This window comes from Chenopodium album, chromosome 24 (genome assembly GCF_948465745.1).
Source record: "Chenopodium album chromosome 24, dcCheAlbu1.1, whole genome shotgun sequence".
Classification (NCBI taxonomy): domain Eukaryota; kingdom Viridiplantae; phylum Streptophyta; class Magnoliopsida; order Caryophyllales; family Amaranthaceae; genus Chenopodium; species Chenopodium album.
This window is the reverse complement of record NC_137857.1, coordinates 10,095,724-10,150,056: the sequence shown is the minus strand read 5'-3', so window position 1 is coordinate 10,150,056 and position 54,333 is coordinate 10,095,724. Positions and strand designations below refer to the sequence as shown.

Below are 54,333 nucleotides of genomic sequence, written 5' to 3'. Positions count from 1 at the left end.
ATATACTCATAAACATAGTTGTTTACATATTTTATTTTGTCATTAAATCTGTCAACAACTAAATTTATGATTTTAAGACCAAGCCGAAAGAGTCTCTAGATATGACTAGCTATGTGCGCGCATCGCGCGCGTTAGCTACCCTAGTTACATTAAAAGAGCCTTGAAACATAAAATAAAATAAATCTTAATATCTATTCAAAAAAAAAAATCTCAATAACTCTTGTTCTGACGTGGCCTATACCAACCAATCAGATACTCCCCAACACGTAAATAAACACAATAAATTTGCCAAACTTAATTCGCACTTGTAAACTTCTTCTAGTCTTCTCCCACGCAAACACTCACACTCACCCAAAAAAACAATAGAGGAGAGAATCGAGCAAAAAATTTCATGGCAAAACCAAGCTTAATAGCACTAAATTTAGCAGTGCTATTAATTTTAGTATCATTTGCACAAATTTCAGATTGTTTGAAAAAACCAGAATCATCTGCTAGAAAAGAAGACATTCCATTCATTAAATGTCAAGTTTGTCAAAAACTTGCTTCAGAACTTTATTCTCAAGTTCAGAAGAAGAAAGATGCTCAGATCTCACCTAAAAAGGTTGTAACTTTGTGTTTTTAATTTTCTGGGTATTATTTATTTTAACTAATTTTGTGATAGTTTTATTGGGTTTTGAGAAAAATATAGTATTATTGATGTTTGTGTTGTTGGGGTTTTATTTGATTGCAGATTACTGAGTTTGAGGTTATTGAGATTGTTGAGAATGTATGTAATTTGAAGAAGGAAGAATCTGATTGGATTTTGAAAATCGACATTGTTGAAAAGGGTGATCAATTGGAGGTAAATTTCTATTTTTTAAAATTATTTATTTTTTGCTTGAATTTGTTTATTCTGATTATCATTAAGTTTAATTTCATTAATTCTTACTGTTATTGATGAAATAGTGTACAAAGTGAATCAAAAAAATTGAATCCTGTGAATTTTGATGAAAGATTGTATTATTTTACTTGATGATTGACAGATTGAGTATTTTCTGTCTTGGGAAGTTCTTGGATTATTATTGACTCAAATATGTAATCTTAAGATTTTATTGAATGATATTTGTCTTGGGGAGTTCTTGGATTCGGTTTGCAATCTTGTCAATTGTTAATGTGTGATTGTTTATTCAAGTAATGTGAAGAGTTAAGTGGCTTATGAATGAAGTTTGTCCTGCTTTTACTTAGAGATGTAGTTGTCGAACTCATGGAGTTGTAAATCTTTGCAACGGCGTATCTTCTGAATTCCGAATTTCTCATTTTAGAGGTGTTTTTATCTTTCTGATAGCGCAAACTCATGACTCAAAATGTCCCTAGAGCATATATTCGAATATATAGTTTGCTCTTCATTTTACCTTACGTGCCTGTGTCGAATTATCAACATTCAACATGGATATGGATACTGAATACTCCATAATGGACCAAAGACATTATTTTTGTTTGAATAGGTCAGTCTAACACTTGGATAGGTCATAGATATGGATACTGACTACTCCATATTGGACCAAAGCAATAATTTTTGTTTGAATAGGTGATTTTAACACTTGGATACGTAACAAAGTCTGACACTGTCACACCAGTTCCGAAATCTGAGTAATAGGCTATAGAAGTACAAGGAAGTACTTCAATTGCATTGATAAAACCTAATTTTTCAACTGCAATGTTTATGTTGCAAGGATAGCTCTAATGAAAAATATATGTATTAGAAAAAAGTTCTATATTATCTTGAGCTCTGTGGAAAAGAATTTTGGGTTGCTGTTTAACCAGTTCCATATATTATATCTGAAAATATACTTCTGCATGCAGTTCCGATTTTTGTAATATATCCTCTGATATTGTACTGATTGAGTTATCAAATCAAACTATTGTTTCTTCAAAATTCATTGTCACTTGTCAACATCTTTTCTATTGTTACTATTTTTTCTAAACTGTTCTTGTTGGTTTCAGCTGGTTGATCAAGATGTTGATGGACAATGCAACTCAAAATGTAAGACAATTGAACGGGCATGTCAAGAGGTTAGTTTGAGTCTCAAATCATTTTTACTTCTTAGGTTTTTGAGTTTTTTCTTGTAAGCTCTGAATGCTCTACTTCCATCTCCATTGAGAGATTATTATACTAAAAATAGGCAATTAGATGAGGAAAATTACTCATGTCAAACTTTGGTGTTGGTACCAATTCAGGTTGGAGGTTTATGATTTTGCAATGTCAGGAAATCTTGTTTTTACACATTACTGAAATTTTTTATTTTTTGTTTAATGCAGATTATCGGGTTTTCTGACACTGATATCGCCGAATATATATATGCTCGGAAACCTCAGCTTGATTCTTTAGAAAATTATCTGTGCAAGGACCTCACTAAAGCATGCAGTAAAAGGCCACCTCCTGTGCCAAAGGTAATATATACACAGGTTAACTATGGCCATGTTCTTTATGCTTGATTGATTCTTTCATTTTGATTTTGCGAAAAATTATAAAGATTTTATTATGAAGCGTGCATAGTTGAATACTGATTGTAATTCAATTATACTTCGTACTTTCGTAGCTCAATATCAGTCCATAATTTAAAGCCTTCATCGCCAATGATAAATTCTTAAATCATAAAATAGCATCATCAAGTATCAGAAAGAGCAACTAACATCATGACTGCATATCTACTTGACATTTATACAATTAATTCAATCACCATAGCAAAGATCTTCCAAGTCAAAAGCTTCTCTGTGTGACTGACGTTGAATCTTTACTAACTTGTGTACAGGATAGGGTTCCAGGGGAACCATTTCTCCCAAAACCAGAAAAAGAAGCTGAAATGGAAAAAATGATGAGATCCATGCAGGTAAGCCATCCTTTACAATTTACTCCTTTTATTTTTCTGCTGACTCTCGCAAGACCAATAATTTTCTACATTGTGCAGGGTCTACCTGGAGCACCCGGGATGAAAATGTACTCCAGGGAAGAATTGATGAACATGCAAAACTTAGGTAATGAGAATGTTGACGAGGATGATGATGACGATGATGATGATGAAGAAGCACAATTCCGATCCAATTTGGTATGATTATGGTTTTTATATCAGGTTTTGTAATGTGTAACCTTTTTTAATTATTCCTGTTGTATTGATGTTTAAGTCTGCTGAACACAGGGAAAAGCTTTCAAGGAGAAGGCGAAGAAAAAGGATGACTGGAAGGAAAAAGTCATGAAACATGTAACTGATACTGGGAAGACACTTAAAACACACGCAAACCGAGTCTCTCACCGGCTAAGAAAATGGTGGAGAACAAAAACAAGTGTGGCATCTAAGAAGAAATCAACAGGCAATAAGGCAGAACTATAGGACAATTAGGAGTCAGTTCACAGAAACAAGCTACAAGAGTTTCTCTTTTATATGGATTTTGTATAATGCTTTTCTTTTTTTTTTTCCTTTCCTTTCCTTTGTATTATCAGAGGCAATTACAAACAAGAGTATATTAATTGAGACAATTAGATTTTTTTGGAGATTCCACCTTTGCTCGGTTTGTGTTATAATTACTGAACAAAATGTGATGAGGAATGACTTCCAACCTATTTAAATCAGAAATTCATATTACTCACACTCTAGTTACAATTAAATCTCTTTTCTTGAGTAATTATTGGAAATGGTCATGACAATATGACATGCTTGATAGTCTTAATACTAATGAAATTAACCATTGGCTCTGATACCATGATAAAACTTATAAAAGTTTGTTAACCAACTTGTATTGCTATACAAAAACGTTTACAATATATATATACTAGGGAGAGCGCTAAACATGATAGAACTCCTTTACACCTAAAACACTTAAAAGATAATAATTTTACTAAAAATATAACCACAACATCTATGAGAGCCCACCAACTTCATTTATATTAAATGCAAACATACAATTAACCAACATGGCATTTCGAATGAATTTTCTTTTTCTTCATTTTTTGTAATCAATCAAAAGTTACTATCTTACCTATGTCCCTATTATGTATCTGTATTTCCTACATATTTAACTTTCCCCATTATTTGTAATCAACTAAACGAGTTCTAAGTATCATACACATGTCCGCATATTGTGCATCTAGCATCGATACTCGAAGGGAAATGTAGGGTGAATTACTGAATTTAGTATCGCCCTACAAAATTATATACTTCGTGCATATCAAGTATGAAATATATCGAGAAATTGCCCTAGGGGGGGTGGTTTTCCTAGAAATTCCAATAGTGATTTTGATTTGATAGGATATGGTATTTTACAAAACTAATTTAACAATTTTCAAGAAGCAAAATGGAAAGAAGTCCATACATATGTAGATAAAAATTGCAAATCTGGTTGCTATATCACTCCGATGTAGAATCATCCTTAAAAGGACTCTAACGCAGAATGCCACAATTTCCAGTGATGTCAATCTACTGATAAATTCAACATGTCATAAACACAGATTTAAGTACACTTCCAGAAACACATCTCTATAATTGCTCAGTAAGTTAACAAGTATACATCATTCAATGGTAGAATATTGATCGTCAAACAGTGATAAATCAACGTCTTGTGCCACTACCTTGCACTGAATATAGGTTCTACATCGGGTCTTGGTTGTGATCTTCTTGTGTATTTGAGCAGCAAACCCTCTGAAGAAAGACCTGGCACCTTCAAATCCCTACAAGGTTCAAAAAACAATTTAAGAAATAGCAGAAACACAGAAACATTAAACCAGCAACTGCAGCAAAATGAATCACCTTATATAAGGTTCGAGATCCTTCCATTCCCATTTTGGTCTCTCTTTAAAGAGAATTGAGAAACGCTCTGCAGGAGTTGAGGGCAAAGAAGAAACACTAAAAGGATGAATCCAAATTTCCACCCCAATCCTCTCTGTTAAAATTTCACCTTCCAACATCTCAAAACTTGCCTGCATTCCATTAGGAATTTTATTCTTCCATTCCTCCAAAAACTTGTCCTTTTTCACTTTTCCATTCTTCATAATTCTTTTGGCAAAATGCACACAAACCTGTTTCTCATTCAATTTCCACAAAGATACACCGTCCTCATTATCCACTGTATTTCCGTACACTTTCAAACAGTGGTTGGAAAGTTTGGGAGGAAACCCATCTGACTCCATTATACTGACCACCTCATTTTCTGGCAGTGCATCTAAGGACCAATCGTTTAACACTGCATTATGCAAAAGCATGTTCAAGACTGAATCCATGCAATTCTCATCTATAATTCTCCAATACCCGTTGATCTCCAAAGCAATAAGAGCTTCTAAGCCTGATCTCAGTTCGATATCACTTGCTTGAATCTGTCCAATGAGATCATTCCATCTATATACAGAGTTCTGTTCCTCGCTCTCCAAAAAAGTTTCCATTTCTGACATCTCCTCAATCATAAAAGGTTTTTGTGACAGAAGCAATTTCAATTTGTCCAATCTGGGAGCAACCTCAACAAGCTCCAAGTTACCAGAAGCTACCTTCAGCACAGATGCCGAAGCAGGTTGGTCCAAGTTTTGTTCATCACAATCCATAGCATTTTTGGGAAAGGACAATGAGTTTGAAGGAGGGATGAGAAACACTGAATTGGAATTACCCACAAATTTAATCGCATAAGTCTTTGATTGGGTACAAAACACAGCATCTTCATCCGGTTCTCCCCTCAGAGAGACTCTGTAAATATTAAATAAGCAACAGAGTGATTAACAGAGAAAAACATCAGCAGAAAGAGATGCAATTTAATTAATGGGACGATTTCAAGGAAATTCTTACCTTTCGCTGAGAACATCAGGAAGAATTTTTTCATCTAGCTCAAGGAGTAGTATGTCTTCATGAGGACCGAAATCTGAATGATAAGCCACAGATATTGAAGACTTGGGCTGAAGATCTAAAATTGCTTCTGCATCCCCACTTCTATCCATTCCCAGAAGCACTTGATGTCTTCAGTCGTTCTCACCCTTCTTAAATATTAATCTCTTCAACTATACAGGAGTTGCATGCAGCTTAAGACAGCTGAAAGTTTGAATATGCAGTAACACTTTCTCCCCTACTTTCTCATTTGAGTAGTTGCGTAGTCAGATATCACACCAGCTAAAACCAATCGACTTGTAATTATCTGCACTTTAATAGAGTTTTTTCTCAGAAATGTCAGACATCTTACAAAAATCACAGCAGTGAAGTTCAACAATCATTTATAACACCTAAAGAACAGTCAATAAAAGTAAACGAAAATTTTCAACTAATATTGAACTATCAGAACCACTACCAGTCTTTCCTTACACATGATTTCAGTATCTGTACAACAAAAGCTCTTACTACATTCTCTAAAGGGAGGCAGGAGGGACCGCAGGGGGCACAGAAGTGGTAAGGCAGTACACAATGAGCATAAAAGAACATGCAACGTCTAACGTCACTTTTTCAATGTTCAAGGTTCACATATTAGTATTGAAGACATTTCTATAGTTCTCCACATTCCATTTTGCACTACTTGACTGTTGATATCATATACAATGTGCTGCTCAATGAATCAAGGGTATCAAATGGAGATAACATCTAACTTTGTGGAGCACCATGGCCAGCTATTCTAAGCTTAACTAAACATTGACCTTCCCCCTTTAATCTTCCTCGTATGTCCACCTTCATATATTAGACACATGGTACCTTTCATTCACACAAGCTCCTAATTCTCCTTAAGCTCAGCTACATCTATTATAACCAGATTACTAATCTAACAAATTAATACGAGCAACGTTTTTTTGCTTTGTAGGCTTTCAATTTCTTTTCTCTACAAAATAGATGTGTCAGAAGTAAAACTAGGTGACACAATTTTGGCTATTTGGTTTTGAAGATCCTTTTCGAAGTGATATATGAAGAGTTCAAGAATACACCACAACACATACGCCTACTAACTCGTTTCCATTTTTCTTAAATTGTGCTTTCAGTCACAAATGCATAAACAACTTTTTTATCCGTTACAGAAGCACTAATAAGCTGAATGAACAAATGAAAGAGCTACAGAGACGACATATGCAAGTATGCAACCATTACATGCCAGGATTCAGGAAGACTCATTGATGTTTCACGGTAGTAATGATACAGCTGCTTCAATAAGTCAAGTTTACTGCTCAACTACCGGTAAAATACAGAGTGAAAATTATCGCGAATTCAATATGTATAGCCTTTCATCAAGTCAAATTCAACAGCAAAATGGAAATAAAACAGCAATTAATCACAACCACGAAACAATCTCATTTCCAAATAAGCATGAAATTATGCGGTAAGATCAAATAGCTAATAAAAAAATGCCACAATCTGAACCACAAAACTAGTCGAGTGATAACATAGGTCAGTTTTTAACACATAGAATGACAGTGCCTCACAAATAAACAAATAATATGAGAAAATAGAGCTATTTCATCAAATTATGAAACAAAATGAGAAAACATAGATCGACCAAGTACAAATACAAGGTATTCAATTAAACCCAAAATTAGTTTTTTACACTATAATCAACTTCCCCAGCAAATGTAAACTAATAAAAGCACCCAATTACTCAAAAATCGAAACAACATAAAACCCTAAATAAAATTTACTAAACTGTTAAGCTGATAAAAGCGCCCAGAAATGAGAAGGAAAAAAAAAATTAAAGAAATTAAAATTTTTAAACAGAATCAACAAAACTTAATTAGCTTACTACATACCTCTAATTATAACTTTAATGATGAATTTGATAGGGAAAAAGTAATTGAAGAAAATTGAAAACCCTAAATAAAACCCTAAATAAAAAAATGTTTTTAAAAAAATTGGAGGGAAGAGAAAGAGGGTATGACCTGTAAGTGTATAACAATGGTAGCAATTAAGCTGACCGCGAAAGCGGCGTGACGGTGGTTTGAGTGGATGTTGGCGGGAGTTTACCCAACTATATGAAACTAAAAGAGCGGGTGAGGAGAAGCTCTTTTTAAACTAAGGAGTTGAGTTACAAAACTTACAATAGGTTATAATGTTATATGCATCATGCATGAGTTCATGACTTTTTAAAGCAAAATCCTATAGTGTTTTGATTTGCTTCATGTATATGAGTATATCCTAAGACTAATTTATATCTAATCTTATCGTTAGAAAGAGAAATGAAAGGGAAAAAAAAAATTACTAATGTATACTCCCTCTGTCCCAAAATAATTGATATAGTCATGTGAGATTATCTGTTAAACACCCACTAATAACATCAAGCAACAATGCAATACATCAAAAATTCAACGGGTTTGTCATCATATACTCCCTAGTTTTCTGTTTATTCACTATGTACCCTTGGAATTTTTCAAATGCACCACATACTCCGAATTTTCTGAAAAATGCACTAAACACCCTTATTGACTAACAAATGTTAGCTACGTTATTCTTTAAGGTTGAGTATGCCCCAAAACCACCCTAGATTCCTTCCCTCACTCTTGAAATCAGTTACCCTCCCTTTCCCTACCCATGAAACCACCCTAAATCTGCTTACTTCACCCCCAAAACTAATTATACGGACATGATTCTAGAAATTCATGGCTCAATAGTTACTAGTTAGGGAAGGGAGGGATGGTTTTGATGGTGAGAGAAGGTACCTAAGGTACTTTCATGTCATAATTAACCAAACTTCACACAGATAAACTTAAAACTCAGGGGTACATGGTGAAAAATCCATAACAATCACCCACTACGGACCCAAGGAAACCAAAAGAAAACAAAGGTTTTTGAGCTCATTGGCATTCGACAAGTATGGTAACCGACATGCCCTAAAGCGATTTTTTTTAGAGATGGCAGCTAGGTAGAGTAGTAGGGAGTTGCGTTGTTTTACACCGTTTTGAATTGTTCAGGTAATTTAAGTCAGCAAGTGTACATTTACAAACGAAGCATGCTTTTAAGGTTGTGAGTGTGTGTGTGTGGGGAGAGGGAGGTAGTGTAGTACAATTATTGTTGCAAAATGAAAAGATTGAAGGCATTCATTATCAAAGAATACATCAAATTACCAAAATTTTAGATAGTTATCTAATATTACAACATGACAAATTTTTTTTTCTTTCAACAGCTAAAATTTAAACTTCAGCTTAACAGGAAAAAGAGCAATTCACGCCATGTCGCAGCCTTCAGCTCTTCTCCACACATTTGCATACCCCTCAATAAAATCAGCCAATTTTCTCTTGCTTTAAAAAGAAAAATGGAAGTCTTATTGAGGTCTCACGATAGTCCATTGGAATTTCTTTCAAACCTTCACAATAAAAGACCATTCATTCCCACTATCGCATCTTGTAACACTGGGTCTTTGAGACAGCACAATTTTTGCCATTGAATGAATACTCGAGCAGAATATCAATGTCACGAGGATTCTTCTTGTTCTGGGAAACAGACATATTTCCGACAATAGACTCTCCTTCACATATTGTAATCTTTTCCTCAAGGTACAAAACTGTTTGCTTCCAGTGAGTATTTCGTGATCTTGGTCCTAAAAACATGGTTTCATAAAAGATATTAACAGATTTAACACTTACCCAACATTCAATATCATTGGGGTACAATCTCTAAATCAAAGACTAAATACAACCATGTATAGTCTGAAAAAAACATGTGTGCTTAAGCTCTGATAAAGCAAACTGACCTGTTGAAAAGCCCATTAATTTATGGCACCTTGTAAATGACACATCAAAATATGCTACAAGAGCATGAATGTAGTCATTACGCTGTGCCACAAGTTTAAACGGAGCAGTGAAGGAAGCATCACCAGGCGTCATCTTAGAAATGTCCATTGTCTGCAAATACATGCAGCAATTCAGTAAAGAACTACATTTAGGAGTCTCTATTTCTCAAGACCTAAGAAAATGCAGTTAATCAAGAAAAGTTAAGTCAAAACTGAATCTCGGGGAGAAAAGAAAGTGAACAGACCTTGAGAAGATGGCTATTTGTGACAATTTGATTTTGGTCGACTGTATCAACTAGTGGCTCAAGCATGGCCTGCTTTCTTATACAGCTCATATCAAAGCCATAAACATCATTCCAAACTGAAGGCGACATTTGTACAAGTTAGAATGAAAAATGCATAAACATAAAACCAAAAAAGCATCAATTTATAGAGAAATTTTCAAGCAGAGCTATTTCAGCTACATAAAACAAATAGCACCAACAATAATTCAAGTAACCAATATGAACATGCCTAAAAATAAACCAGCAAAGCAGAGCAGATGCTTACACTCAATCTTGTCCTCTTTGTACTCTGCATCCTCAATGGCTGTCAAATAGAGAGAGGCTTTGTCTGGAAAGACGATGCCATTGTCAACCTACAAACATGAAACATGCTGTGAATAATCCATAGAACAGCGAGAATTGAACATAACATTCAGCTAGAGAATATACCAACAGTAAAGCCACATTCAAATTAGTCTGATATCATACAAATCCAACGAAGTCCTCATGGAAGGAGCTAAGAATTGATAATTTTGAAATGAACATTGACCATGCAGTGTCCAATGCCGTGAGAATTAAAATGCTACAGTTTCTCATTGATATATACCATATGAAAGGAAAGAATCAACTTGGACAATCTCAATAAATTTATAATTTGAACACAATATTCATGAGCTTTCTCATCACAGAAATGGTTCAGTAATAGTTCAAGGAGAACAAGACTGGTGTGTGCTGAGAATTAATGGATGGAAATATCTGCTCTCTGATAGATAGCAATTAAATGACTCTGCATTTCAATCATTGTAATGGCTTCAGGTTTAAACCCATCTGCACTCCTAAAATACATTTTTAAATCAGTTGCTTCAATTTCATTCATATTGCATGGTCATATTCTGATTCATAATGATCAGCAACACCATGACATTTAAGCCAACTCTCTAAGAAATTTATTCAATACACGGAGTACTATTTAACCTGACAAATCTATATAACTTGTGGCAACATTTAGTGGCAACACAAACAATAGTAGTGCTATTCAGAAAGTACAAATTAATCTCCAGGATAAACATATGATGTTTATCTTCGGGCAAAATTGTAATATCTTAGAGGCTTGCTCTAGTGCTATTCAACCAACCACAAACCAAGCTTGGGAATAAAAGAGAAAAATGCATTGTTCGATCCACTAAACTTTTGCACAATTACATGTTATATAAAAGGAATCAAATGCAGACAGCAAAAGATCAGGGAAGTTTACAATAAATATAGAGCCACCTACCAGCCACTTATCACGTGCATAGAGAACTGTATTCAACATGTTTTCATACAAAAGAAAATAGCCCATCCACTCTGACACGATAATATCGACTTTGACAGGAAGTTCAATTTCTTCAATTTTTCCTTTGAGAACAGTGATGACTGTAAAATTAAAACAGGTTAGCATGCATTATGTAAATACATAGTATAAATAAAAGCAGGTAAAAATAACAAAACACAAATGCTGCAGTAGTAACATCACCATTAGAGTATCCATTTGTTTCGACAATCTCCTTTGCCATGTCTGCCATGTCAGAGCACTCTACCTGAAATGGAGAACAAGAAATTTAAGATGTTTGTTGAAAAAACTTGCATCTAATCAGCTCATGATTGAACTAGAAAGCACTATAAAGGCATTGGGTATTAATAATATGTCTTTGTAGCAGTTGTTTTTCTTCCAATAATAAAACTAGTTAAATAATATGTAAAACTGCAACTTTTTTTCTGTATTACCCTACACCTTGATCTATCAAGATGTTAGAACATGGAACTAACTGGTAAGCAGCCACTAGTAGTTTTTTAAACAAAGAAACAGAGTGAGAAGGATAGACATACTGCATAGACATGCTTGGCCCCAGCTTTGGCACAAAAAAGAGACAAGATACCAGTGCCGGCACCCACGTCAAGAACCACTTTGTCTTTAATAAGAAAGTCATTTTTGTAAATAACATTTTGATATGTCTTGGTCCTCACTACATCCTTTAGCATTTCCTGAAGGAAAAAAAAAAACCAAAAAAATGTTTAGTCAAAAACATCAAAACCCACTAGATAACATAGGCACATCAAATCTGTTCAATCAGGATAAAAGAAGCATGCAATGGTGCTGATTCGAAATTTCAGCATATTGATGCAATTTCTGTATCAGCATTGGGATCCAGCCAGATAGCATATACAAGTATATTTAACTTTATTTGAATAGATAAAAAATACTGCTGGTAAACAAGGACATTGCATTGGAATGGATCAGACTTACTTCGTGAATTCCTGCACAGAAAAAAAAAATCAGGGAAATATGTTAAGTAATAAAAAATATAACATCATATCATATAAAGATGAAGAGGATATATGAATGAATATATACAATGCAAGATGCTAAAATGTATTAAAAACTATTAAGAAAAACCAAGAGAACAAGATACTTCGGCCTCATAAGACTCAAAATTAGATATATAAAAATTTAATGCATTCACTTTTTTATTTTAAGCCTGTCAGAGGTATCTCAAACTAATGTCAACATAACACCAAAAACCATAACAAGCAGGCCTTCTGTATAAAACTAAGCATACGTAATTTGAACATTAAACATTCACAATAAAATGCAGTTCAAATTTTATTTCCAGCTTAAACTATTCAGACCCAAGAAGAGAGCCAATACAGTGGAAAAATTAAATTTTCGACGTATACTCGCTATTCAAATACTTTAAACTTATACATAACTATGTTAATTTGTTTCAGCTTTCATTTTAACATATCATATATTCAATACATTCCACTTCCCATCAAACAAATGTGCAGAAACCCCATCAAAAATTCAACCAAAAACACAAACCCATCAAAACCCTAATTTGACAACCCTAAAATCATAATTAATCAACACAAAAGCAACAAAGCACAAAAACCCACCAACAAAAAACAACAGAAAATCAAATTAAATTCATAACCAATAACACAGAGATTAAAAAAAATGAACAAAAAAGTTGAAATTGTTTAATTAAACAAGAAGAAAGGAAGAAAATTTATACCAAAGTGGGAGTAAGAATCAAAGTAATAATCAGCACTAGTCCTCTCATTGGGAAGAGTAGAAGTTGCTCCAGCTTCATCAATGGCTAATCCATCAACATTCATGCTATCTGGGTTTTCAAAATTGCCATTGTTAGTTGAAGTTGAGTGAATTTTGAAGTTCTTGTTATGCCCCATTGTAATTGTTTTGAAAAGGGTTTTAGGGGCTCTGAATAAAATTGTAGAATTATTAGGGTTTTGGGGTTGGAGTAGAGCTAAGCTGCTAAGTTTAAAGAGTCGAAAGTGGTTTATATAGTATGACATAAATATCTCAGTCAAACAGTGAAACACATCATAGGCCCTTGACAACAGCTACTATTGTAGATTTGTGGAGGTTTCAATTAGGTTTGTACCTTTTTTTAAAAAAAAAAAAATTTAAATATCCTAATTTTAATGCACTAATAATATATTATATTTAATTACCAACTAGTGTATGTCTCGGGCGATGTCTCGAATTTTTAGTTTGTATTTTGTCCTTTTATAATTTGATAATTATGTTCAATTGTTTGTATAGCTGGTGTGAAATGTGGTCGTTGTTTCGGATGTTACGGTTTGTTACAGAGTATATATTTATTTTCTATTCTTGTGAAAAATAAATAAATAAAATAACCTCTGATGTGAAAGGAATATATAATGCTAATTATGTGAAATTGAAAACACTAATAAAAGTTGGTTGAGATGGTAAGTGTATAACATTTATTTGTTGGAGGTTGCAGTTCGAATCTAAATCTATTTTATAATTTGTACATTTTAAAAAAAAAATGGATAAAAATATAGATAAGAATTATCCACCTTGTACAAAAATAATTGTAATTTTAAAATTTTATATTAAAAAAAATGGCATTATCCTTGCATTTAGGTGGGAAAATTTTTATTATGACAGTGACATGTGGACATTGATGATGTTAGCAACGTTTTGTTTTAATAATAGTTAATAAATTAATTTTTATTGAATGTCCTATAATAAGGTAATAGCTTAGTGGCTAACACATTGGAGTTTAAACTTGAGGTTGTGACTTCAATCTTGTAAGAACCATATTTTTAGACATCGAGTAAAATTCGGATAAGTGAAGAGAGCGTCACGTTGCACCTAAATTTCTTCAAGATCACCTTTTAATGTATAGTATCTATAAGTAAAAACAATAAATTAATTGATTTTTGAACAATATACATTACCATGATCTAGTGATCTACTAAACAGTAATAAGACTATGTTTAGTGTTATATATTCCCTTTGTCTCTAATTGTTTGCGTGAACGTCGGTTTCTCTCATCGATTAACAAAGTTGTATCTCAAAATGACATAATTGTAAATATAGGTAATTATATTTATATTTTATTATATTTTGTTGTACTTTTTTGTTATTCACCCTTCATCCTCGTCACCTTCAACCTCCATTGAAGTTGTGAACCGCATTCTTCTTCGTCGGCCTTCTATTCGCACCCCGCCATTTTCTCCATCATCCTCCATGTTCATCATCCTCCTTGGTCTTTTCAGTAGGAGTGTTCGTTCGGTTTTTGGTTTGGATTTAGGTAGGCCAAATTCAATTCGATCCGAACTATAATTCGATTTTCAATTTTTTAATCTGATGCGATCCGAATTACTCTCCTAATCCAATGCGATCTAATCCGAATTAAAATTCGGTTATTTGGATTCGATCTAAAAATCCGAATTAAAGAACAATAATTTTTAGTGTCTGATACGATAATAAAAATAAGAATGTAATTTTAAAAATAACATTTCTTCAAGCCTTGATATTGATACAAGTCTTGTAAATAGTCATGATTGAATTAAATTGTTCAACATCAAGGCAATATTAATTAATGTTAAGGTAGTACATCTACAATGCACACCATTACATCAATCCATGCACCAAATCTCATCAGCAAACTACGAGGCAGAACCATGCACCACCAAATATCAGCAGGTAGCAACTTAATTAAGACACCATGGCAGCATATTCATAAATGCTTAATTTTACAATTCGATTTTCGGTTTAGTTTGGATCTCATTCGGGTCAATTCGATCCAATCCAAAAAAATTTGCATTTTGAAAAAATCTCAATCCGATCTGATCCGATCCGATTTAAAGTTTGGATTCGAACCGAATTGATAATTCCGTTTGGATTTGATTGGATTTCGATTTTAATCCGAATAATGGACATCCAAACTTTTCGGCGACTTCGCGCGCCAAAATAAACGAAAAAACCCTAATTCAAACGGACAAATTTGGGTACAATTGACCCTAAATGGAAGGTTTATCATCCTCGTCCATTGAAGATGTTCCTGAGCTTTCATTTCTCCATTAAAGTCATAGAATTCCATTGATAGAGATGAGAGAATGGAGGAGTAAGAGCAACTGATGAAGGAGATGAATATCAGAATAAGATAATTTTACAATATTATCCTCATTTATATACTCTAAATGATACAAATACCCGTTTGAGATACTTGTTATGTTTATCAATAAGAAACATGGAAGTACAATACTCCCTTAGAAACTGTGTTCCATATCATATATGGTTTCATGGGGATCACAACTCTACTCTCGCACAATTACTTTAGGTCCCACCACTTTTCTCTCTCATCAAATTCATTCAACCAAAACTTTTTGAATCTAGGACAAATAAGTAGAGACGGAGTAAGTATTAAGTAAAAACATTGGTGAAATTAGTATGATGAAAAGAAAAATTCAAACTTGAGCACATAATAAAATAAAATAAAATAGGGAGTGTTTAGTTCACATTTTTTTTTACTCAAGTTGTCCCATAATTCAAAGTTAGAACGGACAATACTAATCCGACCTATGACTCGAATTCCCAAAATTTATCCGATCCGACCTAAAAGTGGAGTTGACTCGATCTTGCCCTAAGACCTGGAATGACCCTACTGATTGTACCTGACTCAAAGTTGACCTAGTTTGACTTTAACCCGAAGTGCTTGACCCGAACAGACCCAACAACTGAAAATGTCCTAAACTAAAATCACATCTATAATATAATTGCAGAGTCAGTTCACCATAATCCCCTGAATCCCCAATCCTCAAATTCTATTGATTACACTTTTTTTTTTATTTATTATTATTTTTAATAAATGTTTTTAAAAACACCAATAACTACCCTACTCATCCCACTTATTTTTAATTATATATATATATATATATATATATATATATATATATATATATATATATATATATATATATATATATATATATATATATATATATATATATATATATATATATATATATATATATATATATATATATATATATATATATATATTAAGCACCAACATTTCACTTTAGGTAATTTTCTTTTCGCGTATAATTTATCCCGTGTAAAGCACGAATATGCTCTAGTAATACCTAAACTAAAAATGTCTGGCGTCACAAATGACTCAAATTGTTTCATCCTCAACCGTAACTAAACTCACAAACCGAATAAAATTATCAATTTGAGCTTGATCCACAGTATCGAAACAAAATTAACAACCCGACTTGATTTTGACCAAACCCGAACATACTTGAATCGGTACATACCCAAACTCATCCGACCCAACCTGAATGACGTGTTTCCCAGGTCTAGTACGGGTACACTCTAGTTTGAGAAAATGGATGGGTAGAAGAAAGATTATCATAATTGGACGATTCTATAAAGACCTGCCCCATTTATATATTTGACGGATCTGACCCATTTAAAAACTGGAGCGGGTCAGGATCTAACCCAAGTCACACAACCCATTGAATTGCTCTAATTGTCAATAACTTCTGCTCCACTCTCTCTTTCTCTCAGTTCTCCGGTGAAGCGCGACTCAACGTTCTCCATTGAAGCGCACTTCACGCTCTAAGCAGCTTCTGAGGTAAGCTGTTGTTTCTCTTTGTAATCATCATTTCAATTTCATAATCTAGGGTTTATCATTTCAATTTCACAATCTAGGGTTCATCTTTCATCTAATTTTATTCAATTTATTTGTCAGTGCAGTAAGTTTAGGGTTCGAAAATCTCAACTATTGGTTCTAATTACTAACATTATGAATGATCATAACCAGCGATTATGTTGCTAGAAAATAAAATTATGAGCTTAATTTGACAATTGAGTCAAATATCCTTAAAATTTTGTGTTTTTTCGAGTTATTTGATAGTTGAATCAAATATCCCTTAAATTATGTGATTTTTCGAGCCTTATTTGATAATTGAATCAAATTTCCCTAAAATTTTGTGATTTTTCGAGCCTTATTTGATAATTGTATCGCATTTGGTTGCTCAGGGACGAGCCTGGATGCAGGGAGTGGGCTATTTTGTTTTTAATTAGTCAGAATTCTTCCATATTATTGTTAAGGGTTGCATATTTGGTTGGATTTTGAAATGTAACTCCGTTAGGCGTAATTATATTCATTTTTTCCCTATCATTGTGTAGTTGGTTGGATTTCGAAATGGACGAATGGGAGGCCAAATTGTCCGATGTGGAGCAATGGAAGGCCAAATTGTCCGATGTGCTCGAACAGGGGAAGAGTTTAGTGCAGGAAGGTCTTATCCAAACACAGGAAAGTCTTATCCAAGCGAAGAAGAAGTTTGATGAGACACCAGACATAAAGCAGAAGATTAAAGAGACACCGGAACTTCAACTGTATATTGCGGCTGCTGTTGTTGTCCTAACAATATTTTTGTCATTGCTATGTAAGCTCTCAATTCAAAATATATATACTGTCATATTTTATTATGTATTTAGCTTGTTCTGCTTCTGGCTCTTAAAATATATAATGACTAAATGACTGGAAGGACAATTGTATGATGATTTGAGTTCTTCCATATTATCTTGTTGGTGTATTGTAGCTGTAAATTGGTAGGCTGTAATTTTTAACATGAAACATTAATCTTTTTAAGGAAATTCATAGGATTAGGTAGGTAGAAGGATGATTGCTACCTGCTATAACACCTTTTATTCAATTTAGAGGCTGGATGTTGCATTTCTTATGTATGAATTGTAATTTGAGTTTGGAACTGCCCTTTGTGTGCACTGTGCACTCTCATGTGTTGCTTCTAATGGACCTACACGATGTATCTTGCTTGCCTTACTAGATTGCTGTAAAGTTTGTTTATTTTAGCTTTGGATTTTTGGTGATGGGCTGATCTTGTACTGTTGTACCTATAGCTTTAATGTAATGCCATGGATACACCAGGGGAGTCGTGAGGCATATGATCATTGCAAATCATTGCGGTGCTGTTGTGATGAACTAAGGAGTGTTGCTCTCTTTCTTTTTCACTGAAAATGAGAGACTTGGGGGGGTGGGGGGTTCTTGGGTTTACTGGTTGAGGGGCATGCAAATCAGTGCTTTCTGAGAGTATGATATTGTGTCAGAACTATAGTAAAGTGTATTTGAGAAAGGTCTTACTGTGAAAATTTGTCTCCTTGCCCCCCTAGAGAAGTAGAGATGTGGGAGATTGTAGCCAGCTTGGTGCATGGAAGTCACTTTTTAGTTTTTGCAAGAAACACCTTGCTCCAATTTTCTTCCCTTTGCTGCCATTACGGAACAGAAAAAGTTCTGACTTTGGACAACAGTAAATATGTGTTTTTGCATCCCGTGTATAATCCCCCCTTCCCCCCCAACTTTTTCCTAACCTTCTAATCTTCTATGTCTGTAAAAAGTAAAGTGGTGGGAGGATCTTCTTTCTTTCTTTCTTTCTTTTGTGATGTCTGAACTTCAAAGGCTTGAGAAAAAAAGGGATCCCTATGCAAAGACCTAGGAGGCCAAGGTTGCAAAATTTCTCTTATTATTCTAGAATATGATACTTTTTTCTCCTATCTCTAATATATACGAAGTAATTAAGAAGTTGTTCTTTGAAAGTTACCTTTTGATAATACATACTTCCTCCGTTTCTTTATACTTGCAACACACACTTTATCACGGTATTTGAGAAAAGTAGACCTCACATGGTATAATACACTTAAAATGGTGTTAAAAGGTTGTTAGGAGTATAATCAAGTGGGTCATGTACTTTAATTAAAGGTAATAGTCCAATTTTCACCATAAAAACCTTCCTTTTATGGTGTGTTCATTGTGTTGTAACTATTGTGATATTTTCATTTAAGGAAAGTGTTGCAACTATAAAGAAAAGGAGGAAGTATGTTGATGGGGATTTGTAATTGTTCCTAGCCCTATTTGATTTCTATTTTGTGAGGCTTAAGTGCAACTTTGAGAAAGCCTACATATGCAGACTAATGAAGGCATATATTGTCATTTTCATACCCTGAGTTAGTGAAGGATTTTTATAGATGGGTGAACTTTAGGACTACCTCCAGTTTTCATTTTCCTCTGACTTTGATACAACTATTTTTGTGTGTTATGAACTTTTAAAAAATGTCCTCTTTTTGCACATCTCTCATTTGCAGAGTGGTTCTTAGAGAAGATTGAAAATCCTTGAAGTTACTTTTTAATGAGTGCACATGTAAATCTAGGGTCTGTGTCACATGAAAGGTTTTTGATCTGGACTTTATTATTTGTTGCAGTCATAGCTGTTAACTTTGTTTCCACTTTAGTTTATGTGTGGGATAGAAGAAATGATGGCTGTTTATCTCGTTTTTTTTTTTGTTAATGTCAGTACGTCTGTTCAAGCGTAAGAAGCCTAACACTATTGTGCTTGCTGGACTGGCTGGGAGTGGCAAAACTGTTCTTTTCTACCAGGTGAGCAGTCCTCTTGTTGCTTTCATCATTAAAGCTGGCAGTAGGCCTCTTTTCACTCTAGTTTCATGGCCCAATATGCTGGACAAGTTTGTGTATTACACATTCTATTTGACTTGCTGTCTCATTTTTAGGGTTTGGCAATCTTGGTCAATTTATTCTCAACACTTGTGTGAATGACAATCTTGTTTTCTCTTGTTTGCCAGCTTCGAGATGGTTCTTCACATCAAGGGACTGTGACATCAATGGACCCAAATGAGGGTACTTTTGTGCTGCATTCTGAGATCACTAAGGTACTATACTATAATAATTTGATTTTCACATTAAGCAGAAGGATGCAGTTTCCCTTAGATTCAATTGAAGTTTCTGTTTTATACTTCCTCCGTCCTTTTTTACTTGACTTGTTTCTTTTATTACGCTTGCCAATGCAAAACTTTAATGACCACTAACTTTAATTCCTCACAAGTAAAAATTATAGAAATATTATGTTATAATAGTACTTATTGAGATGAATCTAACAAGATCCCACGTGAATATGTTTTTACCTACATGTAATTCACAAAAGATGGTTAAAGGAAGGATGGTGAATAGTGTAGAAGTCAAAGCGGATCAAGTTAAAAAGAATGGAGGAAGTATATAATTGTTCCAGTGTCAAGGTTCTATATTAGATTCAATTGAAGTTTCTGTTAAATATATTGCTCCAGTGTTAAGGTTCTATAGCTTTTATATTACTGATTCTGTTTGTAAATTTTCTGGCAATTAATATTGTTTGATAATCCTGTAGTACAACTAATACCGTATCAATTTGTTTAATAACTTTCGAGTTAAAATTTGAACCTTACACTTTGTATCCTCTTTGCCTTGCTGTATAATACGGTCATAATTTGAGATGAGATTTGGATAGGAGGTGAGATAATGTACCTCTGTGTGTGTGTGCAGAAAGAGTTATGTGAGACAACCACTTTGCTTGCAAGGCTTGATTTAGATTTCCATATTGCTCAACAGTTTATATTCATGTTTCAATTTTGAACTACTAAAAGTTTATTCTGGCTTAGAATAAAACCACTAGAGTATCATGGTATTTATCATTAGAACACATGGTTGTGGAGATGTCAGCTATAGTCTTGGCCTCTTTGGGACTATTCTGTGAGTTTGTAATCCCTTGCTATTATAAACCTATGTTTCTTCCCTAATGGGGGAGTGGAAAGAAGAAGGGTAAGGATTGGGCTTACATGGTTGCTATTGACAATATTAAAGTACTCTCATATTATTCTTCAAAGTTATGAATCTGTGCTATTTGCTCTGCTACACTGCCAACCTCAAGTTTCTGTTGATCCAAGAAAAGAAACTTGTGAGTAAAAAGTGTGATTAAATATTCTACTATTTCTTACATGAACAGAAGGGCAAAATCAAACCTGTGCATTTAGTTGATGTTCCTGGGCACTCACGTCTTCGGCCTAAGCTTGATGAGTTTGTGCCCCAGGCTGCTGGGGTTGTTTTTGTTGTTGATTCTTTGGAGTTCTTGCCTAACTGCCGAGCGGCTGCTGAGTAATTGCTTTATCCCTATTCTCTTTGCTTCCCCTTCCCTTCTCTTTTGATTGAAATGATTTCTGAAGTCTGACTTCTTTTCTGTTTTGTTGTCTAGGTACTTGTATGATATCTTAACCAAGGCTAGTGTTGTAAAGAAGAGAATTCCCGTATTGATTGTTTGTAACAAAACTGAGAAAGTGACTGCACATTCGAAAGATTTTATTCGCAAGCAACTGGAGAAAGAAATGTGAGACTTCATTTTTTGTCCTTTTGTTGCTAATCTCATTTTTGCCCCTTCCCTCTACGTCTACCAATCACCCTCTGAGCCATGATGCTCTTTAAATTTCATGTTTGCCATGAAATAAAAACTGATGTTACAAAGTCTAACTTGTAATTGCTCCATCATGCTTCTACTCAAGTCACCCTGAAATCCTTTATTGTTTTTAATATTTTAATTTTTTTTATTTCAATCAAGATTGCATCATTCAATCACTTAATTTGAAACCAGAAGTTCTCTTAGTAATAGTATTGTTTTTGGCCATGTCTCCTTGTCTTTTCTTGAAGTCTAAAGGGTATCCTCAATTATTGTTTGTTTTCTATGTGTCTAATATGTACACTTATATGTGGTGTATGAGCACGTATGCATGCATAGGATTTCCCCCTTTTTTACCTTCAGAAAAAGAACAGCATTGGATACTTAAAATTAATCATGCTTTCTCTATCTCTCAGTGACAAACTGCGAACTTCGAGAACGGTGATATCAGATGCTGATATTACAAGTGAATTCACTCTTGGAGAATCTGGGCAACCATTTGCGTTCACTCAGTGCCATAATAAAGTGACTCTTGCTGAAGCCTCAGGTCTCACTGGTGATATTTCACAGGTTGAAGAGTTCATCAGAGAGCATGTAAAACCTTGATGACTTTTTCTTATGATTGAAGATATACTTTTTCATTGCTTTTTCTTAATTTTGGGGTTACCATCTTTTGGCAAGTAAATTGTGTAGAACTTGTGAAAGACAACCCTGAGCATTAGAAATCTTTTGGCTATGAATTTGTGTAGAACTTATTCAAACCCTGAGCTTATTACATTAGAAGAATGTAGGAACTTAAATGTCTCATATTGTCCATTTATTCTTTTTTTTTTTTTTTTTTTTTTTTTTTTCTGGTATTCTTCTCTAACTTATAGGTTTTTGAGTCCGAGAGTTGCTGCTTGCTTCCAACTCGAGTTCGGGTTCGGCTCGATATCTTAACAAGCCAAGCCTAAGCAATCCATGGCTCGGCTCGAAAGCTCGAACATTTTTTAATATTAATACCATTAATATTTTGTTTTACTTTTAAAATTATTCAAAAACTAAAATTAACAAAAAGAAAACTACTTCCTCCGTTAACTATTATTTGCAACATATACTATAAAGTTTAGTTGGACTTTTCCGTAATGTAATAGAAGAGTCACAGTCCAGTTCCCCCGGCTATCTCATTTTACAGCCTTAAACCCTAGTCGTTTTTGCCATCCTTCACTCAATAGTTTATTTGTTTGCCTCATCATTATGTTCGTTTGTCTTCCAATCCAATCAAGTTTTTTTCGATCAAATTCCGATTTAGTCCATTTGCCTTGCTCTTTCATTCAGTTTGTCATACGACCAAAAATGATATATATATATATATATATATATATATATATATATATATATATATATATATATATATATATATATATATATATATATATATATATACATATATACATATACATATACATATACATACATATATATATATATATATATATATATATATATATATATATATATATATATATATATATATATATATATATATATATATATATATATATATATACATATATATATATATATTTTAAAAAAAAAGTGTTTCATGAAATTACTTTTATAGTATAAACATTCTTAAACTTGTATTTTAATTTCTTAAAAATTAATGGGAAAAATGGGTGAAAACAGGTGAGATTGAGAAATAAACCATTAAAAGCTCGAGCCCCGAGTGTAGCTCTAGCCAAGCCTTGAATTGAGCTCAAACTTTAGCCAAGCCCAACTTGAGCTCAAGCACGAGCCGAGCCCTGTGTGTATATGTTTTGAGCTCGAGCTGAGCCTGAAATCTCAGGCTCAACGAGCTTCGAGCTCGAGCCGAGCCTAGAGAGACTTAGTCTCGGCTCATTAACACCCCTAGTTCTAAGCATATAACTTTGGGAATTTGTCATTGCACCAGTAGTTTGCATTTTATTCGTTTTGTTTCATGATTTTTAATTAGGAAATTTTGTATTTTACCACCCACTAAATACACCTATTTTGAAATCACCACCCACTTTTTTTTATTTAAATTACCACCCATTAAATTTAAAAACTAATTAAATCACCACCTTTTTAATATTTTTCAGTCATTTTTCCGACAGTGGGCCCACTTTTCTTTTTTTAAAAAAAATTTATTTCCCTCCTTTTCTTTCCTTCTCTTCTTACGATTTCTCTACTCGATATACTCTAATCTAATCTTCCTCCATTAACTTTCCTCTTTCATCATAAATTCACTCTCAAATCATCAACCTCCCCACCATTAATGAAAATAAATCATAATTTCTTCCTCTTTCCATTAAGTCTACTTAATGTCCACATGTACCGCCTGAATCTCAATACCTTAGTCTCAACCATTCTGCAAAACAAAAAGCTGCTATCTTACAACATGCATTAACACTCCTTCAACATGAACAACATTCAGTAGTTAAACATATCCACATGCATAACCATAAAAACTCATTAACATTCAGTAGTTAATCATCAATTGTTTAAGACAATTGCACAACAAAAACTGCGAAGAGCCCTAATTTCATTAAAATTTAAACCCAATTCAATTGAAGCAATAATCCTTTTTTTTTAAAAAAAAAACCTCAATTCAATAGAAGTAGAAACCCTAATTTCAATTGTGCAAAGAACCCTAATTTAAGATTGTAAAAGTAGCGTCTGCACTTGTGTGGGAGATTTCTTCAAATACAACCTTGCAAATTTTGTGAGAATTTGGAGGTAATTGATGATGAAATTGTAGAGGAGTTTGAAGAGTAGTTTTATAGAAGAAAATCGAGGGGAAAAAAATATGGTCAAAATAACATTACTAGCCGTTATGTGGGTCTCACTGCCGGAAAAATGACCAAAATATGAAAAAAGGTGGTGATTTAATTAGTTTTTTAATTCAAGGGGTGGTAATTTAAATAATTTTTTTTTTGGGTAGTAATTAGTGTTTCTTAGCCGCTTAAGATATCCTTTCTTTATTAAATTTCAGGACCACAGGGGCTGAATGATGCTAATTGGTCCAAAACAAGACTAGACTTGGAAATTAAAGTCTAATAAAAAGCATAAAGATTTTTCTTTTTTGAAGTTTATCTGTTATTTAGAGCAATGTTCAGATGTTCTATAATGCCAAGCAATCGCCTGTGCTAGATGCCTGAGGGTTGGATTGGTTTTAACAAAAATTCTCTATTTTTCCCCAATTCATTTCTATTCCATTAATTAACTTCTTTTTCTTCTTTTTTATGGACATCACAGTCACAATCCGATGACCTGTAATAGATTTAGATATGGGGAAATGGTTGCCATATATGTGCTGATGTTTTTAGTCACCTCGATTCATTCATTCAACATCCGAATCTACTAAGTTTGATACACAGATGTTAGCTCCTATAACCACAGCAAAACCGGGGGCATGATTCTACAATTTTGCACGAGCTCAATAGGCAGAAACAACACTAGTTTAGATCATTTTTACAAGTACGCTATACTAGCTTTTGGTTTGATTACAACATGGTCAGCAAACATAGGATACATGTGCACCAAAATCAGACCCATGAATTGAGATTAAATTACCGGTGTTGCACAGCAAGACTATGTATTCCCTGCTGCATCTATAGAGCCAGTACACTTGCTCACATCCTCTGTCGGCACCTCAGAGCCATTAGCTATACACATGTCTAACTTTCGTCTCTTTGCTGCCAATCGAGGTCTCAACTGCAAGAACAAATGAAGCCAGAGACAACCACCTTAGTGATACCAATTTAAGCCACTAGCAAACAGAATAATACAATTCTTGCTCCAACAACAAACAACTCTCCAACTAAAATACCACATTATTCACTACAAACTGCTAGTTCAAAACTCGCATGACCATCCTTGTATAGCATCTAAGAGAGCTTCCCAACACTTGCAGATGTAAATTATTAAGTGAGTATCAGCCACTTGTCAGCTTCGCATATTCAATTGCAAACCTCTTTGTTATCACAAATATGACCACCCCACCCCCCCCCCCCCCCCCTCTCTCTTTTCTGCCATAGGCATTCAGGTAATTGCTTCAATGCTATAATGTTTTCTGTCTATTGCATGGTTCATGCGGTCAAGGATATCTTAAGCGTAACAATTACAAATGTCACTAAGTAATACAACTAGTTAATTTGACTAAATTTAAAAGACAGATATGTTCCAAATTCTAAAGTGCAGGACATTCAGGCCTTAAAAAATGTCCACACTTTTTCCCTCCAGATTGTTGCAATGTACTGTAGCACTTTAAAAAATATTTTTGCTAGCCAGTCCAACACTTTACCCTCACCCAATCCCTAACCAAGAAAATATAGCCAAACATGTCTGTGCAATACAAGGGAAATCATGACTCGGTAATCAAAATAAAGTACAAATGTAAAAAGCAAAAACAATCTGTACTAGAGTTAATTTACTGGGTAGGTGAACCGAGTATTATCATTAAATTTTCACCAAATATACATTAATTATTTCAAATCCCTAAATAGTCCACTCCATAAACTAATCTGTTTCAACCACCATCTGCTTAACTCTCCATTTGTTCCTTCTAATTGACAATATTCACAACACTAAGGTAAGGTGTAAGGCATACGACACTTCAACTCCTTTCCAAAAGGAAAAAGGATATATACAATGCATAGCCATGGCAGGAAAGACAAAGGAGTGTGCAAGCACCAAGGATAGTGTATATAATTTTAACAACACCCACTCAGTCCTCACCCAGCTTTGATGTTAAAAATAAGATATACAGATCTGTCAGCCAAAACACACAAGAATTTTCCTAGTGCCCCCTTGCAAGCTTTGTTCTTGTCACCAAAAGTCTACTATTAAAGCAGATAAAAGGGTTAACGGCATTAACCTGCACCCCTTTATACCCTCCCCCTCGTCAATCCCATATACTCTGTACTTTCATATGGCAAATTGATAGTGGGAGCAATTAGACTTACCATTTCAATGTACTTCAATTGCTTCATTACTTCTTCAGTTTCCAGTTCCTGGCACATTTAAAGATGCAAAAACTCAGATGAATATATAAAGCATACTCCAAATGATTAAAGCTTTACAGTCCAAAGAGGAGGATCCAAACTTATGATTCCCGATATCACACTAGACATATAAGACATAATGAGCACTCAAATAAACATATAAACCACAGTCTAAAGTAAATAGAGGAGCTTAAAAGTCATACAATAAAGTTTCAACTAGTATAACAAACAACGAAATATTGTTAGCACACCTCATTAGCAAAATAATCAAATTACTGTTAACTATTATACTCCTGCTCCCTATTCCAAAACCAAATTCCATAGTATTATATTCAAGTATGTTTAAATGCCCTAAAATGATTTCCGAATAAGTTATCCACCACTACCGGAAACAAAGAAGTTTATACGGGTTGATATGGGTTTCATATATTTGTTGATTGGGGACAGAATTAAGGGAATGAGGTGTCAATGTACATCTCTTTAACAAGGAAGCAGTCATTTAGGTTTACCATAATGTATGATTCACTATGACAAAAATCTCATGGGTTCCTATGTGGCAGATATTATGACCAAAGATGTCTCCAAAATTAGAGAATATAGAGATTTAAAAAGAATATTACAAACAATTATAGTAAACAATTGTCTCTTTGTAGATTCCATATTTACATTAATTAGTGATTATTACGTTTTTTTTAGTGGTGTGCTATAACATAAACATATCTTTGGAGGTGCCACATGTGACACTTCCTACCCCTCCACAGGCAAGAAGTAATGGAACCAATTTGGGAGTATCTTAGTCTACCCTGAAGCTTCTTAATTAGTTATGTGATGGACCTTTTGCTTGCAATGGTCCTAAATCTTTCCACCGAAGGGTAACTTAGTCAATTGTCCCAAGGTTAATCAAGTTAACCCCAAGGACCAGTTGTTAGTTCTCCTTAAAAAAAAAAAATTACTTAGACACATGTAATTTGGGTTATCAAACCTCCAAGGACAAAGAGCATAATAGAAGAGTAGGCCCTACTTGCTCTCCTAAAGTGAAATGCCCATGTGGTTGGCAATGTTGATTTTGTAACAAAGGGTGGATCAATGGAGGTAACTACTCGAGATAGAAGACTCCTCACTCCGAATACTGGGAGGCTTGATCCTCCCAAAAGGACTAACCCTTAATTTTGGCCAAATTCTAAATAGGTGAATTTTTTTCCTAGCAATAATATGTTATAAAACTCACAGCTCTCCCCCGTTAAGGCATAATACCACAAATTACTGTAATTATCTGGTCGGTTAATTAACTTGACTTTAACAAGTGTACTCAACCCAAAATATAAGCAAAGACAAACAAAGACAAATCTTGGTCCAACAAAATTCAAATTTTTGAGAGATTTCAGAGTGAAAATCGCATATTCATGGTCCAGAAAAGAGGAGCAAGGTGGACATAGGAGCCGGATCCTATATCATCTCTCAAAGAAAAGATTGGTAAATTTTCAAGATCTAAAGCATCATGTTATTGCCCCGGTTCCTTTCATTAATAAAGATGCTTTGAATTGTTTAGGCCTTGATAACGAAATCAGGACGTAAATTTTATTGATGTTGTCATGTCTACTATGTTGGCACTATGTGTACATATACGTTTGCTAATTGTACTCTTGAATTGTTATCAAATGTTGTGCATGAAATTTTACTTTATACATAAATTCTTGAATGAGAACTATTGTATATTTTTTCTTGTACTTTTAATTGAGTATATATGCTGAAATCAACCCATTATAATAACACACTTAGTATTTCCATGATAAAATTACTCACCTGTAAAAGCCTCAAAGGTTAGTGGAGTACTTGTTTAGGGAGGGCTGAGCGACATTGTTCAGAGTGAAGCTAACTTGTCCACATGACATGACAGTGATGACACTCACTCAGACATATGGGGGAGGTGGGGAGTGGGAGGGGATTAAGCCTTATGATTTATCAGCCTTGTATATAGGTACATAGATGCAAAGACATTATTACCTGTGGTACAGAACAGTCAGCATGAGATGGATCCCAAAGGACAGAGTGAAAGCAATCCCAATTGTCAGTCTGGACCTCAAACAGAGGAGCCCTGCATAAAAAAAAACTCTTTTGAGTAGGCTTATTAAATATTAGACAAGGATCATGCCAAGAATAATGCCAATAAGATATATCAAGCAATGAAAAGTCCTGACTCCTGAGTCCTCTATGAAAACAATGTAGAGTTGTAGACCAGTTGAACAAAAACCACTTTAAACAGTTCTATTATTATTCCACGTTTCAAGGACCTATGAAGGACCAAATGGTGTGAAAGCCAGAGTAGCAAAATTCAGCACCCTTCAACAAATTCCAGAAAGCTAATCTGTACTGGTGAGAAATATTAAATGTCTGATGTAACATAGGTTTAGTGCTTAATCAAGTAAAGGGGGTGGTAGAGATCTAAGTCTGAACTTCTTCATGTCAGGAAGAGCCATTTAAAGTTGAAAAAATTGGCATTGAAAGTAGCAAGGAAGTATTACTCTCATACTGATGTGTGTCTTTATGGTTTTTAATCTCATACTGACTTGTGTCTTTATGGTCTTTTAATCTCATACTGATGTGTGTCTTGATGTGAGAGGGATGTGGGCCTTGGCTCCACCAACACAACCACCTCAAAAGAAACTTAAACCTAAAGTGAAAACAACTTGTGCCCTTGTCTTACACAGATATGCAGGTTTCTCACCTTCAATGTACAACACTATATAGCTAAATTATATGTTTACACACTTTGGTAATCCAAGCCTTTCTTCATAGCCTTTAAAAGAGCATTAGTACAATGATTCTTTCAAAAATACTTCAAAACCTCTTGAATATAACACAATAACAGCATATTCCATCATGCAACCAGGACATTATCGGACATCCTCAAGCAAGCAGCTCAACCATTCAAAATGATCTTATCCCTACTAAGAAGATTAATTACTAACCATCCTAATTTTTCAATAAACCATCTCCAAAGAATGGCTCTTAAATGATAGGATTATCAACTCTAAGCAGATGTGGAAATTTGACCCTTCTAATATGCACCAACTCCGATTCCATATGCTAGTATATTAAGTACATATGTAAGATAGGAAAACTGCTCCCTAAATCCATTATTCACTCTAACACAAGCTAATAAACAAAACACCGCAGTCCTGAGATTGGCTTCCAAAAGCCCAATTTATCGGCAACATAAAGCCGGAACCATAAACTGAAAGCCTATGAGCCACTTCTGTAACCGGCAGACTGCAAATCCTGCAATGACGATTCGACGCCATCCGTTTTAGATTAAGGAATATCTCCAAAGTGTATCACAATTAGCGACTCAACAGATCCAAGAGCCTCATTTATGAAGTCTTTCAATTTTCTGTATTTCACAAGCTCCACTAAATAAGTGAATATGAAAAGTTGAGAAATCAGAACAAAAGTCAAGCACCCAGGCCAGATGGGTGCTCATTAGCAAGCTAAATGAAACCATCCCCTTTTTAGAAGATCTTAGCTTACCATCCCGGTAATAGTTTGAATTTTTTTTTTTTTTTTAAATATCATTATATTTAATCGTTAACTCTCTAAATAGGATTAGTTACTAGTTAGTAATAATGCTCACGTTTTTATTATTGTTTCAAATAAATAAATAATACTACCTCCGCTTCATATTACTCGCAACAATTTCCTAAAATGGCCGCTTCACATTACTCACAACAAAGTGATTTCTTTCCTTTTTTAGTAAGTTTTTTGTATGATTTTACAAAACTACCCTTACTTTTTTTTAAACACCCTAATTAAAAAAACCGATTTTATCTTATTAACTTAAACTCTACCATTGATTATTCCACCAAAATCAATCCCCTTCCATCTAAATTCATCTATCATCCAATCCACCTTCATCATTCAACCACTTTCATCATCCTTCATCTTCTTCCTCATCCCCATTATTTCACTCTCTTCCTTCATCATCAAATTTCTTCATCTTCTCCTCATTCCCATTATTTCTCTCTCCTCCAACCCCATTCTCAAGGATATTCTAGATCCGAGGGTTTCGTGGGTTCGTGGGTTTGCGGGATCGGTGGGTTCGTTGGGTTAGTGGGTGCGCTGGCTTGGTGGTTTTGCGGGATCAGTGGGTTTGCTGGCTGGTGGTGGTGGTGGTGGTCATGAGTGGTTTCGTTGGGTTGGTGGGTTCAAGGGTTCGTGGTTTTGTGGGTTGGTGGTGGTCGTGAGTGGTTTCGCTGGTGGTGGTCGTGAGTGGGATCGGCGGGTTCGCTAGGTTAGTGGTGGTGATGGGGGGGTTCAAGGGTTTTTGTGGTTTTGTGGGTTTTAATTTCCAAATCTGTGGGTTTTCGTGGGATTGGTGGTGGTGTTGGTGGTCGTGCTTTTCGTGGGTTGGTAGTGGAGGTCATCGTTTTTGTGGGTTCGCTGGGTTGGTGGTGGTGGTGGTGGTGTTGGCGGTTTCGGTGGTGGTGGTGGTGGTGGTGGGTAGTGGTGTTAGTAGTGGATGGTTAATTATTTTAATTACTGTTAAATTTGTTTTTTCTTTTTTTTTTTTGGGTTGGATTAGTACTTAATTATTGTCCTTATTTTTCAATAACTACACTTAAGATCGTTTGTCGAGGAGTCCGCGCGCAGCATGTTTGTTGCAAGTAATCTGACACGGAGGTAGCATATGTTTTGGGCTATCTTGATGTATAATTTGTGAGTTGTCGCAATATAATTATTAATTTATATGTCTAATTATTGTCATGGTGGTAGATTAGTATTTTTTTTATAATTCAAAGACTGATTAGTTGGTTTAAGAGAAATGTATGCCGGTCTGGAGGTCACTAACTCATATAAGGCAAAAAGACGAGCCCATTCCCATTCCCACCTAATTCCACGGATTGAAATGCAGCCAACATTAGCATCAAGAGGGAAAATAGCTATTCTCTTCCTTATGAGCATCAAAGCCCAAGCACAAACAAAGCAGCAAGAAGAAAAGGAAATGTTAATTATCTTTAACTCCCACGCAAGAAGAGCAGTGGCAATAATCAAAGAACAAAGAAGGAAAAGATATTTTCCTAATGAGATCAATATACATCTTGCAAGAAAGGAAAGAAAGAGATTGAAATCCCACAAAATTTGTCAAAGATTGGATCTTGGAGAACATGATTCTACAGCAGCAAGTATAAAGAGAACGGAGAGGGAAACCGCACAAGGGCATCGGAGGAGCAGTGACAAAGCACGGAAAAGAGAGAACGGAGCAGAATTCAAAGTTTTCGGGTAGATTTCAGACGATGAGTTATCATAATTGGGTGATGTTCTCTTCAATTATGAGTAGCTAATTTCTCAATTCTAGGGCTTAGATGAGACCCTATTAGTATGATTTTTTGATTTAATTGTTTGAGAATTAATTCTCACTTTATTGCACAACTATAGATTACTTTGCTCAATTATTGTTTTCCAATTTACGTTGATAATAATACTTGTAGAACTATTTGTTGGCTTAATTGATTATTTAATTTACATGCTTTGTTCTTGTAGTCTAGAGTGTGATGTTATGCAATGGTGTTTATTGATTTGTGAGCAATTAGTTGAATAGTTTATGCTTAAATAGATACATTATGTCACCTACTTGGTCATGATATTATTTACTTTAGAGCATTCTGGACTTGTAGTCTTTGTTGCTTGATAAAACCTATTCTCTTTCTAATTTACTGTCTTTCTAATTGAGTTATTAGTTGTGTTAATGGTGGTGTATTCGACCATCCTAGAGTCCCTCTATATATGATTGTTCTTTGTGATTATTTTATTATTTTTGCCAACTACTCAATCTATCTTTTCACTAAAATTAATTTAGTAGACTAAGAGTTATTCTATGTTCCCTGTGGACATGATACCTTATTATTTATCACTATCTATTAAGAACTTGTAACTTGCAGGAATAGGGTTTTTATGCTTGTCTTAAATCACTAACACCCGCAAGTCTCTTTTGTAGTCCAGTCCCTCAGCAATCGTCCAAATATAGGTTCAATTTAAAAGGAGTTCTAAACAAACGAAAATTCAAGGACTGTAAAAGAAGTTCATACTTCAAAACTGAAAGATTCAGCAAAAAAAAATGCAATACTGTAAAATCAGATGAATCTAAAATAAAAAATAAAAAAAAAGGAAGAGAGAGAGGAAAGCTGGGAACAAGCATGCCTAAAAGAGAAGGAAAAGTAACAAGTTGCAACATTTGCATTTCAGATTACCTGCGCCACTTTCCACATATAGTTCCATCAATGTTGTCTCCCATGCCAACAATGACATCTCTACACTGAAGCCAATTACCAATAAAGGCCTTATGAGGTTTGCCAGATTTAGGTCCCTAAAGAGAAAATATTAGGAGTCACCTTTTGCCGGAGAATGTGAATCATATCAGACAGACCAATAATTGTGTTAAATGGAAATTTGTAAGCCTCACCGGAAAATTGACCGATTGCAGTGGATCCAACTCCATTGGTTCAGAAAAGTAACTGACTCTGCATCAAACCAAAAGCAGATATAACTTGCATAGAAAACATAACTTCATTAGAAAAATAAATATGTTCATACATACATACATACACACACACACACACACACACATACACAGATGAACAAAAAACATGACACGTGAACTGTAGGCACATTATTTACTTGCTCAAGGTGTACAAAACTTGAGCTAAAAGTTCATTTTCAGGGTGCGCAGTTCTAAAAACTGTATGTGCATATTTTTTCTCAGATTCAACCTGACAATTTATGCCCTTAAAATCAAATATCACTCCCCCTGACAATGGAGTTGTAGTTCAAATGTTTATGTGCCTGTGCGGCTGTGCTGCTGTACCTTTGAGCCAGCAATGCATCCAATTTGTCTGATTTCCTTACGCACTAGTGTTTAAGAATTAAATCTTCAACTTCTACAGCCAGGGATCAGGCATTGGCATCTATTTCCTCTCCCTCAGCCTTCTAATTCTATTGGAATCTTGAGGGTGGCAATTGTGCAAAACATTCTCTATTTTTATACAGTTATTTGCTAGTATTTCAAATACAAACAGCAAAAGAGTAGCAAGTATAGAGGTAAATACTTCCAAGTAGAATGCTTCAAGCCTCTCCCGACATCCCAAGTACATTTTTTACTTCCTCTCTACTTCCTTGACTCTATTACTTATTATTGCAATCACATGGATGATTCTGCTTACCATCTCACCATTCATCTTCCCCCCCCCCCCCCCCCCCTCCCCAAAGAATTCCTCACCTCTCCCCTCCACAAAAGCTTAACGCTACCTTCTCTCTCCCTTCACTACAATATCCTCACCAGTAGCAAGTAATACATCAAAATTATCAACGGATTTGAGCCATTAGTGGTCCAACTAGGATACTAACCCCTCCCATGACTTCTCATATTTCAATCATAACAGTCCTCTATTTTGTCCAAATAATAAGACATGGTTCCCTATAGATGGAAAGTTGAGTGAGGCAAAGATGGGAAAAAAGCAATAATTGACAGACGCAACGGAGAACGAAAAAAAGAAAGTATATTATTCTCTGTAGACCACTGGGAAAATAAATCCCTTCATCCCAAAGCAAACTTCCTCATTACTATTTTCAGACATCCCATCCCAAAAGTTACAAAAAATATAGACAAGGGGTGTCACCTTAGTTTTTACAAGACACACCGGAGCTGAAACATATAGGGTTCCTACCATGGTTATAAATATAGAAACCAAACAAAATTAAAGCCTTTGTAACTTAACTAGAGGCCACAAGAGATAGAGGGATTGTGTGTGGGGGGGGGGGGGTGGAGAGCATCAAAACCTACAACCCATACTCTTGAGACCCTTGTTGTATCCTTGAAAGTCGCAACTTCAACATGGCATCAAAACTAGAAAAATAGATAGTTTGAGACAAGACCCAAGTCCAAGCAGCATATATTACAAATTTAAAATACTAACTTTAATAACTTTTAGTTAATATTAAGTTTTCCTTAGCAGCTATCTAACAAACAACAAGGGCTGGCTTGCTTTGTGCCTTTCCACTAGGTCATTGTTCACCTTAAAAGCATTCAAAAACAAAGGGGGTCGCCCGTATACAAATAGAAAGCAAAAGACAACAAATTATGCCATCAAGCTAACATGATGTAGTTTATCTCCAAAATCAAGCCAAAAGATACTCACAAGCTACTACATAATACTTTCACTTCAGCTTTACAAGAGCTTAAGCATTGAATCTTAAAACCTTGTCCAGGGGAAGCTATCCCCTCAAAAATTCATTTGTCATCCCATAAAATTCATACGTCGATTATATCCCTTTTAAGTATGTGTGAAGACTCTTTCCAATAAAAGCCCTTCACATCAACCCTAATCCTATACACAATGGATTACACAGTCCAACAACCACCCCCACACACTACTAGCTTGCCAAAGGAAACACATTTCAAAGATCTTTATCCTCCTTAAAGTTTAGTCTTACAAAGTATAACTCAACAAATCCTATGAGTATAGATAAATAAATCATGACAGCCTATGGTCATAAGAAAAAGATTCAATCAAGCGATCATGATTACAAATAATTTCAGTGGGCGATATGAATGATATCCGTTCTTGCACCAGATTGAGTAAGGAAAAAGTATCAGCAAGTACGGAGGACACCTAAATGGACAAAGGACCACAAATCCACAATCCAAAAGGCATAACAGTAGGAGATAAGGAAAGTCAACAAACCTACACTACTTACTTCTACAAGCAATATTAAATGGATCTGATGATAAGGTGAACCTAACCTGCATGTCTTAAACCAATTAAAAAAACATCAAACTTCAAACCTCCCAAAATTTCTCCTACCAGAACTACATAATAGATACCTAACTTGTCATCCTACAGGCATTCACAATTCTGCTGAGTGGAAGAGCAAATAATGCAACCGTGACATTTTTCCACAACTCTCAGTTCACACACCCAAAAATCCAACAAAGCACTTCTGATTGAAATAAACATAAGATTTCTCTGGAAATTCAAACCCTAAAACACTCATTCCATAGCCAACTGACAATATAACCAAGCAAAATGGCTATGAACCCAGATATTAAGATATGAAGCCCCTACCAAATACCATTTCCAAAAGTAATACACCATAGCATAAAAGTTCTCCCCTATAAAAGTAATTCCAGGTTGCTCAAGAAGAAAAGATCGATCACAGATGATAATGGAAAAGCAGCTAATAGAATACAAAGAGATTCTGACTAAAATCATCCCTGCAAAAGGCCAACACGACTTGATTTTTTTGAATAAATTAGGACACAGATTATTGAGCATATGTACATTCCACATAGTTCATCATGTGTTTCCCCATGACCTTGTTTCATCGAGCTACATTACCTATTAGCTATAGTAAGCAACTAACTTCAATACCCACCATACCTTGAATTGGCTTTATTATGATCCCATTCTTTCTCTGAGCTAACTATAAAGATATGATAAGATTTAAGAGTAACCACAACAATATAAGATACCTGCACAGTCCCACACCTATCGGAGGTACCACGACATCCACTCTTACTAAATTAGATACTGGTGAAAAATAATTCATTCTTCACTAAATGTATATCAACTACATACCTGTGAAAAGGCTATAGTTGTTACTTGTTAGCTAACATAGAAAAGGTTACATATGTAATTGTGCCAATTTGTCATGAAGATACTTAAAGCCAATTGATTGGAACATACCGTGTAACAGGTCCACACCACTCAGGAACGAAGGCTTGGAATCCTTTACCAACCCGGACACCAGTTATGTAAGGCTGAGAATCATTTAGCATCAGTGCTATTGGACTGAAATCACCTTCAGATGTCACAGAGCCCTTACCAGTCCTGATAATTGATGACTTTCTTTTTGCTCTCTCTTTTAACAAGTTATGCTTCTTTTTAGAGCACGGTTGACAGTACCAATCATCAGTCGGAATCTTTCTTATGCACGGATTGAAGCATGATATATGGAAGGCTTTCTCACACTCATCACAAATTAGCATGTTTGTGTCTGCTGTACCGATTCGACTACAAACATTACAAGTTCGAGAACAACTACTACCACTACATGATGGAGCATCTTCCTCAGAAGTACCAGATCTATTTGACCCAGAATCAGACAACAAGCCATGACTTCGAAGAATAGAAACACAAAGACCCTTAACTGATATCGATTGGTCATTTCCCGTCACATCTACAACAACTGCACCAGAAGATGAACACTCATCAGTGTCATCTACTTTATTCTTCAGCGGAGACGAACCACTGTCCATATCAAGCCTCGATGATGAACAACTATCATCCACACTATACAACTCAAAACCCTTGTTCATCTTATCTTTTACATCAAAGCCACGGTCCTCAGTCACATAACCATCAATTGCCTCCGATGTTGTCAATGGTTGCTCTATTGAAGAAACCCTAGTAGCCTCTTTTTCATTTAATCCTTTATTTCTTGTGCCCAAGGTTATGGCAATGGCATTATTATCTGATCTGATACCCGAAGTATAGGCACCGTTAGGTAACGAGTTTTCCGAGACCATAGCTGCAAAATTAGGGGCTACACTCTTTTGATTCTTCCTTCTTTCATAGACAAAAGTAATATTATCAGGTGATAGGGTTGGGAAAACAGGAACAGGGTTCTTAGAAACCCTCTTTCTATGATACACAAAATTAAGGGCAGAAGTTTCAGATGTAATACTGAGACCTGATAACTGTGAACAGCTTTGCATATTACTCAACATGCCTACACCAACATCAACTGCTCCATGCCCAAAAGCATTCCCCGCCTCGGGTTTTGAATCCATCTGCCATACATTACCATCCAACAAAATTGACATCCTCAAATCTACCAATCAAATTCAATTCAAATAGACATGCAATATCACCACAATAACAGCAAAGAAAACCAATAAATTCAATCAAACAAAAAGGGAAATTAAATCACTTACCACTATTTAAAACCCTAGGTATCTGCTGCCTTATCAACCCAATCAAAAACCCAGAATTTCTGTTCTATTTCCAATCAAATTTCGTTCAATCTGTGGAATAATGGGTTAAATTGATTCTAAAGTTTGCATTTTCAGGAAATAAACAATCTAGAATTGCAAACCCATGAAAACAATTCAAGCCCCAACTTCAATGCATGAATTACACAAACAAATTATGCAGAAAAATAAGAAATCAAGCACATAGAATATTCAAGAAATTAACTTTGGGTAAGAAAATTGCATGAAATTGGATAAAAATAGTGGGTGTTTTTGATCGACAGAGGTAAGTGGGGCAAAAGGGTGGACAGAGAGGAGGGATGCACGTTTGAGGGGGCTGGTGGTGGGATGCCGGACTGTGTGAGGAGGGACTAGAACTAATGATATTTGTGCAATTAGAGCAACATCACACTTCCAAATATCCTAGAAAACAGCAAAAATATAAAATCTATATGTAGGTGGTATCAAGCTATAATAAATTCATGTCTATTAAGTTGAGAAAAGACAAAAATACGACATTGATATAGATGATCTGTGTCAAGTATTTGTTATGATCAAAGTGTTGGCCTGGAAGTGAGGAAAAAACTATCTGCTAAGTGTTTGTTACGAGCAAAGTGTTGGCCTAGTGGTAAGGAAGGAACTTTTTGTCAGAACTTTCTGTCTAGTGTTTGTCACGAGCAAAGTTTTGGCCTGGTAGTGAGAAAGAAACTTTCTGTCGATGTTTGTGTACGAGCAAAGTGTTGGCCATGTGGTGAGGAAGGAACTTCAATGTTTGTTATGAGCATAGTGTTGGCTTAATTCCTTGATGGTGAGGAATGAACTTTCTAATTACGAGGTTGGGGATAAAATTCCTATTAAGGACATATTTTGAGGGTAAGAGATTCTCTTACCATAAACAAACTCGAGTTGGATTGACTTGTGAGAGATTTCAGACTGATAGGATAATTCTATTTCTATTAAGGACACACTTTGAGGGTAAGAGATCTCCTTACCATAAACAAATCCGAGCTGATTGACTTGTGAGAGGTCTCATGCCGATAAAATAATTTTTGTTATCGAGCAAAGAGTAGATCCACAAGGGGAATCTCTTGTTTATGTAGCAGAGGGAAACCAAATTGAATGAAATAGTTTTTGGGTCAAACCATAAGAAAACCTTTTGTGGAGGGCTTTACAATGTTATATTTTATCTTTATATAGTGAATCTCGATGGCATACTCATATTATCATATACATCAATGCATGCTAATGCTAAAGTGCTTGTTCATTTGTTGATGGTTTTTGAGGTTTTTGAGCCAAGCAAGGTTTGGTCAAATCGGGGAATTCAATATTAAAGTATAATTTATTCCAATCATAATTAGACGAAAATATTTGCATTCAATTATAGGCACTTAAACTTCGAACATCATAATATCTTTTATGTAGAGAATGTAGCTGTTACTTCTCTAATCTTCTTTCAATTACAACATTTAACCTTTTACACTATTCACACACTCTTTTAATCATCTTTTGTGATTTAGACATTAAGGAAATATTATAGATCTAGCTTAATCTTGACATAAAGTATATATAATTAAGGCGTGATATACAATTCCATTAATATGCTATGTTCTAATCTATTAATTATTACAACAACAAAAACATGTTTGATCATTTGGAAATTAGTATAACACTTCTAAACAGAATTCACACAATGATCTATAGTAAAAGTGTAAAACCAATAGCAACTTGTTTACACGCCTATGATAATTGCCATTTATATGCTTGCTACAAGAATTTTGAACTAGATGATATCATAAAAACTCCTAATAGAGCTTTAATACATTAGGGAAGTTGCATTCTCTAGAATCAGTATTACACTTCTCCTCAACCAATTAGGATTTTTTTTTGACGAGAAACTTTTTTTCAATTACAATGCAAACTAACACAATCTGCTAACTGTAAAGCACATAATGTCATTCTACATTTGCAGGTTTCAGGACCTATCTGCAGACTAAACTTGAAACGTTTATCCTCTTCGCATGTGTTCCCAAAGTTCAGCATCCCCTTCACGAATGCAAATTACCAATTCCATTCTGTGAATGATTAATACCTTTTTCTATTGGCCATTTCGCCCCTGCCATAACAGCTTCAATCTCCCATGTCTCACGCGGAACATTGGTCATGTTCTTGCAGCCAGTTGAGGTGACGTACTGAATAATTCAACAGGAACAAAGTTTAGAAAAGACCTTCACTCCCACAAATTCATGTAGCTAAAGGAAACAATTGTGGCAGTAATAATAAGCAAATCATTGCACAACTACAATATAGGACAACCATAATAGAGCTAGTTTCCACCAAAAATATCAGATCTAGATGAGTACCTGAAGAGTGTCTACCAAATGATCGTTAATAAATATAAACATTGAACTAAAATGACATGAGCAACCAAGCACCTTGAGGAGCCATGTAGAATTGCCAATCAGGTACAAATAACATGGATGACAACATAGTTCAAGAAAAGCATGAAAAACCCACAACACCAGTGAATTGAGCACAATAATAAGAGAAATAGGACAACGGAATAATACCACATCACTTTCAATTCGAACACCACCAAAGTCCATAAATCTCCTTATAGCATCAGGATTGAAGAATCTTGAAGTTTCTGAACTTTCCATTGCTGGAATCAGTAAAGCACTGATGAAGTAGCATCCAGGCTCTACTGTGATTACCTGAAACAAGCAATATAAGCACACATCAACAATGATATACGATCTATAGTGCATTGACCATTATATAATATGAATTGAAAAGAGGACGATGCACGACAGCAGGACATGGCAGCCAAAAGTAGCTTATCCTCTGAACAATGGCTAAAGACTATGGAGCATCCCAGAAGTAGCATCTTCTGGAAGAATTAAGGGTTACATGCACATGTTTAAGTGTGAAGTAAAGTATGAAACAAAAAACATATGCTAACCATGTCCTCCTTTAGTTCTCGGGCTGTACGTAGAGAACTTAACCCGGGTTCTTTTGGACGCTCCAGTCCCTGCAAATTTGCAAACCAGTTAGCATAAATCAGAAACACCAAGAACTTAGAAAGATTGAAGATCAAGAGGATAAGCAACCAAAACCTTAGGATAGCCTCCTGGATCATGGGTGTCGATGCCCAACAAGTGACCAAGACCATGAGGCATAAAAACAGCTCCCAGCCTTTGAGCCATCATATCCTGGATATCACTATAAAAAGAGAAAGTCAGGGAAGAAAAACATGAGAACAATAGTTTATGCATGACATGAAAAGAGCAATAGGCACTGTCTTACCCAGTGATGATGTTCCCTTTCTTTAAAGCCTCAAGTATGACTTTCTCAGCAAGTCTGACACCAAGATGGGAAGTACAAAAATCACAAGACAAAGAAAATATAAGAAAATCAGGCATTATGAAGGTACACCTTATCCAATAGAAAGTAAACATGTCAACAGAAAATAATATAATTCCAAATGCAAGTACAAATACCAGAAAGACAGATAATATATATATATATATATATATATATATATATATATATATATATATATATATATATATATATATATATATATATATATATATATATATATTTTGGCATTGGGATATGCAGAGCATTTCATGAAGCCAGATCTATGATTTCCTTCTCTAGAGAGAGAGAGAGAGAGAGAGAGAGAGAGGTTCAACAAAAAAGTGTAAACTCTAATTGGCCTTATGGAAAGAAAGAAATGTCCCATCTGACAGCAGTACAGCAGAGAATAAAAATACATGCTCTCTAATTAGCTAATCTTCATCATATAGTCAACAACCAAAAACCCAATTTAAAAAAAAAAAGAAAAAGAAATGATTGTTCATTTAAATTAAAATTATCTTCAGCTTTGGAGTACTTGGAGTTGGGCCATGGTCTTTTCTTTTTAAATGATGAAAAAAAAAAAAAATGATACAGGCTAGTAGGCTACCATGTTCATAGATAAAATTTCATTCAGTTAAGAGTATAGATTAAGGGTTTATGTAAAGTTTCCCATTACAGCTTACTTACAAGCATTCAGTCAAGACTTACACAACTCTTTCTGAACATCATTGCACTAACAAACTGTGTAGTTCAGATAAGCTTTATATTAGCCCAAACTTGGTGGGAACTTCATCAATCAGGTATAGTTCTTTTTGCTTCATTATCTATAAAAAAATAAAATAAAAATAAAAAAAGTAAAAAAAATAAATAAAAAGGGTTGAGGGGCAAATTATATTAGGTGAAAATGGGAGCTTTCTACTTTTACTTTTCTTTTGTTCACTTTATCTTTTAGTTTCAAAATGGGAAATACCCCAGATAAGAATCCTTGATCTGATGATAAAGCCATTTTGAGTTAAACTTTATGTGTAGCAGTAGTCCCAGCAAATTGACGATTGATTTTGTTTCACTGCTGCAGGGCATTAGATGCTTTGACTCAGATAAAATGCCAGCCTCAGGTATGTAAATTTCCCAACTTGAAGATAAGGAAAATACCTAAGAGCATCCATCATAACAATGTGGACACAAAAGCATGGATTATTTCATATCTAAGTATGAAAGTGGTTATGTTTTCATTCAGACCAAAATAATACCAGTATAATCCTGTTGAAAAGTAATAATTCAAGTGTCCACATCCAATCGAAGTCTCAAGAAGAGTCGGATCATCATTAGTTAGCAGGATGACAGAACAAAGGGTTGACGAAGATGCCATTATTTTCCTAGAAGGGGAAGGTGAAGGGGAAGGGGAAGGAATTGTATGAGAGGATATGAAGCTCATAGAGTTAATAACAAAAGGTAACACATTGATAACTAGGCACCTCTTAAGGGATCAAGTCATGATATTGATCACCTGAAAATCTTAATTTCTTCATAAATCTGTGGAGCAAAATTAGGCTCTCTACCGTAAGTGCTCATACTCTTCATATAAATAAGTAGAAGGGAATTAGGGAAATACTATCTGGAAAGTCAATTAAATTGACGAATGTACACAGATTGCACACACTAATGTTTAAGGATATGTGAAGGATGGGTTTAAATAAGTAAGCATATACTGAGTACAGAAACCTTAAGCTATCAGTTTTCCAATGTGGAGAGAAGAGACTTGAATAGAATTATGATTCTATGAATTTCTCAGATTTAGGGGCCTCACACTCTTACAGTATTAAACCAGAATAAAACATCAACATAAAATGTTTTGTTGAAGCAAAACCTACATGCTCAATAGAGCAGATGTCTTGAACAGAGTTCACCCAATACTAGTATCTGACATTCTGACTGTCAAACAATTTAAACATTTCAAACCATTTTAGTATCGAAAACATTTCTCAGTGACAGACAAAAACTATGAAAATATCAAAAGAAATGCAGCCGAAAGCAATAGCTATTCAGAGTCTCAGACAGTCTTACTTGTGCATATTTATCCAATTTACTCCAGGTTTCATTGCCGCTATGACAGAATTGTGAGCATCAAGGACGGCCTGCAAATATGAAGAAATTTTTTAGAGTATGCAGCAACAAAGTTTTCACCTTTAAAAGACAAAGAGCAACCGTAAATCAGAAGATCATAGCATACAACTTAAGAAGAAACTCACATTGTATATAAGACGTTGATCAACGGTAAATTTTCCATTTACCTGAAGAAAACCAACAAAAACAGTAATCAGAGTCAGAAGACAAATAGCTTCATCACTTGAATACAGTAAGACAAATCCAAATGTAAAGTATAACATTTATCTGTTTGAAAATAACGAGAAAGTACTAATGATGCCAGATTGCCAGATGTGAAGTATTAATAAATCCACAGTGTAGCAAAGTGAAAATATTGCCAGCTATTTGTGGGCCCTAATATTTTTTCTTCCCCTATCTCTCTCCAGAATATGGGCAAATTGTATACATTGCTGACTTTCTAGTCCCTAAAAGTTCTCCCTCTCCCTCTCTCAACAACAACAAAAGAAGCAAGTATTCTTTCAGAGGATAAGCCATAACCACCAATTATTTATGTGTTATCTAGCATCACTATTCATTATCATCATAATCCATTTCTTTAGTATCCATTTGTTCGTCTTGTATATCAACCTCTCTTTTCTCTGGTTCATCATACATAAAAAATTTATTGGAACTTTGTGGTAAAAAAATTATTCTGAAAAAAAAAAAAAAAAACATCTACTTAAAACCTGTGTGAATATTATTATTTCTGGAGCTTGTCTTTAAACTAAATTTTGTCTGAAATTGTCTGCTGAGTTGGTAAAAAAATTACTTGTATATTGACTACAAAATTACTTTGTCTGAACTTATATTTTGATTAAAATAATATAAAGATTAGATAAAATAAAAGAAGCAAATAGACCTAATAGTACCAACAAGACAGCAATTAGTCCATTGGTACCAAGAATATTTATATTGGTATACAATATATTAACCTACTTTTATTCCTCTTCTCACTTTTTCCCTCACAACGCTATCTACCTCTCTGTTTTTTTTTTTTTTTTCATTCTTCAACCTTTCTCCATGTCCAACCTGATATTTTTACTTTTTACTGCTATCTCTCTTCCTCTATCTCACTCTCGCTTATTCATGTGTGGCCCCTGACTATCCTTACAGTAACACTTTTCAAAGGGTTTAGAGGTGACTACAGCCAATAATACATCATCCGCATTTCCAGAAGAACTTTGCATGAATGTGGAATTTGTGCCCTTGTCAATTTACAGAAAAAACACATAACATCAATACTAGTATCCGCAAAAGCAACTTCTTTCATATCTTTCAGCACATTCGTGTATAATACACACCAACAAAAGCAATCTAGTACTTAAGAAAGAATTTCCGATGGAGCTACATACAGGGAAAGAACAGGTTATGTCAGAACCATAAAAATGATATTCAGCTCCCATATCCAGCAATGCCATATCTCCATCCATGAAAGTCTGCAGAGAGGTAAATGTGAGAATAGATCTATAAGCAACAGGGTGACATAAAATAGTACATAATTTAAAAGACCATCAAAACAACTCGTAAGATGGTTTTAAACCTCCTATCTCTTCCCTATTTTAATAGTTTAAAGCTTTCCTCACAATCCATATTAACTGTATACATATCTAATATAAAAAAAAATCTCATTCCATCAATCCATCTTGTATATATATGGTTAAATCTTTCCCTATGGAGCCTTCTTTTAACTGGTAGCAGCTTTGTGGTGCAATTACCATGAAAAACAACTTTGGTTTATTAAGAAAGTTGAGTTGCTAGGTCCAACATATCTAATATAAAAAAAATCTCATTCCATCAATCCATCTTGTATATATATGGTTAAATCTTTCCCTATGGAGCCTTCTTTTAACTGGTTGCAATTACCATGAAATATGACAACTTTGGTTTATTAAGAAAGTTGAGTTGCTAGGTCCAACATACCCTTTCATTTGGAGCCGCTGCATGCCCATAGTGAAGAACAGAACTGCAGGGAAATATACTGTTATAACGGATGCAAGAAAGATAATGAAAAATGACAAACAAAAGAACATAGATTTACGTGGTTCACCAACAATGCGTTGGCTATGTCCACAGACAGGCAAGAGGAAAGTTTTATTGCTCTTGAGGAAAAATACAGATTACAGATTGATAATAAAAATCATGACAGCTAGGAATAAACCCAAGGAGTTTATATCATGACAGCTAGGAAATTGGAAAGTGCTAAGGCCCAAACAAAAACCATAGCCTGAGAACATTAGTCGCACGCACAAGGCTACGACTCGCACGTGGCCTGCGCGCGCAGCCTCCAGTGCATGCACCAAAACTGATTTCGAGCCACGTTGGTAAGCTAATTGGTAAGCGATCTAATTGTTGAAATCTAAATTTCTGATTCACTAAGGTTCCATCAAATCATCAATAGGGACAAATCAGTTGGCCAAAGTTTTATCGCATTAATAAAAATTAGTTACAATATGTCATTGTACTAATGACTATAGTACTATACCAATCTCATGAAAAAACTTCAACCCATTAATGGAAATTTTAGAACCAAGCTGTCAAGAGGCCAGAGTAGCCACTCGAGTTCATAGACTGCTCAGTTCTTTGAAAATATCATTGCTATACACTCCCCTTAATTAAATCAAAGAAAATAAAACTAGCACTAATTGCATCAAGGTAACTGGAAACAAACCCACAACACCCTCACAATTAAGATTAGGCTATTCAAAGGAATGTAGTCAGAACTCAGAACAGAATATTCTGCTACATGTCTCTTCCACATATGTTTCAAGAATTTGAAAACAGTAATGAATGAAATCTAATTTCTTTTCCTTTGACACACCACTGACAAATTGGTTCCGCATTTTTCCACAATTAATATACAAGAAAATGTAATGATTCAGCCTTTGAATCTACGATACCATTTATCTTTCTCAAACAAGTCCAAAAAGCAATAGCCTTGAATTTTAGGGACCTTTGGTTCCATATAAAACCTAGATAAAGAAAATGACAGGAGTGATGACCTAATTTTTAAGACAAAAGAGATTCTCTAATTTTATAGAATTGAGCAGTTGAAAAAAGAACAAGCCAGTAGCAGCAGAACCCCTAAGTCCCACACATAGAAATTAGGTTTCCACCAAAGAAAATTTCAAAGCAACTATTTGATTTTCGTTACATAACAATGAAAGACCAGATGGAGATAATAAAAGCTCATTAAAAGCTTATAGGGGCAAAAGTATAAACCACAAGATAGTATAACAGTCTAATATTTCAATACTATATCCCTAGCAAAGATCTAGTAATGATAAATGAAAGCAATACCTATTATCACCTGTGGCACAAATACAGGTGTATGAGCAGTGCCTACAGCCACCATACATATATGTGTGATGAAGGAACAAGCTTTCCAGTTGATATTCTTTCATCCCAACATTTGTATTTCTCATTACCTGCCAGCCAAACATCATTGTATAATATTACTAGCAATAAAATTAAGAAAAAATTGTTCCATAAAGAATGCGAAGATTAAACGTATCCAATAGGTAGCATAATAGATAGGATTGCTTGAGCTGCAGCAGTTCAAGCCCATAAGTTTGACAGAAGGTAAATGCAGCAACCAAATACAAGAAACGAGTATAAAGAAAAACACAAAGGATAAGGTTATAAAAATAAATTTAAGAAAAAAAAGGGAAGAGTTTCTTGACAGAAAGTCCATACATGATATATTCGCTCATGCTGTATTCAAACTTGCTTCAGATAATTTGAGAATGTAAATTCCTTCAGTATATTTTTTACGACAGTTCTTCCCTTATCACCAAAGGTATTGTATTACATATTTCTTGTATTCAGTTTATTTTTGACATACTCCTTATAAAGCTATAATTCCTGATCAGGATTATATCAAAACTTCAAACAATTCAGCTTTGAGAAAAACGTTTAGAAAATCCAGCAAAACAAGAAAGTTCATTTGATGAATTGCATAATAATACGGAGTTATTTTGAAAATGTCAAATATAATTTAATAACCAGTATATACAGTTTATGTATAATATTGGACAAGGAAATTACTTCAATTGTTCAAACAGAAGTCATTAAGAAAAGTGGAAAGGATCTTTAGATTTTTGTCAAGCCAAATACATGAACTGGAATTCCTAACTAACATACTCCCTCTGTTCTCCCAATTTAGTTTTCCTATTTTCCTTTATCGTTTGTCCCAATCTAGTTTGCCCCATTCTGTTTTTGGCAAGGACCCAGCACTAAAAGTTAAAATCCCACAATCTCTTTCATTCAATTAATACTCCATTATCTCCCATCACACCTATCTTTTTCTTATTATAATTATTGATAACCATACTCCGAAACTACACCTAATACTAAGTCTTGATGAGAGGGAAAATTAGGAGGATTTATATTTTCCATTATCTAAAGAGACCTAATCCAATGCCTTGCCCATAACTAGGGCTATTCAGCAATTCAAAACTAGATCGAATTGGACCAAACCGGACCAAAGATTAAAAATTTCAAAATTCAAGAAGACTCGAAGGCCAAACTAGTAATGCTAGGTTTGGAGTAAATCGGTTATAGGTTTTTTTTTCCCCTTTTAATAAATTATTATAATAAGAGTATAAAAAAGTAAACTAACTACTCCCTCCGTCCCAAAAAGAACGACCCATTTGGCCAAAACTTTGTCCCAAAAAGAATGACCCATTTGCATTAAAACACTCACCAATTTGCTACAATATTTGTGCAAAATTAGCTTCCCCATATAAAAATTTGATTTTCCAATGTTATTTTATCACTTTCTCTCTCTATTTTTTTACAAACCCCATGTAAATTTATCTTTCCAATATACTTTTACTTCTTTTTACTTAACTTCCTTAATACCCGCGTAATCAACCCAAATGGGTCGTTGTTTTTGAGACGGAGGGAGTACTTGAATTGTTTTTCTAAAATCCTAAAATAAAATAGCTCAAAATATAAAGTCTTCCGCTTATATTGAAGAAAAAATTTATCATTTTAAATGTATTTATGCATCGTAACCTATCCAAGACCAGATTTTTAAACGGCTTTGGACCAGATTGGACCAAAGATCGAAAAAGCTAGATATATTTCTACAAAGATATAGAACCTTGAACCGTTCTCTTCGGTCCAGTCCATTTATCTAGTTTAGCCCGGATTTTAAACACCCCTACCCATAACACACAAGCAAAAGATACTTAGATCCATCACACAGTTCTCTTCGGTCCAGTCCATAACACATGTATATCTTTGATGAACAATACCTCAACATGAGCCTCCGAGCTTATATCATTTGCATATTGGATGATGTCGAGCTCCATCTTTGACTTTAGAACACGGCACTCGGTCAATATAGGATGCAAAGTACTTAGATCCGTTTTGAAATTCTCAATCCCCTGACAAAGAAAGAAAATACCTATCAAAAATTTGCTAGCATATGAAGGAGTCAAAACATAAAACTCTGCTTTTCAAAACCACAGATTGAGTTCAGCATCATGCCAGACCAAATAACATTCAACATCTGAAAGACAGCTTTGATAATGCAAACATCAGAAATAAGAAGATTCTAACCCATAATATAACACATTCCAGTTAGCACTGTCCTAACACTAACATATGGAATCGCTTCACTTGATAGACCTAAACAAGGTAGTGGCATTATTGACCAAATACAGCATTCAATTATAGTATTGAGCACCATTTGGCATACCAATTCAATTGAGCTTAAGAGTTGCTAGGACTGCAAATGTGTAACAGATGCAGGAGCAGAAATCATTTAAACTCATAAAATGCAGAATGCTGGGTCTAAAAATATATTTATAGCCACAATTAGAATGTTGAAAGGAAAATCATGTATCCCTACCATTTTAAAAGTTTGAGATAACTCTTATGAACAGTGTTGGTACAATTATATCCCCTAAAATGTAGATTTAATTATTTATTTGCCCTTATTAATGTTATTGCCTCTTTTTTAAACTCTTAAGAATAGTGTGCGACTTTTATTACCCCTAAAAAATATTTGAACATATTTTCCCTCCTTAATGCTACCAACAACTAAAGTCAAACCAAAAGAGCTCCTCGGACATGGCTAGCTATAACACGCGCTTAGCCGCCTTAGTTTCATTAAATATGCAAATGAATAAAGTGTAAACTATTTTATCCACATATAATGATGAGATTCTTGACCCAATGACCCCTTTTGACTACTAAGGGTGTATTCTACACACCTGATTTCAGTTATCTAAACTTATTTGAACTTGTTAGAACTTAATTTAGTAGTAACTTGAGCTTGGGTAGCCTTTATATTCCTTGAACTTAAATCGGACTTATTAAAAAAAAAAAAAAGGTGGAAGTCATGTGAGCAAAACATGGCCTAAGATGGTTAGTAAATTATCAAATTCACTAAATTATTCGATGTAGATTGATGAACATGGACCCTGATAAAACATTAGAATTTAGTGCTGATAAGTGAATCATAAGCTTGAAAACCTTGTAAGCCTTACCCAAGATTGCGGCAACAAACAAAAAATATAAGGCGCTACACAGGTATATAAAATCAAGTTCTTGAAAAAATTATCCTTTTATAGCTTTTTTCTTCAAACAATTATGCTAATTAGCCCTAAGTACTTCCTGCATTCTTTATACTTCCTCAATTCCTTAACACTTGACCGAGTTTCACTATTCACAAACTCTCCTTTGACCATATTTTTGATTTGTATGTTAGGAAAAAAATTAAATGAGATCTTTTTGGAAACGTCTTACTATCACAAAATCTATTTCTTATAATTTTTTTACTTATTAAGAAACAAGGATTAATGGTTAAAGCTATGCAATAGCAAGCGTGATAAGTAAAACAAAAGAATAGAGGAAGTAGATAACAACACAAGGTGGTCACATGTATCAAACACTAGGCTTATACAGGACTTGATCAACCCCTTCTTTCACAATCTTAAATGAGTAGGTACATTTGTTCATTTGCACGTGGGGCAAGAAATAAATTAGACATTGTTGGGACCTGCTAAAAGATGAGGAAACAGGGCTGATAATTTAGTAACGAAGAGAGTATTTGACTTCATATGTGCAAAAAGAAAAGGGGGAAAAAAATAAAAGTCTTGATTTTTTCTTTCTTCTTCAGAATTTCACTTATATTATCTTATTTTATCTTAATTGAACTTCTTAGCATTTATATTATCTAAAGTAATTAGCCCTTATCTTATCTTCCCTTGTTGAAAATTGGGTCTTATTAGAACAGATTTTATATAATCTTATCGTATTTGAACTTGTTACCCTTTTTTATACTACGTATTTGAATTTATTAAACCTAAATAAGTGAAAATAAGATGAGGAGAAAAAAGCCTAAATGGAAAGTTGAATGTCAAGGTATTTAGTGTCATCATATTCTACAAGATGAATGGACATCCAAAATACTTATTTAGTCCTAGAATTCCCCCATGGTAATCATTGAATTAAATTTGCAACTTTGTCTTCTTTTTTAACAGTCTACAAGTGATTCTGATGTTCAATAGTATGAATTTTGGTCTATTTTAACCTTACAGTTCAATACAATAGAACTAAGGGCTGTCATCAAGACTTCAAGAGTGTAATGAGAATGTTGTTGGCGATACTCTAAGTCAACTACTGTAGAATATTTCAAAAGATTTAGATTATTCATGCTAGTTTCTTACTTTCTTTTTTTGAGGTAACCAATCATGCAAATTGCTTAAGGGGATCTATATTTGCTGGGTTGACCATAGTTGGGATAGCTATGTATAACAACTAAATCTGGGAATAAATAAATAAAAAGACACCTTAAAATCTGCTGGTTTTGAGAAATTGCCACTGTCTGTATTAAGCCCGTGCAACAGAAACAGTAAAGATTTATCTTCTCCCTTGTATAGACTGTGCAAAACTTCTTCCATCTCATCCACATAACAGACCATGTCAACCTTGTACGTTTCCTGCAAAAGATCAAACCGAAAAGATATGAGGAAAGAAATGAATAGTGAAAACTAAAGGTGTAATTGAATGATGAAATGATATGCTCTCACCGTAAAATGCGACAATGGTTTAATCTGCCCTAACCAAACAGCATACTCTGCTGGGAGACGTGGAGCAAACAAGATAGATTTTCCTGTGGCAACATCCTTGCCAATCAAATATGGTCATGTATTAGCATCAACAAAAAAGCTAACTAAACTAACTCATTACAAGAGAAACAAGGAGAAGGAAAAAGAAAGAACAAGTTAAGTGGCCAGGCTTTATTAAGGCATGGTCTATTTTTATGTTAGAAAAATTCGATACACGGAGAAGTGTATGGAAAAAGAAACAAGGAGAAGGAAAGAGAAAGAACAACTTACAACAGCTCCATAGAAACTGGGCTCCCTAACTCCAAATAAATAAGCAAAATAGCTCTCCTGCCTATTGAACATAAGAAAGCAAAGACCAACTTAGCATTTGAATTATGAACAGGACTTCTGATATAAATTGTACATGCAAACTGTAAGGATGAAAAGGAACGCTAAATCTAGAGATTAATTACTAAGATGGATACAAGAAAGCTTAATTGCAAACATATAATTTAACGAAGTCGTATACTGTAACAGAGCATTGCTCTTGGAAATTAAAGAGTCTTAGTGTCAGCTTATCACGATGTAAACGCCAATATCAATGTATTTACAAAATGAAACACACATGTATGTGAATATGTGAGCCAAACAATCTATCAAAAACAAATACAAAAGTTGCTATTCTTAAGAGAAAACGAGCAGGTCATGAGAATTTGCTGTCACAGTAGAGGTATTCAAACAAATACAAAAATCAAGATAGAAAACAAGATAAAGATGCATCTTCTTATTCTTACAGGGAACCCATATTTCATCAAGTCAATTAAACATTTTAACATCGAGCGACAGGAGAGGAAAAAAAAATAGTAATATTTACTGGTGTAAGTCAAAATATGCAGGACTAAATTATTCCCGAGATCGGTTTTACAATTAACCATTTATGTTTAAAAAGCGAACAGAATTTACATTCTGCTGGTTGTTAAAAGCTCCAGAAATCAAATACCAAAGCTAAAATTTCCTGACATCCTACAGACCCAATATGGCAATATTGACACAAAAACTTCACGGCGTGACTGCTAATATAAATTCTGCAGTCATCTAGTCAGATATCCAGCACAACGAGCAATAAAGGTTAAGAATATCCACATTTCGCACCAATCATAAATTGATAGGTTTATCTTCATCCCATACATTTAGCACAATTCAAAAATTTTCATCTTAAAGATATAATTACGTGTGATCTTGTTAGATTCGCCTCTCTATATACTTTAAAAATATCAATTATTCTTTTTTTTTAATACAGCACGAGGGCAAATGATGTATACGGGATTTTATCTCAAGGTCTTGAGTATCACCCCTTCAAGACTTCAACCAAGTTGTGCATGGACAATTATGAGTTCATGACACTCTAAATGATGCAATTAATAAAGAACGGGCGAAACACGAAGAAAAACATTAATTATACACCTAATCCATAGTAAAAATAAGTAAACTAACCGGAAAAGTTCGGTATGATCGGTACAATAACGATTCTTCTCTTCTCCACCCTAAACAACACAGAAAACACAATCGAATTAATGGAAAAAACTTATTTTGATCAAATTCATTCAAAAATTTACATAATTAGGAAAAAAATGTGAATTGAAGAGAATTAAACGATTGATTGATTGATGATATACCTGAAGGAGTACGATGCCTTGAATTGGACGATTAGAATCAGCAAGGTGTTGTTGAAGAGATTTGACGAGTTTTTGACGGTTGATTACGTGAAGCTGCATATCAACTTCGGGAGGAGATAGAGAAGAGCGCGGAGCTGCTGCTGCTGCAGTATCCATTGGAATTGGAATTGAGTCTTTTGCTTCCGCCATTTGCAAGACGTTTTAAAGAGGACAAGTGTATTGCACACTTTATAGTGACTTGTATAAGCAAGTAAAAATGCTATGTGAGGTACTGAGGTCTTATTAAGGCCTTGTTTGGCAATTGACGGTTGGCTGTTGGCTGTTGGCTGCTGGCTGTTTAATTTGGCTTGTTTGACTGGCTGTTTGACTATTTATTATATGTAAACATGTTTGGTAAAATCAGCTGTTAGATATTGGCTGTAACTATGCAAAACAACCTTAAAGGGCATTATTATGTATTCTTATACATTTATTATCAGTATTATTAATTATTAACTACTAATTTATAATTACTTATTATTAGTTATAAACTACTAGCTATTAAGTACTAATTACTAATTATTAAGCACTTATTATTAATTACATATTACTAACAATTGTTAATTACTAGTGATTAATAATTAAGTACTAATAATTACTAATTACGGAGTACTAACTATTAATTTTTAAGTACTTTTAACTACTAATTTACTAATTATTAAATAAAAATTATTAATTATTAATTACTAATAATAGATCATTAATTACTAATTATAAATTTTAATTATTAATTTTTTATTACTAATTACTAATTATAAATTATTAATTAATAAGTATTGATTATGAATTACTAATTATAAAACTATTGATTATTAATTACTAATTATAAATTATTCATTACTAATTATTGATTACTGATTACTTATTATAAATTATTAATTACTAATTATTAATTATTAATTATTAATAATAAATTATTAATAATTAATGATTAATTATTTATTAATTATTAATTATTTAAAAATTATTAATTACTGATTTAATTAATTATTAATTAATGATCAATTACTAATTACTGATTATTAATTATTAATCATTAATTAATTTGTTTAATGAAAAGCCAAAAGCCAAAACCAAAAAGCTAGTAAGACTAGCTTTTGTTTTTGGCGGAAAAGCCGGCTTTTTCACCTAGCTGAAAAGCCATTTACCAAACAAGCAAGTATTTTGGATGTTTGACCAAAAGAAAAAGCCAAAAGCCAAAAGCCAACTAAAAAGCCAGCTAAAAGCCATTTACCAAACAAAGCCTAAAGCTATGTTGGGTTCATCTAATTTGATTTAGGCTATGTTGGGTTCATCTAATTTGATTTAGGCTATGTTCTCATTAAATAAAAATAATTTTTAGTGCAGTAAAAATATTTTTCAGTTCAGTAAAAATAAGTTCATTTCAGTTGAATTCTGTATTTTTTAATAAAAATTATAATTGAAAATTAATAA

The 54,333-nt window shown here is 34.2% G+C and overlaps 6 protein-coding genes across 8 annotated transcripts; 2 read left to right on the top strand and 4 right to left on the bottom strand.

Annotated features, from left to right (window-relative positions):
- The first annotated feature begins 308 nt into the window (after positions 1 to 308).
- Positions 309 to 3,529, top strand: LOC145611967 (uncharacterized). Its single transcript, XM_081667349.1, has 7 exons — positions 309 to 601; positions 731 to 841; positions 1,984 to 2,052; positions 2,299 to 2,430; positions 2,793 to 2,870; positions 2,949 to 3,086; positions 3,177 to 3,529. The coding sequence occupies exons 1-7, from the start codon at positions 392 to 394 to the stop codon at positions 3,366 to 3,368; spliced, it is 930 nt and encodes a 309-aa protein (XP_081523475.1). The 5' UTR covers positions 309 to 391; the 3' UTR covers positions 3,369 to 3,529.
- An 836-nt stretch (positions 3,530 to 4,365) lies between these two features.
- On the bottom strand, positions 4,366 to 7,995 carry LOC145612201 (uncharacterized). Of its 2 annotated transcripts, none has more exons than XM_081667580.1 (4): positions 7,862 to 7,995; positions 5,805 to 6,147; positions 4,782 to 5,705; positions 4,366 to 4,702 (listed from the first exon to the last, which is right to left on the bottom strand). In XM_081667580.1, the coding sequence occupies exons 2-4, from the start codon at positions 5,951 to 5,953 to the stop codon at positions 4,600 to 4,602; spliced, it is 1,176 nt and encodes a 391-aa protein (XP_081523706.1). In that variant the 5' UTR covers positions 5,954 to 6,147; positions 7,862 to 7,995; the 3' UTR covers positions 4,366 to 4,599. The 2 variants fall into 2 exon arrangements, with proteins under 2 accessions (XP_081523706.1, XP_081523707.1); XM_081667581.1 differs by having other exon boundaries at positions 5,805 to 6,152; positions 7,862 to 7,987.
- Positions 7,996 to 9,019: 1,024 nt separating this feature from the next.
- On the bottom strand, positions 9,020 to 13,273 carry LOC145611064 (protein arginine N-methyltransferase 1.1-like). Its single transcript, XM_081666293.1, has 9 exons — positions 13,028 to 13,273; positions 12,259 to 12,269; positions 11,841 to 11,996; positions 11,488 to 11,551; positions 11,248 to 11,387; positions 10,258 to 10,345; positions 9,954 to 10,069; positions 9,670 to 9,820; positions 9,020 to 9,516 (listed from the first exon to the last, which is right to left on the bottom strand). Exons 1-9 carry the CDS (start codon positions 13,200 to 13,202, stop codon positions 9,311 to 9,313), a joined length of 1,107 nt encoding a protein of 368 aa, XP_081522419.1. The 5' UTR covers positions 13,203 to 13,273; the 3' UTR covers positions 9,020 to 9,310.
- A 3,534-nt stretch (positions 13,274 to 16,807) lies between these two features.
- On the top strand, positions 16,808 to 22,390 carry LOC145611654 (uncharacterized). Its single transcript, XM_081667001.1, has 7 exons — positions 16,808 to 16,927; positions 17,485 to 17,744; positions 19,668 to 19,750; positions 19,954 to 20,040; positions 21,147 to 21,295; positions 21,393 to 21,524; positions 22,007 to 22,390. The coding sequence occupies exons 2-7, from the start codon at positions 17,501 to 17,503 to the stop codon at positions 22,194 to 22,196; spliced, it is 885 nt and encodes a 294-aa protein (XP_081523127.1). The 5' UTR covers positions 16,808 to 16,927; positions 17,485 to 17,500; the 3' UTR covers positions 22,197 to 22,390.
- Positions 22,391 to 25,006: 2,616 nt separating this feature from the next.
- Positions 25,007 to 38,014, bottom strand: LOC145611845 (uncharacterized). 2 transcript variants are annotated; one of them, XM_081667224.1, is made up of 7 exons: positions 37,584 to 38,014; positions 36,334 to 37,439; positions 33,054 to 33,111; positions 32,842 to 32,957; positions 28,601 to 28,691; positions 26,558 to 26,605; positions 25,007 to 25,307 (listed from the first exon to the last, which is right to left on the bottom strand). In XM_081667224.1, the coding sequence occupies exons 2-7, from the start codon at positions 37,437 to 37,439 to the stop codon at positions 25,185 to 25,187; spliced, it is 1,542 nt and encodes a 513-aa protein (XP_081523350.1). In that variant the 5' UTR covers positions 37,584 to 38,014; the 3' UTR covers positions 25,007 to 25,184. The 2 variants fall into 2 exon arrangements, with proteins under 2 accessions (XP_081523350.1, XP_081523351.1); XM_081667225.1 differs by lacking the exon at positions 37,584 to 38,014 and having other exon boundaries at positions 36,334 to 37,215; positions 37,340 to 37,434.
- Positions 38,015 to 39,159: 1,145 nt separating this feature from the next.
- On the bottom strand, positions 39,160 to 53,079 carry LOC145610274 (uncharacterized). Its single transcript, XM_081665591.1, has 16 exons — positions 52,861 to 53,079; positions 52,679 to 52,728; positions 51,476 to 51,536; positions 51,167 to 51,262; positions 50,927 to 51,076; positions 48,383 to 48,514; positions 46,422 to 46,549; positions 45,045 to 45,087; positions 44,477 to 44,560; positions 43,229 to 43,270; positions 43,044 to 43,114; positions 40,923 to 40,976; positions 40,733 to 40,838; positions 40,579 to 40,647; positions 40,187 to 40,330; positions 39,160 to 39,808 (listed from the first exon to the last, which is right to left on the bottom strand). The coding sequence occupies exons 1-16, from the start codon at positions 53,047 to 53,049 to the stop codon at positions 39,665 to 39,667; spliced, it is 1,563 nt and encodes a 520-aa protein (XP_081521717.1). The 5' UTR covers positions 53,050 to 53,079; the 3' UTR covers positions 39,160 to 39,664.
- Between the last annotated feature and the right edge of the window lie 1,254 nt (positions 53,080 to 54,333).

Excerpts from the sequence above, each read along its gene's own strand:
- LOC145611845 (XM_081667224.1), bottom strand. The coding sequence starts at position 37,439 with ATGGATTCAAAACCCGAGGCGGGGAATGCTTTTGGGCATGGAGCAGTT. Across the intron at positions 32,958-33,053 it reads TGCAATCGGTCAATTTTCCG|GGACCTAAATCTGGCAAACC; the intron begins GTGAGGCTTACA and ends TTTTCTCTTTAG. Across the intron at positions 26,606-28,600 it reads CTGACTGTTCTGTACCACAG|GAACTGGAAACTGAAGAAGT; the intron begins GTAATAATGTCT and ends TAAATGTGCCAG.
- LOC145611064 (XM_081666293.1), bottom strand. The coding sequence starts at position 13,202 with ATGGGGCATAACAAGAACTTCAAAATTCACTCAACTTCAACTAACAAT. Across the intron at positions 10,346-11,247 it reads ATGCACGTGATAAGTGGCTG|GTTGACAATGGCATCGTCTT; the intron begins GTAGGTGGCTCT and ends TCATGTTTGTAG. Across the intron at positions 10,070-10,257 it reads CAAAGAGGACAAGATTGAGT|TTTGGAATGATGTTTATGGC; the intron begins GTAAGCATCTGC and ends TGTCGCCTTCAG.
- LOC145611654 (XM_081667001.1), top strand. The coding sequence starts at position 17,501 with ATGGACGAATGGGAGGCCAAATTGTCCGATGTGGAGCAATGGAAGGCC. Across the intron at positions 20,041-21,146 it reads TGCATTCTGAGATCACTAAG|AAGGGCAAAATCAAACCTGT; the intron begins GTACTATACTAT and ends TTACATGAACAG. Across the intron at positions 21,525-22,006 it reads AAGCAACTGGAGAAAGAAAT|TGACAAACTGCGAACTTCGA; the intron begins GTGAGACTTCAT and ends TCTATCTCTCAG.
- LOC145612201 (XM_081667580.1), bottom strand. The coding sequence starts at position 5,953 with ATGGATAGAAGTGGGGATGCAGAAGCAATTTTAGATCTTCAGCCCAAG. Across the intron at positions 5,706-5,804 it reads CCTGATGTTCTCAGCGAAAG|AGTCTCTCTGAGGGGAGAAC; the intron begins GTAAGAATTTCC and ends TAATATTTACAG. Across the intron at positions 4,703-4,781 it reads GATCTCGAACCTTATATAAG|GGATTTGAAGGTGCCAGGTC; the intron begins GTGATTCATTTT and ends TGAACCTTGTAG.
- LOC145611967 (XM_081667349.1), top strand. The coding sequence starts at position 392 with ATGGCAAAACCAAGCTTAATAGCACTAAATTTAGCAGTGCTATTAATT. Across the intron at positions 602-730 it reads CTCAGATCTCACCTAAAAAG|ATTACTGAGTTTGAGGTTAT; the intron begins GTTGTAACTTTG and ends ATTTGATTGCAG. Across the intron at positions 842-1,983 it reads AAAAGGGTGATCAATTGGAG|CTGGTTGATCAAGATGTTGA; the intron begins GTAAATTTCTAT and ends TGTTGGTTTCAG.
- LOC145610274 (XM_081665591.1), bottom strand. The coding sequence starts at position 53,049 with ATGGCGGAAGCAAAAGACTCAATTCCAATTCCAATGGATACTGCAGCA. Across the intron at positions 51,077-51,166 it reads AACCATTGTCGCATTTTACG|GAAACGTACAAGGTTGACAT; the intron begins GTGAGAGCATAT and ends GATCTTTTGCAG. Across the intron at positions 45,088-46,421 it reads TGTGCCACAGGTGATAATAG|TTCTGTTCTTCACTATGGGC; the intron begins GTATTGCTTTCA and ends ATTTCCCTGCAG.